Source organism: Cornus florida, unplaced genomic scaffold, assembly GCF_030987335.1.
Source record: "Cornus florida cultivar Cherokee Brave unplaced genomic scaffold, ASM3098733v1 CherokeeBrave_3.0.0_Hap2_Chr10, whole genome shotgun sequence".
Taxonomy (NCBI): Eukaryota; Viridiplantae; Streptophyta; class Magnoliopsida; order Cornales; family Cornaceae; genus Cornus; species Cornus florida.
Genome location: NW_026775580.1, coordinates 49,535,254 through 49,602,088, shown reverse-complemented (window position 1 = coordinate 49,602,088; position 66,835 = coordinate 49,535,254). Strand labels below are relative to the sequence as shown.

Below are 66,835 nucleotides of genomic sequence, written 5' to 3'. Positions count from 1 at the left end.
GGTTTGGTCTGATTTTTTTACGGTCCAATTCGGTCTTCTTCAAAAAATATAAAACCATTTATACACAATTCGGTTACGATTTAAAATTCTACAAGACTAAATCAAAGTAGATCGAATCATTTTATAAATTATATATATATTTGTATTATATAAATAATAAAAAAATAAGAATAGTCTTTTAACCACTCAATCATATATCATAATATATAATAAAAAATTATATTATAATAGAAAATTATATTTTATATATATATATATATATATATATATGTATGTATTAGATTGAATTATTAAAAAGTCTTGGAACAGTGGAAACCAAACCGAATTGAATCGATTTCTCACTGTTTGGTTTGGTTCAGTTCCATAGTTCAGTTTGGTTCTAATTTTTATGGAACCGTTAGGAATGGTTTGGGTCCAAAATATTTTTCAACCGGTTCAATCCGAATCGTGTGCACCAATATTGGGTGAAAAGGTTCATGAAGCATCCGATTTAAAGTTCGATCCTCCTTGAGTGCAAATAATTTTTTGGAATCACGTACGCAAATAAAAACCAGAACTTTATTCTATCGGTATGAAATGACACTTTGTACAGTGTCCTGGAATTTAGTATGAACAAAACTTCAAATACCACTATTACCTCCATAAAAATTACTTTTTCAATCTATATAATGATGATTTAATTGGAAAAAAATAAATGTAATTAAATAGCCGGACAATGTTGAATAGTCGACCAACTTATAAATCAAAATTTGCAGCCAATTTTGAAAAATAGTTGAAATTAAGATGGTTTCCGTCAAATATCGACAACAATTAATGGAAAAGTCCAATGACATTATGAAAAGTTAAAATATAAAAACTTGCCCAATAATCTTGTTGACAATTTAGGATAGAGTAAAATCTAATCAAGAGCTAGTGGATCTAATAATTTTGAATTATAAATTAGTCCACTTCAGAGTTTCGGTAGAGTTATAGCAAGAGGTATGTTATTGCTTTGACACTCATTTGAAGCATATATGGATGAATATTATTAGGAAATCTAATAATTTGATTTCAATTTAATTCTTAGATATCTTACTTTTTTCATAATTCAACCATGTCAACGATCACTATAAAGAAATTTAGAATTGCATTTAATCTTAGGATAATATTTACAAACTCGCCAATCTATATTTTTAAAATCAGAAAAGTAATAAATAACGAACAATACATATGTCTCATTGTGAGGATATACACCATTTGATCACTGATGTGGGTCAACAGTAAATGAACATGTCTTATTCTAATGTACAATACTTAAGTCCTCCCTAGTAAGGATGTACAACATACTCACATGTGTACTAATAATAAATGGACATGTGATCTTTAATTACCAAATTAAATATAGTGGGTAGATATTCAATTACCAAATCACATATAATGATTAGATTACCACCTATGATTTGGTAATTAAAAAAGATAATTCCAAAAAAATGGTGTATTGGTGGTTAAATACCAAAAAGATGGAGTCAAACCCAAAATTTCCAAATTAATGAATATATCTCACAGGGTTATGAGCCAAGGTGAATGTGACAATCCTATGGACTTAAGTATGTCAGATCTAACTTCCACCTAGGCTCGTACACCAATATTCCCCCCAATGATTGGATATGAGACAACTTTTAATGAGCTGGAAATTGAATTTTCTTGCACTTGGGGAAGTGGGAAATTATTAGATGGAGGTTGTTTTGATTTGTAACCTAGTTGATTTGAGCTTGTAAATCCGTAGCCAAATCATCAATCGGGGCATTGGAGAAGGTGAAATTCATGCTCGGTGGTGATTCTGTTAGACGTTCCTAATTCTTGCACGTGTGATTATATATATGTGTGATATTCTGACCAACCATTAGGCCATCCTACTAGTGGTGGTCATGGTAGTGGCAGTTATGGCAGTGGTGGTCATGGTAGTGGCAGTCATGGCCTCACATCTGTGTTTTATCAATTGCTGACTTAGACATGGAAATTTACTGTTGATTTTCTTTTAATTCCTAAACAGACCTATTACGAAATGACCTAACTACCCATTTAATAAGAAATTTCCATGGAGCGCATGGTTGAAAATTTCAAACACATACCTAAGACCATCCAATCATCATCACAAATCCCAATATCACATTTGCAACAACAACAACAATTTGCATCATTTCTTGAAAGCCCACACGTGTCCCTAAAATCTAGAGTCCTTTGTGCAATTCTTAGCAGAGTTGCATTTCAACCCCTACTTGAAATTGTCAAAGAGGTTATCACGCTCTCATATGGTTCTCCGATAGCTGTAGCGAGAGAGGAGGTGGTGCCAGCAAGGTGACGACAAATGATTTAGTATTGGTGTTGGGTAGGTGGTGGTTTTGTTGGGCCGACAAATCAGTGGTGGTGAAGTTCTTTTGATCAATTTTTAGTAATTTTTTTTTTTAATTTTAATTTTAATCATTTTTTAGTGTTTTTTTTAATTCAACCCTTGGGTTAAGATTTTTGTGGCATACACTAGATGGTGGTGTTGATGGAGAGAGATAGAGAGAGAAGGGGGACCGGTGGTGATAAGATAGATAGAGATAGAGTGGAGAGTGGCAGCGGCAGGTTGGATTGACTATGTTTTAGGTTTCTCGTAATAATAAATTCTTTGAGAACCGAGTGTTTCTGAGAAAGAGGGAGGGGTAGTCTAGTCCTTTGAGGTCAAACCCAGATTCGCCTCAGGGCAATTTAGAAATTAATAGAAAATCTACTGTAAACTTTTATGTCCAAGTCATCATTTAATAAAATTCCATTAATTTGAAAAAATTGAGTTTGATTCCACTTTTTTGGCATTTGACCACCAAAACATCATTTTTTTAGAATTATCCCTAATTAAAATAGGACGTGTTCATTAAGTATGTTATAGATTCTTACTAGTGAGGACTTAAGTATTGTCTAATATTACCAAATTAGATATGGTAATTAAATTTTTTTTTTTTCTTCTTAGAGTAAGTGTATCGGCCTCACAATACACGCACCATTCAAGTCAGAGTGCGGTTCAAAAGCGAGACCTCCTGAACTTACCTCTTGGATCCCTGCCAACGCCTTTATGCCCATGGGGTGATATGGTAATTAATTTATTATCTTTAATTTGGTAAGTAAGTATGTACCCCACCCTAGCTCTCTGATTTGGTAATTAAAGAGGATATGTCTATATGTAATTGGTTCACATCAGCGGTCAGATGGTGTACACCTAAATGCCCTAAGATCGTCTAGTCTGGGAGTCATTGGCTGAAAGCTTGTTACATAAGGGGTTTAGGTTGCCTAGATTACTTGAACAATTAAGTCCTAAGGGGTGTTTTAACACTTAATGCCTTAAGACCATCTGGTCTCTTAAGCTTTCTAGAAGATCCATGTGGCGAGCGTTAGGTCAATGACTCTCAAACCGGACTGCTTTAGGGCATTAGGTGTAGAGACACCCCTGTGGATCATTCTGCTGAGGCCCATCCTGCTGGTCCCACCAATGTGCCTTCAAACATTCTATCTGACACTTCTTCAGAGAGCATATTTCAGCAGGTTGATGCAGGCTCAAAATTTTTCTAAGTGTTGAATCATGAGATTGATCGAACTTTGAAGTTGGATCGATTGAAGATCTCCTGATCGATTTGAGAATAAGTTCGAACGATGGGACAGAGAGGTGATTTGGATGCAGGTGGATGCAGGTAAAATTTTTTTCTAAGTGTTGGATGCAGGTGGAAGTTCGATCGATCGAACTCTTCCTGTGAACTTTAACCACATCATGGTAGCACTATTTTCTAAAAGGCTTGCCTCAATTAAACAAGAAACATAATTTATTTTTTTCCTTCTATACTTGTAGCTACCAATCTTATGTGTAAAGCTTTAGAACCCTTATTCAGGTTCTAAAATGATTAGAAATTGATTTGGAATATTTTCGACGTGTTTTGGGTGAGTTAAATTTCCAAATCGGTGTGAATCCCTATTAAAATCAGGAGCCGACTCTTTCTTCAACCGAGTCGACTTGTTTCCCAAAAGAATCGACTTAGTTCATTCTGGCACCATTTCCTTGAACAATCGATATATTTGTAAGAAAATTTTCAAAATTATTCATTTATATATGGAGCCGAATATATACAAAAATATTTAACCCCAACAGAGATCAATTTCATAAGCTGATTTTCGTTTAGACCACTTTAGCATCCTCACTGGTGAGGACTTAAGTATTGTCCTTTGGAAATTATAAACCATGTGCGCATTTGTGATTGGACCACATGCATCAATAGTCTGTAGGAATCACTTACTCACAATATTGTCCTTAATCTTGTGTTGTTTTCCAATTTTGAGGAATTTTTCTTCTGGCCTATTTAAAATATGGAAGCTCTATGAGGTAGACCTGTCAACAGATCGAATTTGGATTAGATCGATTAAATCCATATCCAATTTGTTAAGTTAACGAATTATCGGATTCGAATCGCTAACGAGTTATCGGATTAAATGTATCAATCCAGATCCTATTTAGCTCGGATTCAGATTCGAATTAAAATTATACTCAGTCTTAGCATGTATAATTTATAAGATTAGATGGAGTGGAGAATTGTTAATATATAGATGATGATGCACAACTAAATAAATATAGTAGTAAATAATTAGTATTTGTAAATGTAATAATAAATAACTAATATATATATATATATATATATATATATATATATATATATATATATATAACTAAAATGTAATAGTATTAGTAGATAACTAACATATATGTATATATATAATTTTAATTGAATCGGATTATTATCGGATTGGATTCCTTATAATTCATATCCGATTTGTTAAGGAAACAGATTATCGGATTTAGATCATTAACGGATTATCGAATTTTTTTTCAATTCAGATCCAGATAATCGAATTTTTTTTCAATTCAGATCCAGATAATCGGACCGGATTCGAATCCGATCCATTGACATGTCTACTATGAGGTTCTATTTGAAAATAACACTCCTTGATTACCATGGAATTTAGAAAATTTAAAATTTTCTATTATTACATGTCATTTCATTACCTTTTTCATGTCTTCTCAAATGTTATTTTTATTTTATTTATTATTATTATTATTATTTTTTTTTTGTGAAACTTTAAACTCCAATATTATTTAGAACAGAAAGAAACTATATCATTATTATTATTTTTTAAGAAAAATTTCAATATTTGCTAAATGCATGATAAAGTTTAAAAAAAATCTAATTATAAACAAACACTTAATAATCATAATAACGAATTGTTTTTTAACTTTATAATTCAAAATTTAAATTATCATGAAAAACAACAAAAGTAGACTCTAACAAAAATACATATTTTGATTATTAAATTAAAGCAATTTTCATTATTTTATTTATTTTTACTATCTTCCGAAATTCATTTCCAATTTTAATTTTTTTTTTAAGAGAGGTAAAATAAAATGCACCAAAACTTGTTAAAAATGGCATTCTTTGTCATGATAAATTTTGATGATGACTTATCACTTGTTGCTTAAATGCTCAACTAAAATTGGGATAGACCAAATTGGGTGTACAACTCGGCAAGTTAGAGGCCACTCAAACTAAGAAACGATCAGCCTTAACCCAGTTTAACCCCATTTTAATTTATTCTTACTTTTTTAAACTCCAGTTAAATTCGAACTTATAATTTGATCTAAAATTTTAGGTTGGATTCAAACTTTCAATTTAAGTTATTATTTCGAGTTAACATTCAACTTGTTGTAATAGTAAATGAATCAACCATAATTTTTTTTTTTAATTATATATTAACATGACTTAATAACAAATTTATCAAAAATTATTAAGTTACCACCAAATGAGTCCTCTAAATAATTAATCACATGCTACTAACACAAATATATATACACATATATTTTATATATATTGAGTTCACTATTCGGATTCATCCCATTTTATAACTCGAGACAAGTTCAACAAGTTGGATTTTGAGTTGCCCGACACAGTAAATCCGAGTTTGGTCCTATAAATGAAATCGAACCGTTAATTTTCAATCTAAGCTCGGACCAAATTATAATTTACACAGTCCAAGTTCAAAAAATTTCGAAATAGATTGGTCGGATTAAGCCCACCCGAGTTGCACTCCCAGTCCTGGAAGATACTCCCTTATCCTAAAACAATATACCCTCCAAAAGAGAGAAGCGATGGAAGAAAACCAAACACTCGTCTTGGTGTCCCAACAATCTTCTCTCACATGACACCACTCATTTCCTCTAGACAACAATGAATTCACTCTGCAATTCAATTCATAACTTCTCTCTCAAACCCTTATCATCTTCTTCTTCTCTGTTAACCTCTCCTCTCCTCCCCCACAAAACCCAGTTCCACATTCTCACTCCAACCACAAAATCCAAAACTTCTCCTCTTTGCCTCATATACAAAATCCCCTCCTCGGCTCTACCCAAATGGCAAATCAAAGCCATGTCCGACATCGACATCGACATGGTGAGGAACAAAGAGGGGGTTTACGCGGCAAAACCCAGGAAAGTGGTGGTCCTCTGGGATCTAGACAACAAGCCACCCCGCGGCCCGCCGTACCAGGCGGCGATGGCCCTCAAACAGGTGGCGCAGCAGTTCGGCGAGGTCGTCGACTTCTCCGCCTACGCCAATCGCCACGCCTTCGTCCACCTCCCCCAGTGGGTCCTCGAGGAACGCCGCCAGCGCCGCCACCAAGACGTCCTCGAGCGGAAGGGCGTCGCGAAGTCGCCGGAACCCTACGTCTGCGCCGTGTGCGGCCGCAAGTTCTCAACCAATATGGACCTCAAGAAGCACTTCAGGCAATTGCACGAGCGTGAGCGCCAGAAGAAGCTGAATCGAATGAAATCGTTGAAGGGCAAGAAACGACAGCGTTACAAGCAAAGGTTCATAGATGGTAACCGCAAGTACAATGAGGCTGCGAGGACTTTGGTCACTCCCAAGGTTGGGTATGGACTTGCCTCCGAGCTGAGGCGTGCCGGGGTTTATGTGAAGACAGTGGAAGATAAGCCACAGGCGGCAGATTGGGCTTTGAAGAGGCAAATGCAGCATAGTATGAGTAGGGGGATTGATTGGTTGTTCTTGGTTTCCGACGATTCAGATTTCTCAGAGATGTTGAGGAAGGCAAGGGAGGCCAATTTGAGGACTGTGGTTGTGGGTGATGGCCACAGGTCATTGGGGAGGAATGCTGATTTGTGGGTTCCGTGGATTGGGATTGAAAACGGGCAGGTTTCAGCTGAAGAGTTGGTGGCTAGGAGCCGGAGGAGAAGTGACTACATTGTTGGTGATGCTGATGAGCCGTTTTCGACGACACATTTTGACTTTGACGGGAGAGTTAGTGCAGAAAGGAATTTAGATAGTGTAATGGACCAACTTGTCACGACAAGTAGGAACTTTGATGGGGTGAGAACTTCAGCATTTTCTGAGGGGGAAGAGGAAGAGGAAGACTGGACAAGAGGGGTAATGAATCAGGAAGATAATGGCCGGATTCGGGTTCACCAATCTCGTGGTGGTGGTGATGATGATGAGGAGGATGATGATGAGGATGATTTTCTGTTGGATAGTGATGATGAGGAAACAGAAGAAGATGAGGCATACTTTTGATATAAAAAGAAGAAGTTGAATTAAGGCAAACATGATTAAGTTGTGTTTTGGGGAAAATTCGAATTATAATAGAGTGTCTGTTCATCATTTAAAGGTTACATTTGAGAAAATTGAGAAGAGATGGAAGTCCTGAAGAAGTGGCTATTGCAATCGTTTAGTTATTAGGGATGATGAACTTCAAATGCTCTAAAATGTACGGATTTGGTGGTTTGATTTTTCTCTGAATATGCACAAAATGTCAAAGACCAAAATTTTCTGATGGGCTGGCTGCATTTTGGAAGGCCAAATTGGTTTTCTCAACAATGATGGTATCCTCTCACCAAATTAATTTGCCCTTTTAATACGTCTTTGTGAAAGTTGACACTCACAGTATTTTGATCCAGAAATGGTACATGCTTTTCCGATGTTTTAGTTTTGTGCTGCTTAAAAACTTTAGGCTTTAGCCATGTTCCGCCAATTTGTATAGGAACATGAGATTTAGTATGGCCTTGCCCTCTACCAGGACCTTTCTTGTATTATTGTGTTTACCTTCTGTTTAGTGCCAGGTTGTTGAAAGCGAGATGTAGGATCACTAAGAGTTTTCAGGGTTGGATCTTAGGATCGAATTGTAAGATTTTGTAAAACGACAATAATTTTAAAAGTACACCAGAAACAAGTCTAAAGCTCTTAAAAGAATATAAAACAATAAAGACAAAAATTTGAAACATATAAGATTTTAAAGAGGAGCACATCAACACCCACACAAATAAGAAGTTTATTAGCACCAAAAAGTTTAATTTTCTCACAACTATCTGTGATAGCATGTTACAATATTATATGTGAAATGTAAGGTTAAAAAAATCAATTTACTTATAAAAAATACTCTGTTTGAATATGTTCAGGCCATTCAGGCATGAGAGGGTCTGTAACTAAGTCTATGCCATAGGGGAAAAGCAAAAAAAAGTGCTAAAATTTGTGTAGATAAGAGAATGATTGGTTTGGGAGGATAAAAATCAATTGATTGAAGTAGTGTTTTAAAGTAAAATCTTATGACCCTTTCCGTTAGTTGTTGGAGAAAAACAACCAATTAAAAACAAAGATGAAGAAAGGGAAGGAAACAATCAAACTCATACTATTCAAAATTAGGAATGGAGTCATGGACTGGCCTAAATTTGTTGGTGAAATAGACTAATAGTTACTAATTTAAAGCGGATTAGAAGTACTCTTGCAGTGTCAAAGTGGGAAAAAAATGGATATAAAATTCTTGCTTATGGCGTCTAAATGTGTTTTTGTCTTTGTTCTGGAATTATTATGTTATTGGGTTTAATTGACCACTAAAAGGAACACAAAAATAACATTATAAGGTGTACAACAAGATTGATAGATTTTATGGATCCTGCGATCTTATAGTGATTTTTTAAGGATTCTACCCTAGTTTTTTATCGTTATTTGTTTAATTTTTTTTTGTGTGATTGGAATCAATACAGTATTTTTGGATAAAAAGATAATTGGATATTAGATCCAAAATGAGATTTTATCAACCAAGGTAGTAGTATCATGCTCACTGCCTATGTCTTGAAATTGTGCTAGAACTTTTAGCCATTTGCAGAACTACCCTTTCAGAAGATAAATTACGTGTTTTTATTCAGAATTCTATGGGGAAGGCCAAATTGGTTTTCTCAACAATGATGGTATCCTCCCACCAAATTGCTTTGCCCTTTTAATACGTCTTTGTGAAAATTGACATGCACAGTATTTTAATCCAGAAATGGTACATGCTTTTCCCATGTTTTAATTTTCTGCTGCTTAAATACTTTAGCCATGTTCCCCAATTTGTATACGAACATGAGATTTAGTACGGCCTTGCCTTCTTCCAGGACCTTTCTTGTACTTCTGTGTTTACCTTCTGTTTACTGAAAGTTGTCGAAAGCGAGATGTTGGATCACTAAGGAGTTTTCAGGATTTGATCTTAGGATCAAATTGTAAGATTTTGTAAAAAGACAATAATAATGTCCTTATAAAAAAAAAAGCCCAATAATAGTTATGCATATTAAAAGTACACCACAAACAAGTCTAAAGCTCTTAAAAGAATATAAAACAATGAAGAAAAAAAATTGAAACACATAAGATTTTAAAGAGGAGCACATCAACAACCACACAAATAAGAAGTTTATCAGCACAAAACAACCATCTGTGAATCTGTGATAGCATGTAACAATATTATATGTGAAATGTAAGGTTAAAAAAATCAATTTACTTATAAAAAAATATTCTGTTTTAATACACTCAGGTGATTCAGGCATGAGAGGGTTCTGTAACTAAGTCTATGACATAGGGGAAAGCAAAAACGAGTACTGAATTTTTTTTAGATAATAGAATGATTGGTTTGGGAAGATAAAAATCAATAGCTTGAAGTAGTGTTTTAAAGTAAAATCGTATGACCTTTTCCATTAATTGTTGGAGAAAAATCACCAATTAAAAACAAAAATGAAGAAAGGGTAGGAAACAATTTAAACTCATACTATTCAAAGTTAGGAATGAATTGGCCTAAATATGTTGGTGAAATAGTTTCTAATTTAAAGCCAACTAGAAGCACTCTTGCAGAGTCAAAGTGACAAAAAAAAAAAAGTGTGGATATAAATTTCTTGCTTAGGACGTCTATCTAAATGTGGTTTTGTCTTTGACTCTTTGTTCTAGAATTATTAGGGTATCAGGTTCTAATTCACCACTAAAAGGAGCACAAAAATAACTTTATAAAGTTTTGCAACAAGATTGATAGAAATGGGAGTCAACTTGGGTTTTTATGGGTCCTGCGATCTTATATTGATTTTTTAAGGATTCTATCTAGTTTGTTTATTTTTTTTTTTTTGGGGGGGGTGGGGGGTGTTGGGGATTGGAATCAATGTGGTATTTTTGGATAAAAGGATCATCGGATCTTAGTCCAAAATGAGATTTTAGTAACCATGGGGTCACTGCCTATGTCTTGAAATTGTGCTAGAACTTTTAGCCATTTGCTGAACTACCCTTTCAGAAGTTAAATTACTTGTTTTTATTCAGAATTCTACAGGGAAGAGATCCCATATCCTTTTGGGTGTTTTCGTTAAAAAATTATACTCTTTCTGTCCCAAAACGAATGTCTCTTTTGGGGCCAAAAGAGACATTCTTTTTGGGATAGAGAGAGTATTATTTTTGGAGAGCGTTCTCTGGATTCACTGTCTGTTATTGTTCGTTAATCATCACCAAAAGAGACATTCATTTTGGGATAGAGAGAGTATTTTTTTTGGAGAGCGTTCTCTGGATTCACTGTCTGTTATTGTTCGTTAATCATCACTTTTTCCTTTTGCTGAATATTAAATGAATTTATGTAAAATGACTTCAATTCTGATGCCAAGGATTGGGATGAATGATGGAAAAAAATATTGACGTTGTTTATAACAAAACAAGAGGAAGAATACACTGAGGAAAAATATAAGGAAACAGAGGTACGATATTCCATTGGAGTATCATCAATTTGGAGTAGAACTGCTATTGACTTTCATCTCCACCATCAATAAGTATTGAGGAAGGCTAAGATGAACAGAGACTGAGGAAGGCTAAAATGAACATGGACTGAGGGAGGTTTATAACAGTGTGTGGAAGGTACAAATTGCCCACTAAGGGTGTCTAGGTTGACGGCAATTTCCACATATGTTTCATTAAATACAGTTGACGGTGCAAATTGCCCACTAAGGGTGTCTAGGTTGGTTTATAACAGTGTGTGGAAGGTACGAGGAAGGAAGTTATTCTAGGAAAATAACATTTAGAACTTGGATCAGAGGCTAAGATAGTTACTGTATGTCACTTAAAAGTTATTTACGTGTTCCCATCACTTGTTTCTTGTTTCTTGTTTCTTGTTTCAATCAGCTGATACCATTTTTATTGTTGTTGTTTCAAAGAAATTATTTTCCTCCTGTTTCCCTATATGTACATAAACCATGAGCAGATCAGAATTACAGAAGTATATTTGATTCATATATTAAAATTTTATATACCAAGAATCTGTGTGTATGTGTATGTGATAGCTTAAATGTCTGTGGGCTGGAAATTATCTGACTTGTGAAATTGTGGACTCATTTGCATGTCTAACAGTGTGGAGTGAGTCAAAGAGCATTGTTTTTAAATGCAGTTTTTATCAAGGATTCAATTATATATTTATACATATATTTTCTTGGTGAAACTTCAATCACAATAAAAGTCATATCAACTATTGATTCCTAATGACAACTCTTATCTTGTCAATTTGACAGGGCATATTTTCACGGTGCAACCATAGAAATAATATATCGATCGTTATGTTTGGAGCTCACCAACTCAGTTATGGACCAATTTATTTGTGAGCACAAAATTCACAGGAACAACAAAAATTAAGGTCTGGGCATATTAGACCACAATTTTCTCCCCTTTTCAGTTTTTAATTTCTTAAACTCTTTTCTGGGACTCCCAAACTCATATTGGAGGTTGGATCTGCTAATTCAGAGGTTGGAACAATAAGATCTAAGGGTTATTTTTCAAATCTACGCTATTAGGTCTTTCAAATATGCCATCTGAGTCTTCATTTTTTTTTTTTTTTTTTTTTTTTCCTTAAAAAAAAAAAAAATAATAATCTTCTGAGGCTAAGGTGTGGGCATTTTGCACCTCAATTTTCGTGCTTCATTTACTTTCTTAAAGTCTCTTCTGAGTTCTGAGACTCCTTAACTCACATTGGAAGTTGGATCTGCTGATTTAAAGTCCGAACAATAAGATCTAAGGGTTAATTTTGAATTCTAAGCTATTAGGTCTATCAGATATGTCATTTAAGTCTTTTGTTTTTATGGTTTTTTTTTTTGTTTTTTCCTTTGTGTATACTTGTATAGCATGAATATCTTATGAACATATATGCATAGATATTTATTTGGAAGATTAGGATCATCAAGAGAATGCACATTGTGGGTTGATTTATAGGATTATGAGAGAGAATAACATAGAAATCCCACCCTCCCAGGTGGACTGGGCTAGGATGGAGGCTGAGGCTGACTTAGAGAGAGAGAGAGAGGCACTGTAGAGATCATCATAGACTCGATGGGTTCAAGGCCTAATCCTGGGTTAAACTACGTCTAACTATCTAATAAATGGTCTAGAAATCTAGAATTATAGTTTATGGGATCTTAGAGGTTGGGGTGATGTCTAGCATTTCAGGTAAGGTGAAGGGACCTTGAGATCAAGGTGAGATGTGGAGGGACCTTGAGATCAAGGTGAGATGTAAGTGGACCTTAATGTTAAGGTCTGCTATGAAAAGGACCTTGATGTTTGCTCATTCCATTGTTCTGTTAATCAAGAAGATATATGTTAGTTTTCTTTTTGGGAGGTTGTTGACGGATGATTTCAGAGCCATGCTACTCCATTGTGTGTTTGCCTGTAACTGTTTTAAAAGTGACCATCATAATTCTTGATTTCCTCTTGAAAGAAACCCGGAGAATTTCTTAAGATCATATAATATGTCATGATTGTTCTCTCTCTCTCTCTCTCACATTAGGATTCCATTATGTCACTACTATATGGCAGTCTGTGAATGTAGCTTAATGATTGGTCATTCAGTCATATGGAAGATTTCTTTTTTACTTTTATTCTCTTTTTCCGTTCAAAATGACCCATTTGATGTTTAGTAGTTGTCAATCGATTGAAATGGTGATGAAAAAATGTGGTGTTATTTATTTATTCTTTACTATGGAGTTCTAAACTGTTATGGACAACCATTAAATAGATATAGGTGTTATGTTATGATATAGATGACTACTCCACATATGCTAAGAATGCCACTACTAATGCTGAATGTTAGTACCGCCCTGTGTGGGGGGTATAAACTTAGGCATCATGTTTGCTCTCGTACACGAGCATATATCAATACCTTTTCAACAATATGTCTATAATATTTAATAGAACTCCATTAGAGTTCTATTATAGGTATAAACCAAGATATTGCTATGGATATGGAAGCTGCCCAAAATGCCATTGTTATACTGACAGATTATAGCCCATTATATATTCTTTTCAGTTGTTTGAATAGTTATTTTCACAAGTTGCAATTTCTGTTGGATGAAGCATTTAATGTTACAATTGTGACATCATTACACAATTTTGTTGAAGCTTTTGCATGATATGTTTTTAATGTTTTATCAACATGTGGAAGGCTGACTTTTCCCCCCAGAGTTGCCCTCTTAAAACATTTGAAGAAAGCTGCCTTTGTCATATTTCGGATCAAAGAGTAACAACTGAGGAAGGCTGCCTTGTCATTTCATGTAGTAGAAACCAGAGGCTCAACTACGGTTTTTTTTTTTTTTTTTTTTCGTTTGATTCAGTTTGGAAGCTTTTATTGGGCTTGATTTAATTTTTGAGTCTTTATTTGAGTAATCATGGATTTTTTTATGAAATGTATAATGTATTTACATCTTCGATTTCGTTCAGTTGTATTGTATTCTTTATGGCAGAACATTGAACCATTATTTAATGTTACTGTTTGTAGGAGGAATGTAAACCAGAATAGACATTTTAAAAATCACCATTAATTGAATTGTTTACATTCCTTTTGGGGAATAAATAGTAGTACATCTTTATTCAAGAGGATGTTATCAGTGATGTGTATAAGACACTGCTGGGATGTCTCTTCTTTTTAATGTAGTATGAATGTGTTTATTTTCCCGCGCTGGTATAGGAATAGTCATTATTTGGGAATTGAAATTGTTTGTATTTATCAACGGGCCAGTGACCTAGCGGTATCACCTCTTACCTCCCAAAAGGAGGTCAGGGGTTCAAGTCTCAAAAGAGACAAGTGTGTGTGAGTACCAACCAATAGGTTGCTATGCAATTATGTGTGTTTGATCAAAATTGACTAAGAACTTGTTCATCTCTTCCCTTGGACTCTGTTTTGTCAACCTGATAATTCTTGTTTCTTTTTTCTTTTCACACACACACACACACACATCATGTAGATATCATCATGCATTTGCATACTAACTTGAGCAGATGATCTGATCTGCATTCATTTGCATCCTAATTTGAGCACAAGATAGAGGATTTTAGACACTTTTTAATTTAATTTTATTATTATTATTTTTTTAATTCTTGTAAACTAGGGGAGGGAGGACTCGAAGATGTGCACACCCGAACGAAGAAGCTGGATGTTCTTGCAAACTAGGACACTCTAATTCACATCCTTAATACCTGTACTTCTTCGGAATAGCAGAGTTGATATGACTGATAAGTAGAAAATTGGCAGTTTTCACTCCGTTTTGGAACGTAATTTTCCATAATGCTACTACTTGTACTGACATTATTTATATCAAATTATTAAATATACTAATCATTTGTATAAAATCGGTGTCATGAAATTGGATTTTGTAAAAAGAAGAAAAGATGAGTAAGTTCAAACTTGAAGACGCTGATTTTATACACCAAACATAGGTAGAGTAGATTTTTTGTATTAAGGCTCCTTTTGGATTGAAGGATGTGGAGGGATTTGGAGAGAAAAGAAAAGGAGAGAAAAGAAAAGATTGGGAGAGATTTGTAATGATACATGTGCTGTTGGAGAGAAAGGACACTAGTTAAGTAAACAATTAAAAGAAAGAACATGTTAGGACACTTGAGTCTTATCTTATAAAAGGGTATTAAATTTGATTGTTTTCTTTTATTTTATTTTCTCTCCTCTATCTCTTCCAAACGAGAACATTATTATTTTATTTATTTTCCTTTAAAATTTATCCAAATATGAACGGAGGTTATGGTTTTTTTTTTTTTTTTTTTTTTTTTTTTTTTTTGCAACTAAAATTATTATTTTTTCTTTTTGTATTTTTTATACATTCATAGTTTGCACTATCAGTCGACACGGTTAGTCAATTTGAATATTTTTTTAGAAAATTTAATATTATTACATATTTTTATAAATTGACAAATTTATAATAATGTTCATTCAAATTTATTATACCATGATCGCGATTAATCGCAATTTTGATAATATATTGAAACGAAGCCAAGACTCTTGAGAGACAGATTGTCTATGTCTCCACGTTATTTGGCGCGTAGTTGATGGATGCCCTTTGAATAATAATAGCCAAGTCCAATCATGTTGTTGGGACCCATGTGATGGTGATATGGATGGTTGGTTTTTTTTGGATGGTCCATCTCTTGGACCGATTTGAAAAAGGCATTAAGAGAGTGAATAAATAAGAATGATTGTTATTTAATATCTCCATTTGTTTGTTGCCGACATAACACACCCCAAATTGGCAAAAAACGCACGCGACCATAGATGACTATGGATCATCGTTCATTCTCACTCCAAAGCAAAACTCAGGTTTAGTAAAGTCCATTTCAATAACTAAAGCAAAACAAAGAAAAATGATAAAAATCAATTATTAATTATCAATAAAAAGATAAGAATGAGAAAAATGATTCTTAACCCCACCATTTCAAGATGGTCTTGAGTAGGTTGGCCCTTCAATTTGAAAGATTTTGACGGACAAAAAAGTAAATCAAGAAAGCAAATGGTGTTTATTATTATTTTTAAAATTTTATAATTAAAGAGAATGTGTCAATTTTTCATAAATTTTATAATTAAAGAGAATGTGTCAATTTTTCATTGGACCGCATCAATATGGTTGCAAAATTATTAATTTATTAAATATATATGAAAAATCATTTTAACAATCCATACACAATATTGTTCGCTTTTGATTAAGTACGCTTAACTTTAGAGTTCCGGTAGGTTCACGACCATCTCGACTTTAAAACGCGTTGTGTCATCAAAAAATGTTGAATCTACCTATAACACTTGTCCCTTTCACACCTAAACCTGTAACTCACTCAGTGTGTTAGTCTATTAGTATCACATGCAAACGCTCACAGACACTCACTCACAATGTCACCACATATAGTGTATTATTTATATTTTTAAAACTTTTAAGTCAATTTTAATTTAAATATTTATATTGTCGAGCTTCAAAAAAATTACAAAACTTAAATTTTACATATATTTTAATTTACCTTATTAAGTGTAACATAAATTTTAGAACAACCAACAATAAAACAAGAAACAATTAATTTAGGAATCTAGAGAGTATATAATTAGTCCAGACTAATCACCAGGTTAGGAGCATGTATATATATTTTTTTCTTAGTCCATTAAAAGCGGAATTTATTTGTTTACATATATAAAGCAGATGTCAGACACTTGTGAATAAGTTGACAACGCCAAGGCAATAAGGCAGGGGCATGCCAGTTAGTCATTTAAGTTGTCCTTTTCTAAACATGCCAAACTTGGGATTTGGGAAGGACACCTACAGCTACCAAATTCGAGTTATTATTATAGGTATATTTCAACAACGTTACAACAAGAAATTTCAGCTCTTCGCTCAACTGGGTTTGTGAGGTCTTGAAATATATCACTTTCTTATTTTTTTAAGGATAAATTGCATAAAATTCCCCTCTAATTAAACTCTAAACAGAAAAAAAAAAAAAGTTGCCATAAAACCCCCTAAGGTTTTTGGTTGTTGCAACATTGTCCCCTCAATCAGAAATATTCCTTTTTAGGACGAAATTATATCAAAGATTGTTCAAGTAACAATCCAAATTTGGAGGTCCGAATCTGGGTTCTGCCCGGACTCGAGGACACATAAGAACAAAATGGTCATTTCAAGGGGAATATGGGGAAGAGTTGACTATGAGTAGTCAAATGGGGCTCTCTAACATTACATTAACTAATTTATTCCATTCTATAAGTTTCCAATAGCAATAGGTATAGTTTCTTACATTTATCCACTCCCGGGTTGGAGGATTCTCTGACACCTCTTCACTAAAATAGTTATAATGCACTATACGTGTGATTGGAATTTGAGTATGGGGTTGACATCATTGGAAATTTGACTTCGAACTGACCAATTTAAACTCAAGAACGACCCAATTTGGAAATGAGGGAGTTGTGGCCATTCGAAGTTTTGGTTAACAACCAGTGAACATGTAAGAATGCTCGATCGATCGAGCCTAATTCAATTGATCGAGTCCCAACTCGATTGATCGAGTCCAAACTCGAAAGGTGGGACAGAGAGCATGAAATTTAAGATTTTCTCATTTTTTTCTAAGTATGGAAGGCTCGATCGATCGAGTAGAACCCAAAAAATCTCCATGGACCTCCAGGGAAGCTTTGGTTGGTTCCTACGTGGATTTTATGACAATTGATACCTCCATACAACTTAAAATCTGCCCCAAAGCAACCATAAAAACATAGATACACTTCCAAAATAACATCCATACGTTATAATAGTTCAAAATACATTATTAAATTGCATATCATCCAAAAACTTCAACGTATGAACATAGTTGTCATCCTCATCACTTACATGCCCAAATTATACAAAATATCATCCCAAAATAATAAGTTTACAAGTTAGAGACCCTTAAGGTCTTAATTACAATGCCTTCTACAAAATAAATGAATAACATCATCTTTACAATTTCTCATAAGCGTGCATGAAAATGCAATGTAATGCATACCAACACAACTTTGGTCCCAAATCGACCTAACTCACCCAAAAACTGCTAACCGATTTTATTGAGGCGAGATTGATTAGCAATCCCTGGCCTCAATTCCGACGACCATTTGGGGCCTAGTAATCAATGTTACACGTATTATACTCGGCATGCACTCCCTCTAGGTCAAGTTAACACCGGACTCTTGAAATCCAGTTCTTTTATTAAATCCGTTTCACAACCTTTTTACTTTGACTTACTTGTCATACCCATTCAACCTTCCCACCATGTCATACATATGAATCAATTGCATCAACTTAGCTTCAATTTCACTTATATAACAACAATGGCATAAGCATGGCATTTTCTAGAAATCAAACACAAGCATGCTCATTATTTAAAATTCCTTCATCATAGCCATTCAAACATTTGAAATTTAGCATTCTTATAATCTAAAAGTATCATACATCACACTTAGCACATAAGGCACATTTTATACCATACACAAAAATGCTTTCTTTACACTATCATTCAACTAACAACTTACTCACTAACTTGCATTCAATATGAAGTAAATGAAGAATCACATGAGGTTACTCAATAAATGACAAAGTTTGAGGCATTAGAAATCTATACCTCAATGAAGCAAGCTAAACCAGCCCTAGCTAGCCCCCAAATTCAAAATTTTCCAAGTATGTGCAAGATTGGTCTCAAATAAAAGTGCACTCTTGCCAAGCACTCCAACTTTCCCTTCTATGGTCTTAACAAAATCCCACCCTAAACCCCTCGAGTTTGGCTTCAAATCATGGAGGCATATGTGTGTATGTATAGATATATAAAGAGAAAGAGAAAGTTACAGAGAGAGAGAGAGAGAGAGAGAGGGTTTGGTCGAGAATGGAGGAAGCTAGGAGGGGGTGTTGGCCAAGTCTTCAAATTGAAGATGTGGCCATCATTGTGCCAAATGTCAAGCCATATTAGCTAGAGTTACCCAATTGCCTATCTCTTTACAATCGATGTCCCATATATATCTTCATATATATATATATATAACATGCCAATAATAAACATTAAGGAAAAATCGGGAAAAGATTCCAGAGCACAAAAGTCAATTCCGACTCCGAAAAACTCTAAAATTGATCCCGTCAATTATAAATTGCTCAAAGTAATCAAAATGCATTTCTAAAACTCCTGAACTCAAGAAAATGTCCCAAATGACCCTCGGGGACCCATGTGGCACGCAAAATGAGGTGCAAAAAATAAATAAAAGAAAAATCCAAAAAATACGAAAAAAATCCAAGACATTACAATCTCCCAAACTTAAAAGGATTTCGTCCCCGAAATCAAGCCGTACCTAGAGATGAGAACAAGTTGGGATACATGGAACGAACCTCCTATTTTAGTTCCCAAGTCGCCTCCTCCACATTGTGATGATGCCATAAAACCTTTACTAATGGTATCGTCTTGTCCCTCAATACTTTGTCCTGTCTGTCAAGAATCTGGACCGGTCACTCTTCATAGGTTACGTCCTTGTCAACCTCGACGTCAACCCAACACAAAACGTGTGATGGATCTGGCTCATACTTCCGAAGCATAGATACGTGGAAAATATTATGGACTCAGTCTATGTGTGATGGTAATGCTAACCGATATGCAACCTTCCTGGCCGATGCACTCTAAAATCTCAAATGGGCCAATGAATCGTGATGACAACTTGCCATTCTTCTCGAACTTCATCAATCCTTTCTGTGGCAAGACCTTAAGGAAAACGTGGTCTCCCACCTCAAAAGATAACGGTTGTCTCCGTTTATCCACATAGCTCTTTTGTTAGCTTTGGGCCGTGAGTAATCTCTGTCTAATGAGCTTGACTTTCTCCGTAGTCTCGTGCATGACGTCCGGTCCTAAAATGCCTGCCTCGCCTATCTCAGTCCAACAAACCGGTAACCTGTAAGGTCTATCATACAACACTTCAAATGGAGCCATCTCAATGCTCGTCTTATAGCTGTTGTTGTAGGCAAACTCAACCAATAGATTTTTTTTTTTTTTTTTTCTTTTTTTTTTTTTTTTTTTTTTTTTTTTTTTTTTTTTTTTTTTGTGTGTGTGTGTGTGTGTTTAAAAGTGCTGGAATGAAAAAAAATAAAATAAAGAAAAAAAAGAAAAAGAAAACAGTAAACCGAAATCACAAAAAATTCAAATCCTTATTATACAAATTCTCAAAGTTTTTTTTTAAAAAAAGGTTTAGAGTTATATATAGAGAATTATTTTATTTATTTATTTATTTATTTTTAAATATAAGGTAATATGCACATAACACCCCTATACTATGAAATTAATAGCATATATATCATTTTGGACATTTTCGGAAGAGAAAAAAGGCAAAACGGATATTACAATACTAATTTATATCAGATTTCTAATTGAGATGTATTTTTGTACAATGTGAAAAGATTAGGGGCTGGTGTTTTTTGCACACTTTTTCAAATAGGGGGGGTAAAAGTGCTACGCGGAGTATACTTTAGCGGTTTTCTGCACTTTTCTCTATACCTCCCCCCTTTACTTTTAATTTTTTGCCAGATACCCCCCTAAAATTTTTTTTTTACATAAAACTCCCTAAGTATCTAATAAATTAGAACTTTAATTTTTTTCAAAAGAATGCATACCATTAAAGTGAAGTTATAATACTAAAATACCCTTTAATAAAAACTTAAGAAAATGTAGGTGGTTTTAAAATGATTTTCATTTTAGATTTTCTTTTTGTTTTCAATTTTTTTTTTTAAAAATTAAGAAAAATTTAAAATTTATTCCAAGGTATTTTCATTTTCTTATTGACGCACCATTAAAAAGAGTTTCAAATTCTTTTTAACACCACCATGCCAGACGAGTTATTTGTATTACTTTTAATTTTATATTAAAAGAACCTATTTTTCTTAAATTTATATTTAGGGGTATTTTCATCATAATAACATTACTTTGCGATTGAATAGTTAGGAGGGTTTTTTTTCAAATTATTTTCTGCAAGGGATTTGTTGCCATATGTTGAAAGTAGAAGGGGATTTTAAAAAAAAAGAAACTACTAGAAATGTGCTCATGTTTTTTTTTTTTTTTTTTTAAATAAATAAAAAATTGTGCTCGTGAACCTAGCATGCCCAAATTCATCAGTTTGCATAGAAAATTTGTCCAGTAAGGCAATATGTCAAAAAATTATAAATTAATGAACTTGAATATCATTATTCTTTAACCGAAAAGTTACTTGCAATTCTCAAATTTATCAGTCCTTTTAAGGTATTCTCCTTAGATGGCTAGTTCGAGCTTGGCCAATTGATACACAAGCATCAATAGTTTCTAAGTTATTGATTGGACTCGGGTTGAGTAGTTAAGGTTGAAATTCGGGTTAAAATTGGGTAATGATCGAATATTTCATGTCGGGTTGGGCTCAAGTTATACCCCCAACCCGTCCAAATTGCAGACCTAACATAAGAGCTTACGATTAATCTAAGCTAAATGATGATAAGGAATATAAGTTCATTAAACATAATATAATTAGATTATGAGATAATAAAAAGTTGTGTATTATAAATCAAGGGTCTTGTAGCCTAATGGTAGAGTGAGAGGTGGGTGTTCAAGTTCCCCTTAAGACAAAAGCCTACTACCAAAGCTAGGGCCAGCCCTTGGGTGATGTCACTGCACAGAGCCCCAATTTTGGAGGGCCTCCAAATTATATTTTATTTTATTATTATTATTATTATTTTTTTGTGAGCCCATTTATATAGTATATATAATGTGAAAAATATTTTATTTGTAAAATGGATTGCAGCTTAGTTGGTGAAGGGCCCATGTAAATAAAGCTTATTTTTTTAATACAACCCCCTTGTAACTTAATTCTTTTTTATTTTATTTTTATAAACTTAGACCTAATCTGAGTGGAAAAGAATATAGCCTAATTTGACTTCTTTTTAATGCAGCCCATACAACCCTATCGAGCGAGCCCACTTGTAATATATATATATATATATATTTTAATAAACTTAGGCCCACTAAGTGGAAGAGAATATGATATACCCCCAACACACGTTGATTTACTGATATCGATTAGTGATCAAAAGGAGAGAGAAAGGTCAATGTTTATACCCATCATATGTTGATTTAATTTTAGTACAGAACAAAAATAAATAAATAAATAAAATTGAAATTTACCATTGCACTATGACCACTCAATCAATGGAAAATGGATTCTTGATCACTTTTTGGTTTTCCTATAATTTGGAGACTATTGTCACGAACTTAGAGATTTGGTGCAGCTGCACGGCCCATGCGGCACCAAGGTGTTGCTTCAACTCGTGCAAGCACCCTGGTCATCCATCAAGACATGCCCTCCTGAAGATACATGCTGACTGGTTTCAGCCTACCTTAACCTCATCAGGGGAACGACTCCAGCTTCTAACTAGTTTGTGCAGGAATGGCCAACTTCTTTCTTTATAGTTAAGTCTACGACTAGCGACAAGCTCCTCGAACTGAACCGCGTCGACCTGCTTGAACTTTGAAGAGGTACCATCTTGTGGTCCTACACGCCCCTTCCCTGGAACCATTCCCAATCAAACTCTGTTCTTCGCTAACCAATATGTGTGTCTTCCGTGCTTCAAGCGTCTTAGAAATTCGTCGTGACACTCTCCCCCACCTAAATCCTGCGACGCCCTTGTCGCAGCACGGCGCTGCTCTACTGCGTCCACTCCTTTCTAAAGTCTGCCTCCAAGCGATATGCTCGCCTTCCCATCATCACTTCCTTGTGCAGCCCTTTACACTGCACTTGCCCAATGATAGGTCTCGGACCAAGGGAACGTCCACTCCTCTAGGACGTGACTCTCCGTCATGCCACCTCCGCGACATCCCGAGCAAGCAAGAGCCTCATGTCGACTTGATGCCTGCCCTTCTTCACAGTTTGCATCACCTAAGGAGCTCGCACGAACTTTAGTGCGCAAGGCCTTTCGTTGCGCAACTTCAAAACACGCTTCTTCTTGGGGAGATGGAGGCTCTCCTCCAACTGCATTGATTCCCCATTGACGAAACTTCAGTGCACCTTCTTCATTCTTAGACCCCGGATCGACGAGGGGGCACACCTTTGTGCTTACCCTAAGTCCTGCTTTGATACCATATGTCACGGGCCTAGAGATTTGGCGCAGTGGCACTGCCCGTGCGGCACCAAGGCGTTGCTTCAACTCGCGTAAGCACCTTGGTCAGCCACTAAGACTTGCCTTCTCGAGGACACATGCTGACTGGTTTCATCCTGCCTTGGCCTTATCAGGAGAATGGCTCCGGCCAGCTCCTGACCAGTTTGTGCAGGGATGGCCAACTCCCTTTTTTATAGTCAAGTTCACGACCAGCAACAAGCTATTCGAACTGAACCGAGTTGACCTGCTTGAACTCTGAAGAGGTATCATCCTATGATCCTGCACACTCCTTCTCGGAACCATTCTCAGTCAAACTCTGCTCTTCGCCAATCAACATGCGTGTTTTCCTTACTTCAAGCATCTTAGGAATCCGCTCGTGACACTATGTCAAGTAGGGTCCCGATTTATTTTTCGCATAAGCTCCCAAAAACTTAGAACTGGCCTGCTCTATAAAAAAACATTGCAACTTCTCACTTTGGTGATTGTCATTAAAAATTGACATTTAGTCAAATAAAAGTCACGTGAGCATTCGAAGTTTACAAACTATTGGAGAGTTTAAAGTGGTTAGTAGGCGAGTTAATCTTTACCAAAAACAAAATAAAATAAAATAAAATCTCAAACTCAACCATCTCCACCGACATTACCTTTCTCTTGTTGAAAGGGGAGGTATAAAGAAGAGTGAAGCAAACAAGGTACTAATTCTCTTCATGGATTCGTCATTGCGTGGAATTAAAGCCACTCTTAATTCTCAAACCAATCACCCATTCTACCATCCACCACCGACCTACTACTACTACTAGTCTCTCTCTCTCTCTCTCTCTCTCTCTAACCCACAACATATAAACTAACTATATCTTACGCACTTTCTCTCTCTAAATTTCCACCCACTTGACCACAAAGCCCACCTATCATCGCATAAACTAACCAAACTAAAAGTCGTTTCTTTATTTGCGTTTGACAAACACAACCTGATATTATTATTAGCACAATAAAGCAGGACCATCCATGATTTGAGATTGCGTAATAGAAGTGGAAACATATATATATATATATATATCCACGTCGGCAATACCCAAACAACCCTCACATGCCCCCACATTAAAACCGCTCTACGTGGAATATAGAGAGAGAAACTAACAAATTTAAGAGAGAGAAACTAAGTGATGATGGATTATGTCGACCTATTTTGTACTTATCTTTAAGGAAGATCAACGTGGCGGCCGTGCCCAGACGGCACACTAGCAGCCAAGTAAGAAACCAATGCGTGCTGTCTATGCACTCCTAAATTCACATATACATATAGTATATTATACAGGAGTAATACATTACACACAGTCACATACACACACACACACATATATATATATAACCCCCTATCCCTCTCTATAACACAATACTAAATATAAATACTAACATATGGGTCTGGAGGGAGGCGGTTTCTAGGACAGTGTAAGATTCTGTTTTAGGGTTATAACTGATTGTTTCTTCTGAAACTACGAGAGAGAGGGTTGTGTATGTGTGTGTGTTTTTTTCTCTTTTTCTAATGGCAGGAGAGTGTTGTTCAAGCAGAGAGAAAAGAAAAGAGAAGCCGTACAGAGGGATAAGGATGAGGAAGTGGGGGAAGTGGGTGGCTGAGATAAGAGAACCCAACAAGAGGTCAAGGATTTGGCTTGGTTCCTACTCCTCGCCGGTGGCGGCAGCGCGTGCCTACGACACCGCCGTGTTCTACCTCCGAGGCCGGTCGGCGAAGCTGAACTTCCCGGAATATATAGTTCAGGAAGACGAGGTCCAAGACATGTCTGCGGCTTCAATACGGAAGAGAGCCACCGAGGTCGGAGCTAGGGTTGATGCTATCCAAAGCGCCGGCCGTGCATCACCGGAGGAGAATCTGAACCGGGTTTTGGAGAAGCCGGACTTGAACCGATTCCCTGATCCCGAAAACTCCGATGATGAGTGAGAAGAGAAACAACTAGTTTAATTTTACCATCATCATCCAACATATGAGAGCTACTACGATGCAGAGACCACACCGACGTCGGAGCTAGGGTTTCATGTTCATGACAGAATTGTCATATTGAGATGTCTTGGATGTAATCCTAAGGGATTGCTTTAATTTAAAGTGGTGAAACTTCTTTCCATATTCGGATTCAATTTCATAGTTGTAACAACACAGAGCATAAGGGCGTTTTATTAGTTTATTTCGGTTTCAAGTTAATTAATTTGTTCTTTTTTTTTTTTTTTTTTAAACCGTGTTTATGAAATTCAAGGCCTTGGAAGAAATTTTGATCCATAATTTCAGTTCCAATATATATATATATTAGTATTAATTTGTGGAGGAAAGCTGTTGTAATGGTCAATGGGTCATGGTCATGCATGTGGAGATAAGAAACTGCGATGATGGTTCAGACGCCAAACCAAACTAGTTGATAAGAAGATAAGGCCGAGTTTGGTGTCCAAACCGGTTCTTGTGACGTGCCTGAACACACAACATCAAATATAGATATACACATAATATATATATATGTCTATATACTCTGTATATGTATATAGAGAGAGAGAGAGAGAGGTGGTCCTGGATGAGGGAGATTGTCATTGTCACGAGATGGTGGAAGCTGTGGAAAGATTGTCAAGTAGTGGGCGGTGAGTGGTGGAAGGTGGGCGGTGACTAGTTTTTCTGTTTATAAAATGTTTTTTCGGTTCCATGTATAATATGTTCCGTCTAAGTATTTGTATTACAGTTGTACATGTGACCTGGCCTACCAATATGATCTGTATGTAGACCAAAACTAATAAACTAGTCTAAGTCTCTTTTCTACTTTCCCTCCCACAATTCTTTTTCTAAGTCTCTTTTCTACTTTCCCTCCCACAATTCTTTTTCTAGTGTTCCTTTATGGCACAGTATCTGCGCCAACCCAACTGTACTCCAATCATATTTTGAACTTTTTTTTTTATTTTTTATTTTTTACGTTTTGAATTAAAAAAAAAATGAATTAGAAATGTTTCATTTTTTATTTTATTTTAAATATATATATATATATATATATATATATATATATTGTAGTTAAAAATATGTTCCATATTGTTTATGAGTGATGAGATAATGTTTACTAGTAATAATTGACATAAAGTTACACCAGATATTTCGGAGGATTTGCTCACCTATACATGTAAATATTGTTCAGTCGGCTGTCAGTAGACTCAGTACTGGTAGACGAGATCTGTTGAAAACTAAACAATTACATGGTCGGTTGAACAAAATAAAATCTTAGTGATATGTAAATATATGCATGGATAATATATATATATATATATATATATATATATAGTTCGAACTTCAAGACGCTGATTCGGTATTCTCAGGCATAGTATATTCCATTTGATAATTATATGTGTGCATCATATACATTCATGTATGAATTCCAAATAGAAGATTTGATTCACATTCCTGAATAATTGGTTGCATAGAATGTAAAAGCATAGAAAGGGTACGTTGATAATCAATTCACACCAACTCTATAATCTTCCAATCTGAAAACAAGTTATCCGAAAATGAAGCTATCCCCAAAAGCCAATTTAATGAAGTCGTTATTCGATCTCCACGACACGTGAGGCTCCATGTCTAAATCGCCTGATATGGTTTAGGAATCACTTTCAGGTTTGGTAATATGGCTCTTTCTTATGAACTCAATTAATGCAAGAAAACATATTATGACTGTGACATGACTTGTAAAGGAGAAGCAATACCTTGACATTGCCAGAGACTGTGTGTGTGAATTTTTAGCCCTCAAACCTCTGATCTCACGCCTTGGCAGCTGTAAATGTAAGCATGGCATATTCACAAGTCATTAATCATTCATTCGATGCATTGAAGTAGGGGCTATAGTCATTTTCAGAAGAAATTAAATCGAACAAATAAAGTTCGAAAACTAGAAATAACCAAAAGCTTCAACAGATGGACAAAAGTTTTCCACTTATTCACGTCATTCCTCACTAATTCTCTAATTTGCATTGTGCACACAAGATTTAGGGAGCTGCAAGATGTTTAAGTAATCAGCCCGCGAGAACATGTATTTTTGGCTCACATAACACATGAGAATAATTTTCATAATGCTTAACTGAAAATAGTATAGAGAGAACTTCGTATAAACTATTGTTCACAGTATAGATAGAACTTGGTATAAATTGTTGTTCATGTATACTTGCTGGGGAATTTTTTTGTTTGTTTGTTTATGTTAGGTAAAATACATGATAAATTGATAACTGTAGTGAAATGCGATACTTGTTGTAAATTGTATAATTTCGTGAACCATAAAGTCTTTGAGCGCAAGTTGCACCTGAAGCCATCTGGTTGAGGGTATGATGTTTGGGGTGTCTCACATCCCGTCGCCTTAAAAAAAAAAAAAAAAAAAAAAAACACTTACCTAAAGAAAAAATACATGATAAATTATAGACAACATTCTTAAAACCATAAATCATAATTAAAGGGAAAAAAGTAATTAGTAAAATCCTAGATTCTAAACAATAAAGGAGCTTCTTTAATACCATTTTCCTAGCAAAAAGTACCCAATGAGATATAAGAAATGAGGTTAACTAATTTTATCACAGAAATTTTAATGCTACAAAAACAATATTAATCAGGACAGCTTGTTTTGGGATAATGATTTTATCTATTTCCCTTCATCATATAGGAACAAGTTCATAATAATAAAAAACAGACCACATTGTGTAAGGAACAAGCGTTATCATAATGGCCATTCAAAGTAATACACCTGTCCCTATTGGAGGAAAAATTGAAGCAAGAAGTGACAATTTAAAGTAATATCATGCTGTCACATAGAATGTTTCCAAAACGTATGCACCGATACATCCAAAATAATTATTAATATCTTAAAATATATAAATATTTTTATATAATCGTAAAGTAAAATCTTCCACCAATTAAGGTGTCTTCTTTGATTATTGTACACTTTTTATATTTTTTTTTATCTTTATCGTGCCTATACACACTCTGTACTCAAACAAAACATATCTGAATAATAGAAATGTAATATTTGGTGGCTTTTTGTCTATGGATGTAAGTCTTAGTGTCGAACCATGTCCATGTATATGCCTGTGTTCTCCATTTTTCTCTTTTTCTTTTTTTCTATTTGTATTCCTTATTTTCGCATCCAAATTCAACATAAAAGCATGAAGGTATGGACAACATGGAATCTACTGAAAGCAATCAATTCTATCAAAACAACCATCATTTTTTTAGGCAAAGTTAAATCAGGTAAAAATACTAAAAATCCACACCGACACATTTGAGATGAGAAACCCAGCTTTGAGAACTTTTAATATTTACGAATGAATAACCATTGCCAATGCCTGAGTAAATCCCTCTCAAAATGCAAAAGAAATTTGATGTAAATATATATCTACCTGAAGGAGGGCCACATGCAATTACACCTCGAAAGTGCACAATATGGTGGTGGTGCAAGGGTAACAGCAATGGTGGTTTGGTCGTGGAGAATATCTTCCTGGCACGGGGAGTACCATGCCATCAATTATATTATATCTTATCACATAAGTAAAAATGCATCTATTTTTTTTTTTTAAATGAATCTATTTCAGTAGGTCCTATCACTACATGCCTGTATTTAGTTAATGGATGGTACCATGGGGCCCATTAAAGTTTTTTTTTTTCCCTGATGGTGGATAGCAGTTATATTTTGTAGTAATTACATCCAAGTAAAAAAGCAAATTTTTATATAACGAAGCTATTATTGGAAAATAATCTCTGCTAAACACCCATAGAAGCAGGTCACCCACGAAATCCTTTCTTCCTTCAAAAACAGGAAACACCGAACGGGACAGGATAACTTACAACGATGCAAAGTGTGCTTAATAAAACAGTGGGGATGAGGTCTCCTCATTTAAGGTGTCTAATACATGTAAGATAATAAATGAATAAGATTTTCCTATAAGCAAAAATTAATGATAAAGTCGACACAATTTATTCTACATCCTGATTTCTAGGGTTGATATATGCAAGAAAACAAAAACAGAAAAGTGTGCCTTTTATGGCAAAAACACTGGTATCTAACTAAAAGACAATACAATAGTTATACTATTTAATGAATTTAATACAAAAATGAGAGCCACATAGCAAGGTTATCCAAGACTTAACCACTGAACATGAAGGTTCATAGAGACCAACTTAGATTACCCTTGACCATAAGCAGTCAGTTACAACTCATGGTTAAGATTTTGGAGAAATAGCCTTTGGAACTTGGTCGGGGCCACAAATTCTTGACCATGAGTAATCGTTCTTATTATACTAAATCAAGGGTGCCCAGACCGTGGGTTACCCACAATTGGTCTACAATTGCTTCAGCGGGAGCTGTGCCGGTATTGGTAACTTGCTCAGTTCCTCGATTCAATCCGTTGCGCGAAATCCATACTTAAGCTAAGCAATCATTTAACTATGCCATTTTGGGATTTTCTCTAACCAAAGCTATTAGATCATTGAGCAAATACACCCCCCTCCCAAAACCACATTCTCTTCTTCCCTCCATGTATGTGGGCTGCCTGGGAGATACCTAACCCACCTCTCCTCTTCCAAAGGTAGTTTTAGACGAGTGAGCCGGATCGCAAAGCACTCTCTCAGAAGTTTCAAGCCCCTTTAATTCTACTGTTTTCTCTCTTCTAAGAACAACTGATATTCTATCTTATCTGCCTCTCCCCTTCCTTCCTTAGCCAAATAACTAAGCTAAGTACTGGTTGACTCCTTCAATGCATCGAAGTCCTACCCATACCTATTCAAGACCATATCTCCATTTTAGCCTGACTTAAGTATTAGGGCAATCCCTCCATCCACTTATGCATCCTCGTCCGGTCTTAAACCGGGATAGGAAAATTTTCCTAATGAATGAACCAAGAGGAGAGGAGCCCCGGGGGGTGTGAATTGGTTCTTTTACATTCAACCACAAGTACACAATGATTTTACAAGGAAAATCTCACTCAACTAGAGATAAAAAACCTTGGTTCTTGGCAACAACCAATGTAATCTTCCACTAGTTATAATGCAAGTAGATACACAACTGTCGCACACACCTTAGCTCACAACAATGCACACATGCACTCCCCTGTCCTAAGCAACCTTGCTTGGACCCTATGAGCTCTCACAACTTACCAAATACATATATAAAGATGTATTACAATAATACTTAAGCTATTACACAAGATAAGAGTGAGAATACAACTTAAAGTATCAACCACAGCAGCAAAACCTCATTCTGCAGAATCTGTACTCAGAGGGGTAAAATTAGAATTCTGTATTTTCACAAATCTGTAGATGGTACCCTCAACCTTATATCAACCTTATATCAACATTATACACCTACTTAGATGATGTTCTCAATGGTTCAAGCAAGGTATATCACTTTCACAGCTCAATAGGGCTTATGTTTGCAGAAAACCCTAAAACCTAGGGTTTAAAGGCCCAAATACCAAATGACCATTTCTCTATGCAAATATCAACTTGTACAGTCTTGAATCAACTATGGAAACTTGCTTAAATGATATGAGTTCAACTCACAACAAGATAACATACATATATACTCATGACAGAAGGCTAAACCAAAAAAATAAGGCATACATGGAGGTTTGAGACGTCAAAATGAACTACAGCAGGAATTTGTGTATGAACAATGATTTTGCAGATGTCAAATAGTAAAATAAACTTGCCTCAACCTCTGGACACCTTTGAAATGGCCTCAAACATGGAATGAACCTCTGAACCAGTCCTTTGCACCAAAAAAATAGCAAGACAGAGCCTTGTCCATGATCTTTAAATACACACTCACATTAGCTATATGGATTACTGAGATGAATTAGCTCACAAATAAGTCTCATAACTCAATAAAATCTCATTGTTCTTATTGTCTCGAGTGCTTGTCACAATGTAGCTCAAAGGGTGCTCACTCATAAGGCATAAAGAGGCACAATGCTATAACAGGATATATATAGGGTACATTGATCAGTAATCCTACCCTAAAGAGGAAATCCACATGGCATCATTCTTTAATCATTGGCTAGAAAATGTCCTGACATTCCTTGAACAAAAAACCGCAATACCCCTGCCACCTAGCTTGCACATTTGTCCTCTAGTGACCTTACCTTTTGACAGCTTACATATATATATATATACAAACACAACAATACATGTCAAGCTTAACTACTAAGTAATGCATAACAAGCCTTATTTTCTCACACTAGGACCATAAGACACGTGTCACATGGATGCTCAACATTTGCAAAGACCAAAATACGCTTGTGAAGGATAATTTTCAATATATACAGAAAACTGTAGCTGCATGATAAATGTTGAATATTGCATATTCAAGCACCCTTAATTACATTAGTTAAGTCCGTTATTTGATCATTTTATATAGATTATCTTTAGTTTCGGGTTTTTGTGTATTTTCAGGTTTGTTTCGCAAAAGAAATAAAATGAAAGTTTTAAAGGCTTTTTGAAGATTAAGTCATTCCAGGCCTTAGCATCATATGATTTCCAAGAGAAATAAGGCAGAAGCCGAGGCTTGTCCGAAGCCAAGCGCCAAAGAGTCGAGGCTTGTCCAGAACCGAGGGCTTGTGCAGAGCCGAGCGCTTGCCAAAGAATCGAGCGCTTGTGCAGAACCGAGTGCCAAAGAGCCGAGGCTTATGTAGAACTGAGCGCTTGCCAAAGAACCGAGTGCTTGTGTAGAACCGAGCGCTTGCCAAAGAACCAAGAGCTTGTCCAGAATCGAGCGCTTGTCCATCAGCCTAGCGCCAAAGAGCCGAGCGCTTGTGTAGAACCGAGCGTTTGTCCATCAGCCGAGCACCAAAGAGCCAAGGCTTGTCCAAAGAACCGAGCGCTTGTCCATGAACTAAGTGCTCATCCAAAGGCCATCCGAACGCTCGTTCGGCAACCAAGAGAACCAAGCGCTCGTCCAAAAGCCAACTGAACGCTCGTTCGGTAACCATCAGCATCGAGCGCTCGTTCAGACAATGTAAACCGAGTTGGCATTTTGAACCTTTAAATTTGATTCCTTCCTTAATTGAGGTTGTTGGTAAGTTGCTTTTAGGGGACATTGAACTTGAAATTGATGAGGGTTGGTAGACATTTTGCCTATTTTAAGAAATGGTGATCATTGTAAAACATTATTGAGTTGTTAGAGGATAATTCTAGAGAGATAATTATTGAGCTTTGGAGAGCTTTTTGGTTGCATTTTGCTGAACCAGCTTCAAAAATGGAGGGGCTGAGTTCTTCACCCTCTTCCTTCCTTGCTGCTATGGGTAACTAACTCTCTTCCTAGGGAGGTGATGAAACCCTTCCTTGTAAATATGCTCTAGTTGTATTTTAATTTGGGGAATGAAATATGTATATGATAGTTTCATAGTCTAGAGATTTACACAAGTTGTACTGGCTCTTCATTTCAATAAATAATTGTATTGAACTTATTATCTTATCTTAGATTGTATTTTCTCATGATTATATTGCTTACATCTTCATAGTGAGAATGGAGATGAGATTATGAAATGGTTTCTTGGCATGTTTTGTGAAGGTTTTGATAGTCCATTCCTAGGAAAGATGAACCATATTACACCCCTAGTGTAATGTAGTTAGGTAGATGGTTCATACCAACTGTAGATGGATTACGCTTAGTCTTTGACTACATATGCATTTACTATACAGGGTAAGAGATTTGATAGGCCATTCCTAGGGAAGAAGGCTCATGCTACAACCTAGTTTAGGTAGATGAACCTTGCCAACCATAGATGGTTTATACTTAACTCTTGGTTGTATGAACTTCTTGAAGATAATGTAGTAATCATGTATTTCTACATATCATGGTCACATATATAAGTTGTTCCCTAAGTTAATTGCAATCAAGCATGTTTATATGGTTTGTGGTGGATTCATTTCCCTCGCTTTTTCTACATAAGTTTAATTCATCTTAAATTCATTCAATTTACTATTTTATGCACATTTTAATTTCTAGTTCTAAGTGACAAACAAATTAAACTTTATACACCGCTTTCATCAAATAAAGTGATTTTACAACCTTGGTTGCCATAAACTAGCAATCCTTGTGGTTCAATTTACCCTTACGATAGTCCTATTTTACAATGATTTGTGCTATTGCAAGTGTTGATTATTATTGGTAAACATATTTTGCACACTAATTTTTGGCGCCGTTGCTGGGGATTGCAAACGGTTTTGTAATTGAGGTTTAAAGATTACCTTTTGTTTTATTGTGAATATTCTGTTTTGTGTATATTTTCTATTTTGTTTTTGTGTTTTACATGTTTTTGTGAGATTTTAGGGACTCAAGACTTGCCAAGGAAAAGCTGAAAATTGTAAGTCTAAAGGATTTTGGGTAAGTTTTTCAAAGTTCTAGTTTTAAAAGTTTTGAATATTTTACATGTGGATAAATTAGTGATTTTTGATTGTGAAGCCCTTGTTGAAGTTATTTCTGTTTTTCTGTTTTGCAAAGCATAAGTCCTTGTCACGACCATTTATTTTCTGTTTTGTTGATAATTGAGGAGAAAGGGAACATTGTATGTGAATGTTATGGTCAAGGGGTGTTGTGCTTGTTGTGTGAATTTTGTTGTTGATGTTAGGCCGTAGATCATTATCTTTGCCAACTCTTCAAGAACCAATTGACATAAATTCACTCAAAATGACTCTTAGGAGTAACCTTAGGGAATCTGAAAATATAAGAGGAATCGAACTTGAATTTAATATTGATGAGCGCCGAATATATGCATATTCGAGCCCCTAAATATATATATATATATATATATATATATATATATATATATATTAAGGTCTAAAGTGATACTTCTATCCATAGTTAGACTGATTTATGTTTAATGTGTGGTTACAGGTACTTTCCCAGAAAAATGGTTAAAACCGGGACTTTATAATGATATCGAATCTTACAGAGTCATTGGCGGTCATTCAGAGAAAGCCGAGAGCTTAAATGGTGAAGTTTGAAGAAATTCAAGCCCCAGAGCTCGAGCCCACGTGTTGAGGCTCGAGCATCACAACAAAGAAAAGAAGAAAAGTCAATAAGGCATTAAAGCTCGAGCTTTGTACCTTAGTGCTCGAGCTTTACCTTAGGGTGCTCGAGCTTTACCTAAGGGTGCTTGAGCCTTGACCTTCAAGCTCGAGCATGAGGCATCAGAAGTTGAAGAGTTGATTTTAATTGAAAGGCTATGCTCCCAGGTATCGTGCCTCACCTTTAGGATCGAGCACTATTCATTGAAGCTCGAGCCTGGAGTCCCAAATGCTCGAGCCTGGTACCTAGTGCTCGAGCCCATGAAGCTTGGATCGAGCAATATTAACAGATTTCAATCCCAAAAATATTCTAAGTGTTGAAGAAAAAGACACTTCGGAAAATAGTTGAAGAAAATTGGCTAACTGTCAAAGTGAAGATCGAACACCATTTCTTGAAGCTCGAGCATCAACCCAGAGAAGCTCGAGCCTTGTTCCTAAAGCTCGAGCCTCTATTCCTAAAGCTTGAGCCTTCCATGACATGTCAGATTTAAAGTACGGGATTACTTTCTTTATCAGCCGTATCTTATCCCAGATGGGCCAGAAGGCCTAAAAGCCCACCAGATCCTATTTTCTTCTATAAAAGAAGGCTTAAGCCTTGATAGAAGAGGTCCGAAATTTTAAGTTCTTTTTACAGTGTTATTCAGAAGGCTAGTAGCGTGGTGACTTTTAGGGTTTCTACAACCTTGAAAGTGAAGATCCTGAGAAGAGAAGTGCCGTCTGTGACGATGGAGATAACTCCAACACAGATGACATCCAACTTCGTCATGAGTAGCTAATCTCTCTCTTAAGGCACTGATGTAACCCAATATGATATTATGGTTTGATTGTTTTAACTCTGGGATTATGTTAATATATAATGTTTTTTTGATTATATAATTATGAGCAATTGAGACAACTCAATTGGTTTTCATGCTTTAGTAGATTATAAACTGTTATTCCCTTGTCTTAGATGTAATGGTTTATTATCTATTCTCAACCTATCTTATTGTGTGGTATCTGGCGGAGCCCTGCCAGACACAAGAATAGAGGTTATATAATGGTATTCTAACGTTTTTGCAAAAGAATATTTTCATAGTCTATGCTTAGGAAAGGTGGATTGTTTACAAAGTAGTTAGAGTAGGTAGGTGGATAGTCTACGCTAACCGTAGATAGGTTATAGTTAACTGAATTTTGTAAAACATCTTTTTTTAAAATCGGAATTGAATGAATGTTATTGAGTTCAATTCATTGGAAAACATAGTTGGTTAAATTCTTAGAGTTGATTCAATTGACCGTAGTATGATGATTGTGGTGAAGTCAAAGCCCTAAGATTATTCTATCTGATTACTTAGTTTATTAGTTTAATATTACAGTTTAATTTTAGTTTGTTTTTAATCGTGACAAACCAACAAACTTGCCAACCAAGTTACCTGTAAACCATAAAACGAAATTAAAGACTAAAATAAATCTCATCTCCCTATGGGTTCGACATATCTTTCTATAGCACTGTTCTACACGGAATTGTCCTATTGCGGGTGGTAAAATTAGGCACACATTAATTTTTGGCGCCGTTACTGGGGAGATTAGTTTTAATTTAGTTTTTAATTAGTTTATTTTGGTTTACTAGTCTTCGGACTTTCTGATATCTCACCTTAATTCATTTTCTTTTCAAGTACAAATTAGCAGTGAGGACGAAGATGCTTAAGGGAGAAAAAGTTTCGGTTTATTAAACTTTTTGTGAGTTTTTACTGTTTTTCTGTTACTTGGAATATTTTATTGTTACTACTGTTAGGATTAGTGGAACCAGTGCATGTTAACTCGCTAAACTAGGTCAAAACCTTTAGTGCATGATCTTGAAATAGAGAGAACTGTGAGTCAGTTAAGAAAACTTAAAAAGCATTTGAATAATATAGATAGTTCCTCTGATAACATGACTGAACATTGTAATGCACCGGGTAATAATGGTAATGGTAATGGAGAACGGGATCCACCTGTACCTCCACCATAACCACAATTGAGGGATCATTTTATTCCTACCATATATACTTCTCCTTCGTGCTTTGTTTTTCCGGATGCTGATGCAACCCATTTTGAGATCAAGCCTGCTATGATCCAAATGATTCCTACCTTCCATGGGTATGTAACAGAGGATCCTTATAAGCACTTGGATGTGTTTTTGGAATTGTGTTCAACTACCAAGTTGACCACTCTTACCAATGATTCATTCAGAATGCGTCTATTCCAATTCTCTCTCAAGGACAAAGCAAGAACTTAGTTGCAGTCCCTTCCAACAAATTCTATATCTACATGGGACATGTTGCAACAGGAGTTCTTGAAGAAATACTACACTGTGGGTAAAACCACACAAATAAGAATAGAAATCATGGCGTTTTCCTAAATCCCGGGAGAACAGCTCTATGATGCATGGGAGAGATATAATGATCTTCTAAGAAAGTGTCCACACCATGATATTGCTCAATGGCACTTAATACAGATTTTCTATGATAGTCTTATAGATTCTTATTGAAACATGGTAAATGCATCCAGTAACGGAGCTTTTCTGCGTAAGAGTCCGGCTGACGCTTGGGAACTGTTTGAGACCCTAAGTGAAAACTTAGTGCAACATACTTCTTCCTTTAGGATTAGGTCTTCACCTGGAATGCATAAGGTTGAAAAAATTTATAAGGTAGATAAATCTAGTGAGTTAGCCGCTCAAATAGAAGCCTTGAACCGTAGGTTCGATCAAATCTTATCATCCGGCTTCACTCCTGTTGCTAATCCACAAACTGCCTTGCCAAAGGAAGTTTGTTCAATCTATGTTAATCCCAATCATTTTGCTGACACTTGCCCTATGCTGGGACAATCATCTGAGATCCCACAGGAGCAAGTGAATGCTACATTCTCTAGACCAGCTTATAATCTATATTCTTCTACATATAATCTTGGCTGGAGAGATCATCCTAATCTATCATGGAGTAATCAAAATCAAGGAACCATTGTTCCTCAGTCCTAGGGGTAGTATCAAAATTCATCCAATCCTATGCCACAAAACAATTCTTTCAACCAATCTGGTATTTACCGTCCACCTCAGTTTAGGAATCAACCCGCTCAAGCTCCAAATCTTCCACCTTTCCTAGAAATTCTGCTTTTGAGGAACAAGTACTCAATACTCTTGTTGATATTAAAGCCAATACCCAACTTCTTAATTCTCATTCTCAAGCCATAGCAAAGCTAAAGGTATAAGTTGGGCAAATAGCGAGTACTCTATCTCGAAGAGAGAATGGAAAGCTGCCTAATCAACCAATAGCTAACCCGAAAGGGTAGACTTGCATGATTGATGAAACCAATTCCTCAGGTATTCATTACGAGCAAGTTCAGGCTATCGCTACACTGAGGAGTGGAAAAGTGGTTGATAACCAAGTTGAAAAAGGACAGGAGGAAAAAGAAAGGCTTAGGATTCCCATTGTTCCTATCATTCATAATCCACATCCCAAGGATGTTTCCTCAAATTCTACTCTATAATCCATAAGAGGAGTTGAAGGTGGAGTCACATCTTCATATACTCCTAACCCTGAGATAGCTTATATGCCAAAAGCGTCTTATCCTGAACGTCTTAAGGAACCCTTCCACTTTGGTAAATAAGGGGAGAAAATCAGAATATGATGGAGGTCTTTAAACAGGTCAAAATCAATCTTCCTCTACTCGATGCTATAAAACAAATTCCAGCATATTCCAAATTTCTAAAGGACTTGTGTACTCTAAAAAGAAAATCTAAAAGCCAAGTTCCTAAGAAAGTTTATCTCACCGAGCATGTTAGTGCTATTCTTAAGTATAACACTCCGCTTAAGATTAAAAATCTTGGTGCTCCTACAATTTCTTGCATCATTGGAAACAATGTGATAGAGCGAACATTTCTTGATCTTGGAGCTAGTGTTAACTTATTCCTTACTCAGTGTATGAGAAGTTAGGTTTAGGAGAGTTAAAACCTACGTCAGTTGTTCTACAGCTTGCTGACTGTTCTGTCAGACAACCACGAGGTATTATTGAAGATGTACTCATAAAAGTGGATAAGTTTTATTTTTCGGTCGATTTTCTTGTTCTTGATATAGAACCGGTCCACGATTCCAAAAAGTATATTCCAATCATTCTTGGGCGACCTTTTCTAGCCACAGTAAATGCTTGTATTAACTGTAGGACTGGAGTCATTGATTTATCTTTTAGGAATATGAAAGTCAAGTTAAACATCTTCAATGCTATTCATCATCCCCACGATAAAAGTGAATGCTTCTTCCTTGATGTTATTGATGAGTTGGTTAAGGAATCACTCCCAACTCTTTTATCCAAGGATCTTTTAAAAGCTTGTCTGAATCATTTTAATTATGAAGATTTCGATATCGATTCTTCAATAGCTGAAGTGAATTCTTTGCTAAATTCCACTCCTATCACAGATTTTCCTTTATGAAAATCTAGGTTAGAGCCTCTTCCACCACTTTCTAGTACTCCGCCTATTCATTTTTTAGAGTCGCCACCTAAGCTTGACTTAAGCCACTATCGAAAAAGCTCAAGTATGTTTTCTTGGGTTTAAATGACACCCTCTCGGTGATCATTGCTTCCAATCTTACAAGTTCCCAAGAAAGTAGTCTCTTAAAAGTTCTTGAGCAAAATAAAGAGGCTATTGGGTGGAGTGTGGCTAATTTGAAAGGAATTAGTCCCACTATTTGCATGCATCCTATTCATTTGGAGGAGGATTCCCGAACATCTCGGGAACTCCAACGAAGATTGAATCCTAATATGAAGGAGGTGGTTTTGAAGAAAGTTATGAAGTTGCTAGATACGGGAATAATCTACCCTATCTCAGATAGCAAGTGGGTGAGTCTTACTCAGGTAGTACCTAAAAAGACAGGTATTACAGTAGTTGAGAATTTCAAGGGAGAATTAGTTCTACAACGCACCACCATTGGATGACGTGTGTGCATTGATTACCGGAAACTCAACCCTGCTATTAGAAAAGATCATTTTTCACTTCCATTCATTGATCAAATTCTAGAGCGATTGGCTGGTCAAAGTTATTATTGCTTAATTTTTAGACGGATATTCTGGCTATAACCAGGTGGCCATTGATCCTAAGGATTAAGAGAAAACTACTTTCACTTATCTATTCGGTACATTTGCTTATAGACGGATACCTTTCGGATTGTGTAATGCACTAGCAACATTCCAGAAGTGTATGATGTCTATCTTTTTGGACATGTTTGAAAAGTTTTTCGAAGTTTTTATGGATGACTTCTCTGTTTTTGGGTCCACATTCAAAAACTATCTCCAAAATCTTTCCCTAGTGCTTCAGCGTTGTAGGGAAACCAATCTTATTCTTAGTTAGGAGAAGAGCCATTTTATGGTTCAAAAGGGTATTATTTTAGGACATATTATTTTAGAGAGAGGTATTGAAGTTGATAGAGTTAAAGTAGATTTGATCTCTAAATTGCCTCCTCCTATCTCCGTAAGGGGAGTGCGATCATTTCTTGGGCACGTCGGGTTCTATCGACGCTTCATTAAGGATTTTAGCAAAATTTCCCGTCCTCTGTGTAATTTACTTGCAAAGGACGCTCCTTTTGTCTTTAATGAATCATGCCTTGACGCTTTCCAAAAGCTTTGTTCTCTTTTGTCTTTAGCTCCTATAATGAATCCTCCAGACTGGGCTCTTCCATTTAATATTATGTGCGACACATCTAATTATGCTATGGGTGCTGTCTTGGGACAACGAGTAGATAAACTTCCTCATGTTATTTACTATGCGAGCAAAACTCTTTCAGATGCACAATTGAATTATATCACAGCTGAAAAAGAGTTACTTGCTATTGTCTTTACTTTGGACATGTTTAGATCATATCTATTGGGTTCCAATGTTGTAGTCTATTCTGATCATTCTACTTTGAAACATCTTCTTTCCAAAAAGGAAACCAAACCCCGTTTGATTCGATGGATCCTCTTGCTTCAAGAGTTTGATTATGAAATATGGGATAAGAAAGGGTTAGAGAATGTGGTAGCTGACCATCTTTCTAGAATTCTGATTGAGGATACCTCAACGTCACTTCCAGTTTGTGATTCCTTTCCAGATGAATAACTGTTTGAGGTTTCTGATAAGGATTTGCCTTGGTTTGCTGATATTGTGAATTACCTCGCAATAGGCAAAATTTCTTTGTCTTGGTCAAAGTAGGAAAAAGATCGATTCTTCTCCCAAATTAAGATGTACTATTGGGAAGATCCCCAGCTATTCAAATACTGTGCTGATCAAATCATTCGTAGATGCGTTCCTGAGAGTGAGTTTTATAGTATTCTGACCTTCTGTCACAGTTTGGCATGTGGAGGTCATTTCAGTGCAAAGAAAACTACAGCTAAAATTCTTTAATGTGATTTCTTTTGGCCTTCGCTCTTTTGGGATACATATTTATACTGTAGGTCATGCCTTAGATATCAGCAGCTAGGATCAATTTCTAGGAGAAATATGATACCCTTGACTCCAATCTTAATTATTGAGGTTTTTGATGTTTAGGGTATTGATTTCATGGGTCCTTTTGTTCAGTCTAATAAAAATGAATACATTCTTATGGCTCTTGACTATTCGTCTAAATGGGTTGAAGCAGTAGCTACTAAAACCGCCGATCATGCAGTCGTGATTAAGTTCCTTCAAATGAATATCTTTAGTCGGTCTGGTATACCACGAGCTATTATTAGTAATGGGGGTGCTCATTTCTGTAATAGGTATTTCTGTACCTTGGTACATAGATATTCCGTCACTCATAAAGTTGTTTCTCCCTATCATCCCAGACAAGTGGTCAAGTTGAGCTATCCAATCGTAAAATTAAGAGAATTCTTGAGAAAACGGTTAAGCCAGATCGTAAAGATTGGTCTTTAAGACTGAATGATACTTTGTGGGCTTACCATACTGCTTATAAGACTCCGATTGGTATGTTACCTTACCATTTTGTTTATGGTAAAGGGTGCCATCTTTCTGTAGAGTTAGAACACAGAGCTTTTTGGGCATAAAAAAGCTTAACTTTGATATGATATCTGCGGGTTCTAACAAGAAGCTTCAACTAACTGGGCTTGAAGAACTTATGAGAGTGCTAAGGTTTATAAATCAAAGACTAAGACATTTCATGACAAGCATGTCTTGCGTAAGACTTTTGAGCTTGGGAAAAAGGTTTAGTTGTTTAATACACAACTGAAACTTTTTGTTTGAAAGTTAAAGTCACGTTGGGAAGGTCCATACATGGTTATTTCTGTTACACCTTACGGTGCAATTGAGATACAAGATTGTAAGACTGAAATATTGTTTAAGGTCAACGGACAGAGACTGAAACCCTACATAGAGGGAAGTGTGTAGAGAGGCATAATGTAGTCAGTAGAACTTCAGGATCCTATTTACTTGGACTAGAGAGGTCAGGTTTTCGTCAAGCTATCGACGTTAAACTTAGCATGCTGTCAAGTTTTCGACATTAAACTTAGCATTTGTATATTGTACTATAGTTTATTTTGATTTTGATTTCGTTATTTTAGTTTTGATTTAGTTATTATCTTTTCTAAGTTTTAGGTTTATTTTAGTCTTCATTTAGGCTTAGGTTAGTTTAGGTTTAAATAAAACAGAAAAAGAAAATAAAAAAAATTGAAAAATAAGAAAAATCCAAAAAATTGTCTCAATGCTCGATCCTGAAAGTTGGGGCTCGAGCATCAGCTACAACAGGCTCGAGCATCAGTACCTCAAGCTCGAGCTATCCATCATCGTTAATTTTAGGGATTTTAAGCGGCCATGCTCGAGCCTTAAACTGAGGCTCGAGCCTTTGCACTTTAAAATATTAGAAAACCCTCGAGCCGAGCTTAAAACCCTCGTGCCTTTGGTATTCTTGCCTACATTCTCTCTCAAAACTCTTCAATCTCCATTCAATCATCATCCTTACGATCTCAGGCCTCGATCTACACCAAAAGGTATGAATTCCATTGCATTCTTCATCATTATATATAGAGATATATATATGTATATATTGTCTATATACGCATGGATCCATCCTAAAAATAATGCCCAAATTCCTTAAAATACTAGTTTTCATCCTTTATAACCCATTTGAATCATGATATCATTCATAACTTTATAGAAATTCCAAAATCTCAAATCGGGTTTGACAAACACGGGTTGTTGAATACTGGAGGGTTGAGGTATGAATATAGAAAGTTTGGGGGTGTTGAGCAATTACAAAGGAGTGTTGGGGTGGATTTGGATTGATTTGGGGCGATTTTGGAGATTAGGGCTCGAGCCTGTACTTGCAGCAAGCTCGAGCATCAGGATCCCAAGCTCAAGCCTTATCCAGAGTGAAGCTCGAACCTTTAGCCTTTAAGGCATTTCATGACAAACATGTCTTGCGTAAGACTTTTGATCCTGGGAAGAAGGTTTGGTTGTTTAATACACGACTGAAACTTTTTCCTGGAAAGTTAAAGTCATGTTGGGAAGGTCCATACATGGTTATTTCTGTTACACCTTACGGTACAATTAAGATACAAGATTGTAAGATTGGAATATTGTCTAAGGTCAATGGACAGAGACTGAAACCCTACATGGAGGGAAGTGTGCAGAGAGGCACAATAGAGTCAGTAGAACTTCAGGATCTTATTTACTCGGACTAGAGAGGTCAGGTTTTCGTTGAGTTATCGACGTTAAACTTAGCATGCTGTCGAGCTGTCGACATTAAACTTAGCATTTGTATGTTGTACTGTAGTTTATTTTGATTTCGATTTCGTTATTTTAGTTTTGATTTAGTTATTCTCTTTTATAGGTTTTAGGTTTATTTTAGTCTTCATTTAGGCTTAGGTTAGTTTAGGTTTAAATAAAATAGAAAAAGAAAATACAAAAAATTAAAAAATAAGAAAAATCCAAAAAGTTGTCTCAATGCTCGAGCCTGAAAGTTGGGGCTCGAGCATTAGCTACTACAGGCTTTAGCATCAGTACCTCAAGCTCGAGCCGTCCATCATCGTTAATTTTAGGGTTTTTCAGCAGCCATGTTCGAGCCTTAAACTGAGGCTCGAGCCTTTGTACTTTAAAATATTAGAAAACCCTCAAGCCGAGTTTGAAACCCTCATGCCTTTGGTACTCTTGCCTCCATTCTCTCTCAAAACTCTTCAATCTCCATTCAATCATCATCCTTACGATCTCAGGCCTTGATCTACACCAAAAAGGTACGAATTCCATTTCATTCTTCATCATTATATATAGAGATATATATATGTATATATTGTCTATATACGCATAGATCAACCCCAAAAATAATGCCCAAATTCCTTAAAATACTAGTTTTCATCCTTTATAATCCATTTTAATCATGATATCATTTACAACCTTATAGAAATTCCAAAATCTCAAATCAATTTTGAAGAACACAGGTTGTTGAATATTGGAGGGTTGAGGTGTGAATATAGAAAGTTTTGGGGGTGTTGAGCAATTACAAAGGAGTATTGGGGTGGATTTGGATTGATTTGGGGCTATTTTGGAGACTTTGAGGGTGATTTTGCTTCGGTTAGAAACCAGGAAGGTCGAGCCTTCAGATTAGGGCTCGAGCCTGTGTTTGCAGCAAGCTCAAGCATCAGGATCCCAAGCTCAAGCCTTATCCAGAGTAAAGCTCGAGCCTTGGAACACAGAGTTGGGAGTTTTGCTAAGATAGTGTTCTTGGATTGTAGAGATGCCGAGACAGCCGAGGCAGAGGGTTATTAGGACGCCGGCGATGGCGTTAGACGATTTCTAGCGGTATAGCAAGATCTTTCATGAGACGGATTTTGTTTAGAGGATTTTCAGTGCCACCGCGATACATTTTGGGCAGTGGAGGCCGTGCAGGCTCGCCAGCTATCAGGATTCTTAAGGCATCTAGCCCAGATTGGTTATCCCAGGCTGGTATGAGCATTCTACCGCTCCTTGTAGTTTCATGCAGGAGATGAGGAGGAGGATGATGAGGATCACTTTACGACCATTGTCGAGGGTGTACAGCTGACAGTGAGCTGTGATACTATCGCTTAGGCTATAGGTTACCATCATAGGTGCCCAGCCGTTCTTCAGGACAGATTTATATCTTTTCTCCCTGGCCTTTTGGGGGAGGCGATTGTCCGTGCTTTGGCCAGGAGAGACATGCTACCACCTGGGAGATGATCCGGAAGTCACAGCTTTTGCAACGTTTCTGGTTCCTCGATACGGTCCTTGTGGCCAATGCTTGCCCTATCGGACACAAGATAGGGCAATGCACTGAGATGGTCGATGTGACCTACGCATTCCACGCCGGCTAATGGGTGTCTATTCCCTAGTTAGTTTTTGTGCAGCTCTGCCGGTTATACGACCAGATGAGAGAGTCCCGACGCCCTCTTAACCACCATATTCACTTTCCCATGCTGATCACACGCCTGATGGAGATAGCGGGGGTTCCGATACCCCTGAATAAGGTGACTGTTACCGTTTTCACCTAGTACCATTTCATGCAGTGGAACAATGTCTTCGGGCATTTGCCCAAGACGAGAAAGTTGGAGTGGGGTGTTGACGATGAGATCCGAGAGGATCGACGACGTATGGATGCCGAGGTGAGGGGTATGCCATATGTACTACATTTTCCACTTTATCCACCCCCGCCTACTATTCTGTGTACCGACCCTATTGATGCAGTACTAGCGGAGAGGGACGATGATGAGGAGTTTGATGATGAGGCTACAGACGAGGAGGTGGATCTCTCCAATAACCAGCCCTCATTGAGGAGGAGGCTAGCTCCTGCAGCCCAGCCTGAGAGTTCCTCTCAGGCTGAGATTAGAGCTTTACAAGCCAGGGTGGCTGGGTTGCGAGATGGTCAGACGGTGCTGAGGCAGATGCTGACTGCGTAGCAGAGCATATTGGAGGAGTTACTGCGACGCACTCCGTCTGCTCCATCTACTTCTTTCGATCCACCACCACTTTCTATAGATTAGCTTTCTAGGGTTTTTCTGTATTTTTTGTTGATTAGGGCAGTCTTTTTGATGTATTTATTTCTATATGATGTATATCTGCCTTAAGTTTTTCTTTCAAAAGTATTGTACTGATTTCTGATATATATACATGTTTTTTGCTTCTATTTTCCTTGTGTTGATATTTTAATTTACTATGATATTTCTCTATGCTTACTCCATCTACTTGATACTCTGATGTGTGGTGGAGTTTATTGATTTTTCCAGATACTACAGATTAAGTTTCAGGATGATTTGCCTAACACCATTAGGTGGTTTTGAGAGAAACCACTATGTTGAAGGAGACGATGCTGGATATTAATTTTTCCTGTCTGTGCATTATTTTGTCATATCTTTGCTGGTTTACTTGTATGGTAATATCTTTCTCACTCTTTTCTGTTCTCACACATTGAGGACAATGTGCACGCTAAGTTTGGGGGTAAGGTTGTGTTGGGAAATTTTTAATTTTTGGCTTCATCTGTTTGTATAAGGATATATTTTGATAGTTGATGATATAAGCACGTGTTTGAGTCTGTTGATGGTTATGTAATCTGTTTGTAGTCTGATATTAGTTAAACATGGTTTGTATGCTCAAATACTGTGAGAAGGGATTCCTTGAAATTTTTTGAAATCAGTTGGTGGCCTGTGGTCCACTTTGTTAGGATGATTATTGCTTAATGATGTTGATCTCTGAGAATGCCACACTTTCCACATATTCACACTTGCATTCATTCTGTGGGGTAGATACTGGAAGCCTTGTTTTGTTTCGAATTAGACTAAGATGAGCAGGCGAATTTGATAATTTTGATGGCCAAGGCATAAAAAAAGAAAAAAAGAAAAAAAAGACAGAAACATATTAGTATGTATGCAATACAATAAAAGAAAAAAATTCTTCACCAATGTGAATGAAAAATAAAAAAAATGAAAAAGAAATAGAAAAGGATCAAGTTCAGGTTTGTACTTAGATTATTTGAGTGATTAAGTCCTTAGGAGTGTGTTCTGACACCTAATGCCCTAAGATCATCTGGTCTGGGAGTCATTGGCTGAAAGCTTATTACATAGGGGGTTTAGGTTACCTAAATTACTTTAAGTCATTAGGGATGTTTTAACATTTAATGCCCTAAGATCATCTGGTTTGAGAGTTATTGGCTGAAAGGAAGCAAAGGAAGCTAGCACACCCTTATCGCCTTCTGAAACACTCAAACTTGATGATGACTGACCTAGCCATGATCCCACTGAATATCGTCAAGTGCTTGGGTCTCTTTAATATCTTTCTCTTATAAGGCTAGATGTAAGTTTTGCAGTTAATAAATTGGCTAATTTATGCATCGACCATCCTCTACTAATTGGAATACGGTTAAACGGGTTCTTCGTTATCTCAAAGATACATCTCACTATGGTATTTTCATCTATGCTTGCTCGCCTTTTTCTCTTCATGCATTTGCCTACGCCGATTAAGCTGGTGACGCATACACCCGTCACTCCACATCTGCTTATGTCGTTTTCCTTGGTTCCAATCCAATCAGTTGGAGTTCTAAGAAGCAATCTACTATTGCCCATTCTTCTACTAAGGCCGAGTATCAAATGCTGCTGCTACTGCTGAGGTTAATTGGATTACCAATCTTCTTCGAGAGCTTTCTCTCTCCCTTCCAACTTCTCTGACAATTTACTGTGACAATGTTGGAGCCACTTACTTGTGCTCCAATCCCGTGTTTGACTCGCGCATGAAGCACATTGCAATTGACTTTCACTTTGTACGTGACCAAGTTGCTCGTAAGTTGATTCGAATCTCTCATGTTCATACCACAGATCAACTTGCTGATTCATTAACTAAATTGCTGGCTCGGATGCAATTTCATATTCATCGGCCCAAGCTTAGCGTCCTTCCTGGACCCTCGCGCTTGCGGGGGCATGATAAAGCACAAAGTTTGGCCATTCTATTTAAGGAGAGTTTACTTTTCCCGATTGTAATCTTTTTGTGATTATCTCTTTATTTAGTTTGATTTAGTTTCCTGTTGTACATTTGTAATTATGGAAACTAGTCAACTCTCAATGGTATATATTGTAATCACAATTGTTAATAAGAAATGTTACAATATTCATCAAAACTCTTTACTTGGCAGCCCTCAAAGCATGTACCGTGTATTGAATCTTTGAGAAGTATTATTAACAAGACTAGTCCTACTCATTTTATGGATGGCTTTGTTTAGTTGCCCTCAATAGAGGACATCAGATACTGTTTCTTCTTTATCAACAACTCCAAATCCCCTGACCCTGATGGTTATAATGCCTTCTTTTTCAAGAAGGCTTGGCTAATCATAGGGGAAGATGTTTCAAAATCAGTAAGAGAATTTTTCAGAATGGGCAGCTTCTTAAGGCTGTTAATTCCACTTATTTGGACCTTGTTCCTAAGGTTCCCAACCCAACAACAATGAAGGATTTGAAACCTATAGCCTGTTGTAACACTATCTATAAGGTCATCTCAAAACTTATTGCTATGAAAATCCACCCATTCTCCCTAGCATCATTGAGAAAAACCAAACTGCTTTCATTACAGACAGGAGAATTGGGGATGGATTCTTTCTTGTCCAATAGATCCAGAACTTGAAGGGTTACCATTCCCCCTGGTCCTAAATGCACCCTAAAAGTAGACCTTAAAAATGCATATGACATTGTTAACTGAAAATTCTTGATTGATACCCTTACCCTTCTCAATTCCTCTCCATTTTTCATAAGGTGGATCAATAATTGTATCTTCAATCCCTCCTTCTCCATCTCAGTCAATGGAGAACTGGCTGGTTATTTCAAAAGCACCAAATGCCTTAGACAAAGGGACCCTATCTCTCCATTCCTCTTTGTCGTTGTGATGAATGTCCTATCCTTTATTCTCTCAAAAGAAATTAAAAACAACCCTAGCTTCGTCTATCACTGGAGGTGTAAAGCAAACAAAGTTTACCACCTTTGTTTTGTTGATAATCTTATGCTATTCTAATGGGGACTGTATTTCTCTTAATGTCCTCATTAATGGTCTTAAGAATTTTTCAGAACTTGCTGGCCTCTACCTCAACCTTGCCAAAAATCTTATTATTACAGTAAATGTTCCCCCTGATATTCAAGGTGTTATAATTGAGAGCTGTGGTTTTGAGCTTGACCAGCTTCCTATCAAATACTTGGGATTTCTCTTATGTTCATCTAGACTTCAGGCTAATGATTGTAGACTGCTTGTTGAAAGGATAACTTCTAGGATCAACAATTGGACAACCAGATTTCTGTCATATGCTCCAATTGGTTAAGAGTGTCCTAATTAGCATTCACAACTACTAGAGCAACCACTTTATAACCCCCAATTCAGGTCATTAACCAAATCAATAACATATTAAGGAGGTTTCCATCGACTGGTTCTGAGCTCAAGGCCACTGAAGCTAAAGTTAATTGGAGGGCTGTCTACAAACCTAAAGAATATGGTGGGTTAGGTGTTCCAGACGTAGGTACTCTCAATAGAATTTCCATCATCAAGCATATTTTGGCATTTATTTCAGGACGATGGCCAATCAATTTAGCATGACTAGGTGCACACTATGCTCGTGAGAAAAAGTTTTTGGAGCATCAAGCCATCTCAACTCAGCTATTGGAACTGGAGGATGATTCTCAAGCTCAGAGGGCTAGCTAGGCCCTTTCTTAAGCACATTGTGAGAGATGGGAAATGCATTTCCATGTGGCATGACTACTGGTACCTCCCGAACCTCTTGACTAAAGAATTAATCCAATTCGTATAGCAAACTCCCCATGGGATGATTGTGCTAAAGTTGCTTCCCTCATTAGAAATGGGCAATAGAGGCTCCCTTAGTCTTTCTTGGCCTTGGTTCCTACCATTGGGAATTCTGAACAAACACCTACAATTCAATCCAATAGACCTGATAAACCATTATGGATCCTTTCCCATACAGGTCGATTCAACCTCAAGCATACATATAGTGCTTCCTTCCCCCCTTCTCATCTCATCACATGGTCACACTTTATATTGTTTGCCAACCATGTTCCGAGACACGTCTTTGTTGCTTCGCTTGCCCTGCACCAGAAGCTTAGAAGCAGAGACAAACTAGGCGTGGTTAGGCAAAATGATTCAAATTTATGTTGTAGTGGTTGATTGGTGTTTGAATCTATGGTGCTCTCAGTCCCCATCTTCTTCTGTTGCTGTAATGGGGATGCCTCCTCCTCTAGTGGTTGATTGGTGTCTGAAATTTGAATCTATGGTGCTCTCTGTTTTCCCTGTTTCAGCTATGGGGTAGTTAAGGTAGTGTTGGGGTTGTGCGTTGCTTTTGGGCCTTGTTTTTGTTGGGCTCTCTTTTTTCTGGGCCTCATGTTCAACTTTTGTACATCTTTGTTCTTTTATTGAATATATTGATTTTCCCAAAAAAAAAAAAAAAAAAAAAAAACTTCAAACGAAATTAATCTGCTTGCTGCACAAATCTCATTTTTGGTGACAATTTCTAGAATGATAATTCATATATGTATGTATATTGTTGTGAAAGAATGATTTTTTATAAAATCCCCGACACATTTAACATTGTGCCCATTGTCGCTCATTTATCCACATGTAAGCATTGATGCCCTTCTCAACATGTCCATGGGTCAAATATATTTAAAGTAACAAGTTACAACCTCGAAGAATTTCTCATCAAATATATGAGTTAGTATTTGGTAATACGCTTTGATTAATTGAGTACCAGAGTCTGATGCTACATTTTGCAACCAGTCAATTGTATAAAACGCCAAGAAAAATAATCAATGGATGCACAACAGCACAAGCTCTGCATAATTGAAGAAGTCATCAATCTATATGGAACATGCTAGCTAATATATTTCTTCTATTCCTTTTGTTGACTTAAGCATCAAAGTGTGTGTGTGTGTGTGTTTTTTTTTTCCTTTTTCTCCTGATGAATTTAAGCATGAAAGTGTTACAGTACTATCACAACGATGCTAAGGTTCTTAGTTTTTTCAAGAATTACAGTTTCATCTAAAGTTGTGAAGATCATGATAACAAGGTTTTCACCCTCCATAATATATACACACACACATATATATTCTCTTTTTAGCTAATAACTTAATATATATATATAACTGTTCATTAACTCATGCCCTTGCAATTTATTTGATTTCTTGACAAGTCTTGGAAATACTTTTGTCGGCAGTTTTCCAGCCACCCAGTAACATTCGAGACATTATGTGTTTCTTTTGACACTGCAATTCACCTGTTACACTATTGTTTTGCTTCAAGGGACAACTTTCCAATAGAATTTTTGGCTGTGAATTACAATTCGTCACCCTTCTCATTATTAGGAAACTTTATGTGTATAAAAAAAGTCATAATAATAAAGTCTCAGATCAAGAGGGACATTTAGTTAATTTTTAAATCTCCAAAGATGCAAATGGGTGTGTTTGTTTCTTGCCAAGTAAGGATTCAGTTGGATTGGGCTTGTTGTAGAACGGTGGCAGTGGTGGCCAGGGTGGTTGGGTGGTGGGGATGATAGAGGATTTTGGGTTCGAGTGTGTGATGTTGCAGCCGCAGAGGCGGGGCTGCAAAGGTTAGGGGATTGATGGTAGATGGACTGAATCATGAATTGAAACAACGTCACACTTGAATAAAGAGAACAATGTTATATAATCTCGTTAATATGTGCTCTAAATAAAAGAGGAAAATAACAGTTGCTGGATTAAAAAAAATACAACACTGAGTCAGATGTTTGCACCATTACAAATGAAAATGAAAACCATTCATTTACCAAATTGAACTAGTTCCGAACAAAACCAAAATCATCAGACTGATCTCCCAGATAAACGGACAATGGTATATCACACCAACTACGAAAGTATCATAGAATTCAATGCACCATGTTGTTGAGCTTCATGTTTCAATTGCCGGAACTAAAACGGATAATTTAAATTTGCTCAGAGAACAACGAATGTGAATTGATTACCATATTGTATTTCACGCAAAAGCGTATTCACTACCCAGGAGTAAACATAGGAGAAACCAACTCTGTTCCTCATTTTTCCATATCCTAGTTACTTGGAAGGATTCAACTTCTCCTGATATAACTTCAACAGCTCAGCAGCTTCTTCCTCATACTTTTTCACAAACTTGTTTAGGAATTGACTTTCAGAAGACACCAACATCCAATTCAAGCTAAATTTCTTCCGAAGCAAACCTTTCGACAACAGAATCTGATAAACCGAACACCGTGGAATGATCCTCCTCTCCAAGCTCAGGAGAATAAGCCCCGGATACCTCACAACGATCGAGGACTCCCAACCCATTTTACTGACAAAAAAATCCATTATCCCCGTAATCTTCTCCTCCGACGCTACCATACACCATGGATTCTTCTTAAAAGCCACAAGAATCTCCTCTTCAGACAAACCCTGCTTCTTGTAGACCTCCACCTTCTTTTCCCAATTTGATTTACTCATTCCCTTCAATGCACCAACTGCTATAACAAACAACATTTTCTCAGGGTTAAAGCCCATTTTCTTTACTTCCTCCACAATCTCCTTAAACCTATCAGTACTAGCTGTGAGAGCTCTAGGCTGATTAGTAAAGAAAGTCACAATATTTGATTCGGGCACACCTATTTCTCTCAGAGCTTCAATATTGGGTGCTACAGATATGTGAAGATCATACAACAAAAGCCTAGCAAAGTGTTTAATAGCGGCATTCGTTTTTTCTTGGGACTTGAGTAATTCCTTCAAGAAATTGTAGGATGGGATGATACGGGTTTCCAAACTTCTTCTCAAAACTTCTGGTGCTGTAGATAGTAATTTAGCAATGTCTTGGGTTGAAAAACCTTTGGAGTGGAAAAATTCGATTTTGGGGAAGACGGTGGTCTCGGGATCGAACAAGAGTACCCGAGGGTATTTCCTGAGGAGAAGTGAGACCTGGGTTTCGGTGAATCCATGGTTTCTGAAGAGTGCGAGGACAGAGTCTGGTTTGTCTGGGGTATTGAAGTTGATGTGCTTGGAGGCCGAGAGACCCTTTACTGGAGGAAACCCACATGATTTAATAAGGTAATCGACAGTGAATGAGCGTTGATTTGAAGTAGTAGATATAGATTTGAGAGCTGATGATGATGATAATGAGTAGAGTTGAAGAAAATGCAGTTTGTGGGTTGTTGTTATTGGTGAAGTTGATACAACAACACACCTCAAATAAGGCAAAGATTTGAATATGAAACTAAACATGGACAGTGATGGAAGGGACTCACCTGTTTTGGTCTTGTTCTTCTGAGGAAATCTTGTAGCGAATTTGGATCTCCTTTCCCCCAAAACTATGAACCCTAAAGTAGTTTCCTATCTGTTAAGCGGTTTATTATACTGCCTTACACGACATCGTTTCCAGGGAACAAAAAATCCTCAAATCAAACGATGCCAGACTGGGCCTCCTCAGTATGCAACATCCTTGCTCTTGGGCCCAATGAGAACTGGGCCTATAGTAGTCGCTTTTGGTTTACTACACTGCCTTTTTTTTTTATGTTTTTTATTTCAACTATAACCCACTATATATATATATATATATATATCCAATGTTGCAAATAAAATTGGGCATGGTTTCAACTTTCAACCAAGTGGCCGATTAAATATAATTTGCAAGTAATGAGAGAGAGAGAGGAAACTGCAGTATTTTAAATATATTTAGAGAACATACCAAATTAGTTTATGTAATTATGTGGTGCAGAGAAAAAGATAGACAACTCCATTATTTTGAAATAGGTGATAGAGTTCAACACCAGAATGCTATCTGTACATGGTGGTTTGGAGATTATTTAGATTGTCTTACTTATATTAAATTAATCACGTTGTGGAGATTTAAATTAATAAATATATCGCACTAAATAGTTTAAAATGGAGCTGCCAATTATTATTTCATTTTTCAGAAGAAAATTCTGCATTACACTCCTGGTATATGCTTATATGATCAAGTCTACGCTAACAATATATATAGAGAGAGATCTATGTATATATACTTTTTAAAATTATTTGAAATTACAATAATTTATGAAAATAAAAGCATTAAAAAGCCATTGCAAAGTCACATCTTTTGATCTCTTCCATATTCTCTAGAACACCTTGTTGATTTTCCTTCCATATTTATTACTCAGTTATCTTATTTTCCTTCTACATTGACTTGTAAAAGTAAAAAAATGAAAAAAGAATTTTTATTATATTAATTTTTTTTGCGCTTTCTTTTTCCTCACTTAATTGACAAACCTAACAATTTGAAATGGATGTAAAAGGAGCGGCTAAAAAAAACAAAGGCAGAATAATTTTGAGTGCACCAAAGTAGCATCGCTCAGGTAATCTAATTGCCAAAAGTAATTATTCAGATTTCAGAATGTTGCATTCAACTGCATGAAATCAGAACTTTAGAATTAGAATTAATGGAATTGAAAAAAATTTAGTTTAATTTTATGATTTGTTTTTTTCTAATTAAATCAATTCTAATTTCAAAATTTCGATTCTATGTAAACGAACATAACAGAAATTATTGTTTTAATACCTTATGTGAAATGCCATGCACACAAATGGTCTTTTATTTTCAAATTGGTTGCTTCTAAATGGGTCAGCTTAATTCTTTTGGGTACGGACAGTTTTGGGCTTTCTAACTGATGTATAGGTTGATCCTGGACTTCGGCCTTGGCCCTTTTTTTTTATGGGCTCTAATAGATCATGTAAAATATCCATACATCATTATAATTACAAATGTAATTTAGCTTCCCAAAAAAGAAATGTTATTTATAAATTATTGTAGTATCTAAATCACATTTTTAATTAAAACCCATTCGATCATAACTAGATTTTGAGTGTGTACGGGGCTAACGAGTGTCATGTTGTCCAAAGGGTTGGATTACTCCCCGTGTTCAGAAATCCGTCTTCGAGAGCCTTGCATCTTCTCCTTCCCCTCTAACATTCTAACTCACTAACCTTTAACATTCTTACCATGAAAAGTGTGTATGGGCTAGATATCAAATTTTTTTTTTTTTTTTTTTTTTTGAAAAAAAGCTTATGGTATAGCTATTGATTTACATTGTGTATGTAGTAATAAATACTGAACTCCTCACACATAACTTTCGTTGGGCTTATTGTAAAAGTTTGTTTGACCTTTGGGCTTATTGGGCCTATATATGCAAGCCTTGTTCAACTATAATTATCTATACATTTTACAATTTTTTTTTTTTTTTTTTTAAAAAAACTATATTTTTCAATTTGAGCAAACCGAAAAGTCAAAAATGTTTTTGTATTATACTATAATACATTAATGAATCGTGATACTCAGACAAAAAGATTAGACCGATTTGTTAAGCAAAAATGTATGTGGCACAAAAAGACAAAATAATATAGCAATCAAATGGTCCCACTAGCATGTCCATTAAAACAACATGAATTTTCAAAAATAAAATTACCCTTATATTGCATTCTTGTATTCATCCTCCCTTTTTTCGGATCACTTAATTGAGATCATCGTTTTAAAAACAACTATAATAAAAAATCCCTTAATAAATTCCTTTTATAAATTTTATCAAAACACTATCTCTCTCTAGATAGATGTATAATAATATATAAATTTCTAAAAAGAAATCATCAAAATATATATATTCTTAAGCATACTACAATTCAATCCCTGTAATTTTGTTTTTAAAATTTTATCCAAAACACTCTCCTCTCCTGTATATATATAAGAATATGCAAAATTTTGCAAAACATAAAAATAAATAAATAACAAGTTTTTAAAATTTTCATTATAACTCCAAAAAAAAGAAAGAAAAGTGGTGCGTGTCTGTATGCAGAGCTATTGGGTATGATAAACACTCTTCTGCACAAAACCAACAACAGACTGAATGGGCCCGTTGATCGAGTGATGGATCTAGAGAACCCTGTTCATCAACTTGAAGAGAAGAGAGAAAGAATGCCACGATGGAAGAGGTACGAGTGGTCTCTCAGGCCGACCTAATGGCGACGGCAATAGTGGTGACGCCGGAGATAACGGGGAAGAAAACTAACTACTGTAAGTGATATATTTGTGTATCCTAATCGAGAATCAATGATGGTAATGGCGAAAAGAGTGAGAGAAGAAAATAAAGAATGGTTTGACAATTGGATAAAGATGGATGAAGAGAGATATTATTGGTAATTAAGATTCTTTGCTAATTGGGATTCTGTAAGGATATTTTGTCTTTAAAATTTTATCTTTCTAAGTGTAGTACAACTATAATGACACATCACCATCGCCTTGAGTTTTGGGTTTAAGTATTCGGTGCAAGTATCATTTTCCTAAAATAATATATTACAACCTAAGTCACACAATCTTCTCAACATGTGTCGCTCTCACACTCCGCGTACACTCTCGATCAAATTCTCACTACTTATGCCTTAATTCTGCCGCTCTTATGCCTTAATTCTGCCGCTCTCACGCTCCCGCTCTCGCTCCCTCTCCCACTTTATGCGACTTAGATTACAATTCTCTCCCTCTACCATGGAGACCCAAAATGAACAATCACAATGCACTCTACCATGGAGACCACATAGTAGCATCCCCAAAATCTGACACCCAATATAGCCACCTCTCCACAACAACCCTCAGATCTGCCGGCCACACCCACCTTTCCACAATCTTTATCTCTCTCTAATGAAGAACCTAGTGACCCATATATAAACAAAGATTTAAGGGGTTTTGGTCGCAGGCGCCCAAGGCCATCAAGCCATAAAGCCGACGTTATAGGGTGACGAAATCTAGCTTCTGCTGCTCAGCGAGTAAAATAAACTGCCAATTCTCTCCCTCTTAACCTTCTCCCATCACCTTCACCACCTCCACCCGCCATCGCCGCTGTCATTGTCACGGCAACCCTGGTTATCTCTCCTCTCCTTTCTATTTCTCTATTCCTTCTCAATATCAGTGACCCAAGACCCGCGACTTTTCAGGCCTCAAATTGCCCAAAATTAATCCTTCTCTCAATGTCCTCTCCTCACCATATTTCTATGTCATCTCTCCTTTCCCTATAAATGATACATATTTTTGTGTGTGCAGGAATCTAAATTTGGGGGAATGTAAATACTCCCGTCTCAAAAAGAATGTCTTTTTTGGGGGTAAAAATTTTTAAGGGCACATGTGGGCCATGTATTGTTACCTTGGAAAGTTACTAACTTATCTTTTTAAGTTTTGAATATTCAAGTTTGAAATTTTAACTCCAAAGACATATATGGAAAGATGTAAAATATATTATTTGAAAATGGAAAGTGGACAATTATTTTGGGACAATCCAAAAAAGAAAGATGGACATTCTTTTTGGGATAGAGAAAGTTATTATAATATATATTTTTATATAAATATTGATCTTAGTAGGTGTGTATATATAAATATATAATTCAAAAAAAAAAAAAAGTCCAACTTAAATAAATTGATAGAAAAATAATATAAGAAAGAAAATCAAATGTTCTTTAGTAATTGTTTCAAATTTTTCAAAAATTTAATTTCTGATTTTTTTTTTTTATTTTTTCATACTTTCATTCTATTTTCACAAATATATATATTACTATTGTCTTGATGAAAGATTTAAAAAAATTAATAAATAATCTAATTAAACAAATCTCACGAGGTTTAATAAAACACAATTATTATGATTAAAATAGAGAAGTACTTTAATGATTTATATAATGAGTAGTTATAGATTTTTTTATTTATAACTAAAAATATTAACATATATAATATCATTATTGTTGTTGGCATTCTTGTTATCTTGCTCTCAAAATACTTTAGTGTTTCTTTCTTCCGACGCTCCCAAGACTTGTTGATAGAGATTTAAATATAATTCTAAATAATTTTCTTATAAATACCATTTTTAGGCTTTGTTTGGTTAGATGGAAATAGTAAGAAAAGAAAGAAAATATACATTTTTAAACATTTTAAGAGTTTGGTTAGCAAGAAAAAGAAAATTTTGTGAAAAATCACTTTCCATAACCACCTAAATTTCCCATAAAATTTTCTTCCAAAAAAGCATAAGAAAATTTTGATTTATCAAGAAGTTTTGTGAGCTTACAATATTGCCCTTTCTTTTATGGTAAATTAAATGCTATTTAAACCATAAAATATTAATTTTACATGATTTTCTTGAAAGTTTTTCTAGTGCTAACCAAATTGACTTGAAAACTTAATTTTCCTTCACTTCACTTAACTTAGGGGTGACAATTCGTGTTCGCATGTCATAATCGTGTCATATCGACTTAGGGGTTTAATACTAAACACGTTAATTCGAACACGACACGATTAATAATCATGTCAGATATCTTAAACCCTAACATAACCTGTTTATTAAACGGGTGACACGACATAATACCTGTAATCCGTTTAATAAACGGGACATGTTAAACACAACAAATACGGCATGTTTAAGGTGTTTACCCATTAACCCGTTTAACATGCTTATAAGCCAAACAATATAATCAAATAGTGAAAAAATACTAGAAAATAAAAAAGGCCAAAGATTACAATACTAGAAAACATTACTAAATATTTCTACTCTAGTCCAAAAGAGAGATTAAAAGCCAAAGATAAGTTAACCTTGTAGCAGATGCCAAGGTGAGCATAAGTTATTGTGAGTTACGTGGTGCAGAAGTTATTGGTTGATTTAGTTATGAATAAATCCCTAAATGACCTAAATGAGATTATTAGGTCAACTTGCCCAATTTTTTGTGATTGATTAATTTACTTAAGCAATATGATCAATTAAACATCCACAATCACAAAGATAAATACTGAAAAGTAAAGTAAGTAAAGTTTGAGAGATAATACTAGGATTTTTAGCAAGGAACCCCTAATTGGTAGAAGAGACCAATTGTTGTGGGAAAAACCTTGTGAACTGTGCAGTCCAGAGCAAAATAACCAACTATGTTTGAAATAAAGTACACTGAACTTTGATTTAGGCTCGCACCCTATCGTTCTACCAAAAATCAATTGTTGACAATCTCTAACTTTGCGACGTCCTGTCCAACAACTTTTAACTCCAGGCTTACTCTTGATCTCTGTCGAAGGATTATTGATAGATCAAACAACATTCCTCAATGCTTTGAACCTTTCAAAGTGTGATCGCTTCACCCCTTTTCTTCAAGATCTGAATTTGATATAGAAGAAATAGATCTGTTTTTCAGAATCTCTGAATCCTCAATTATGTTCCAATTCTGATGAGATAGAGAATAACACAACTAAATATCTTATATATATATGTGTGTGTTCTCAAAATAAAAACAGAAAAATCAGATTTGATTTTCTAAACAATATCTCTCAAAAGGCTTACTCAAAATAATGAATTTTCGTTCCAAAAAGACATACATCAATGTTAAATGAAAGAGAGATTATATAGAAGTTTAGAAGACCTAAGAATACTTAGAAATCAAGTCAAATTCATACATAGGATTTTGGAAGGAAGTTTATACTAAATAGGAATCAAAATAGATCAGGAAACTAAAGTTACCAAAGCTGTCTGAAGACCTTGAATTGGTTCAGGAAAGTGGAACCGGTTCAAGATGGCCAATGTAAAATTCAAAGAATCCATTTGATTCTTGAACCGGTTCAAGATGACCAGTCTTGAAAATCTCCATAAAGCCTCAAATGTTGAACCTCTTCCAAGATTCTTGAACCTGTTCAAGTTGGGCAGAACATAAAAACTTCCTAAAAGTTGTGTTTCAACCTTCCAAAACTTCATAAGTGTTTTCACACACTCATACATTTCTAAAGCATTATTCTAATCATCCCAGAGTGTATTAAAGTATGAACACTTGAACTTTCTTCAAATCCGCTTCCGATCTTGAAATTTGAAATTTTGAACCAAAATTTTACAACTCGATCGGACTTGTTTTGACAATGAAATTAACCAATTATAAAATATATATCTCACAATTATTAGTTATTACATACCCAAATAGAAATGTTTAACAGAATAGTCTAAAGAAATAAAAGTTAATCCAGATCCACAGCTCAAAAACTTTATCTTCATTTTGCATGCTCTCTTTTCTGAAACACCGCCTTCATGCTCTCTTTTCTGAAACACCAAAACTCACAGATTCCTACAAAACAAGTAAGTGTAATATTTATATTTAAGATTTTTTTTTAACACTTCAGAATCCATCTAAGTATTACAAAAAAAGAAGAAGAAAGAAGATCAGACATATATAATAAAGAGAAACATAAATAGAAACAAAGATATTTGTTATATGTTCGAAGATGTTGAAGAAACAAAAACAACTTCTAGCAAATGCAAATATTTAATTCAAATGACAAAGGGAAAAAGGGACAAATTCTAGACATATTTAATTCAATGGTCTCTTTTATGTGCAATAGGCTGATTTATAATCTTTTAATAACACATCAAGGACAATTGGAATTGCGATGGCAGGTTGGCGTTGACTTAAATATGTCTGTGTTGCTTGTGCGTGATGGTGATAGTAGAGATGGCACTGTGTTTGATCAAGGCTCCTATTCATGTCATCAAATGGTTCACTAACTAGATCCTTGTTAAAATTTATCTTTCTTTTTTCCTACCTTGTACTTCTGGATTTAGTTGACTTTTGTGAGAGAGAGACACAGGGTTTCTTCTTTGTACATTTATTTTCTTAGCTCACATGAATTATTCAATTATTTTTGTTATTGGTATGTCTATTTCTTTAAACTAATCATAATTGATCTTTTTATATGTTCATCCTACAAAGAGCAATGGTGATAGCACAAGGCTGATTTATAATCTTTTAAGTCCATATTAAGGACAATTGGGAATACATATATATTAGCACACAGCTAGTTCTAAGAAATTTTACAAATAAATAAATAAATATATATATATATATATATATATATATATATATATATATATATATATAGAAACTAAAAAGAGGGAGAGTACTTATCTGAACCTGATAGTAGATTTAAAGCTCTTTGAAAAAGACCGGATCTCAAGATCTGCATCTAGATACACTCTTGATTTTCAAAGTATATTTGAAAGATGAAAGGAAAAAAAAAAAAAAAAAATTAGAAAACTTACTTTGATCATTCGAAGTTTGTGTTCTTTGAATCTTCTTCTGGTCGCTTAAACTGTATGGTTAGGGACTCATGCTTAGAGAGAGAGAAAGAGAGACAATCACACTGAGGCTGAGGTAGTGAGGCGGCATAGAAAGAGGAGGGACTGAAAAGTTTTCTTTTGAGCGAGAGGTGTAATGGAGTTGGACTTGGAGTGCTTTACGAATTTAGGGTTACTTATGTAAATATGAAATGAGCATAATGTCCCCTACTAATCAGGTCAAAACAAATAATGGGTTAAACGGGTTCACGGGTGACACACTTAATTAAACAGGTATAAATGGGTTATACGAGTTGAACTCCAAAACCTGAACACGACACGATTAACAAAACGGGTTAATCGTGTCAATCCATTTATGACACAAACCCATTTATAGTAAACCTAAAACCCATTTAACTCGTGCTGTGTACATGCTGTGTTGGCGGGTCATGTCGAACTTTGCCACCCTTAAGTCTTCACTTCACTTTCCTTTACTTTTACTTTCACTTAATGTCCAGGAAATTTTTATTTATTTATTTTATTTGACAAAAAGGACGTTGGTATAATTTTCTTCTTTTTGATAAGCGCTGAATATTGTATATTCGAGCCTATAAATATACGTATGTTAAGGCCCTAAGTGATACTTTTATCCAATTTTAGATTGATTTTAGTTTATTTGTTTTTGTAGGTACTTTCCCAAAGAAAATGATAAAATCGGGATTCTGGAGACTTAAAGACTGATATTAAGACTTACAGAGTTGTCCCCGATCATCTAAAGCAAGCTTGGAGTCAAAATGGTGATTCTGGAGAAGTTCAAGTGCAAAAGCTCGAGCATAGAGTTCACTGAAGCAAGAAAAGCAATTAAGGCAAAAAGGCTCGAGCAGAGATTTTCTTGCTTGAGCAGAAGTCCAAGGTGTTTGAACCTTTGTAAAAGGGCTCGAGTATAAATCCCCTCAGAAGATGAAAACATCTTTTAGAAGTTCCAATTTACCAGAGCTCGAGCAAAATGAAAAATGCTCGAGCAATATCCAAAAAGCTCGAGCAAAATGCAAAAGGCTCAAACACCCCAGCCAAGGTGATCGAGCACCCTGAAGAAAAGTCCCTAAAATATTCTAAGTGTTGATGAAAAAGATGCTTCGGAAATAAAGTAAAGAAAAATGGCTAAGTATAGAATTCCTGGTCGAGCACAATCTAAAAGGCTCGAGCACCAGCAAAAAAACTCGAGTAGAAGCTTCTCTGCTCGAGCCTTTTCCTTTTAGTGAGACTTTTTAATTGTGGATTAATTCTAATCAAGTCCTAATAAGTCCCAAATAGGCCTAGATGACCCCAGAAGACCTAAAGCCCATCCAACCATTGATAAAAGTCAGTTGTTTTGATAAAAGGATGCATAAGGCCACAGAAGAACACTTTTGTTCTTTCCTTTTCTCTCTTGCAAATAAGTGGCGGCTTTTAGGGTTTCTGAAATTTCTTTGAAGCATTAAAGGTGAAGATCCTCAAAAGAGAAGTGCAATCCACGATGATGAAGTCCACAACAATACATATGATATCTTCCATCGTCATGAGTAGCTAAATACTCTCTTAGGGCATTGATGTATCCTGAATTCGATTATTATGGTTTGATTGTTCTATACTTTGGGATTTTAATTGTTTATGTATTTTGATTGTATGATTTTGAGCAATTGATTTAGATTTTCTAAGCAATTGGGATTTTACTGAAATAAATTGATTTTTGAGAAATTAATACCTTATCTTAGATTTGATTCTTCTAAAACCATATTCAACCTATTCTTATTCTGTGAGATTGGCGGCTAAGGGTTTCTCAGATAATAAGAATAGTGATCATACAATGGTGTTCAAACGTTATTTGTGAATGAATGTATGATACCCCCTAATTTTGGAACACGGGTTGATCAATTCCGTGCACAAAATCAGGGAATATCAGCTAATCAATAATAAACAAGCACAGAATACAAGAGGAATGATAATAATATAAATAATTAACACTGAAAGTGAAATCTAAATTAACAATTAAATAACAAATTCTCTGATAACATAATCTCCAATAAATTCCCATAATAATAATACATCTCCAGAGAATAACTCGGGAATCCATATAATGTGGACCCCTAATAAAAATCCTAAACTAATAGATGGAATAAATAAATGTTAAATTCAAAAGTAATAAATAATAACGAAAACATAGTGGAGGTCCTATGTCGATGACATCGGAAGAGTAATCAAGACTGGCTTCTGTTCTGCATGAACTGACTCTACGTCTGGAACTGTCGAAGACCTAAAAAAATAACAACTAAGGTGAGTCAAAACCCAAGAACAAACCCTTTCTACTATACCCCAAACAAAGACTTGATAAACGATACATCCTAGTCCGACTCATGCAATGATTACGTAGGTCAATATACATAAGTATACACACTATTAACTCTAACTGGATTATAAGACAGCCTCAACCGGATAGTAGGTCTCATGGAAGCGCACAAAAGGTGGTCATGAGTATCTCTTCTACCAGGGCACACACATCCCTATATCCAGCTACCCATCTGACCTGGCAATATACGCTAACCCTAACCATTAAACCCGAGATCTCAAGCTCGTGTCATGGTATACACTTAATGTGTGAATATCAAGAATGCATAGTGGCCACCACATTTAAAATTTATAAAACTACTAGACACTTATACTATGTAGTATGAAGTGAGAAATGATCGTCCTAAGAGACCGTAAGGGTATTTGGAATAAAAGTCGGATTAGTAGGTCAAGTGATCAAAAGAGGGGTTTGGTTTGGTTTAATTAAACTATAATTGAACTTAAAAACATACAAATGAAAATAAGCTAAATGAAATAGGATTGAGAGAATAGGAGAGATGTCTTTCGGCATAAGAATCATCATTAAACTCTTCCTCTAAACCACTAGCCTTTAACAATTTTGGGGAAATTTAATGTTGTAAACCAAGTGTGTGCTACCAATTGAAACGATGAGCATGGATATCAAAAACAAGCATAAATTGTCTACTTAAGCTAGGATGTTGTACAACTCACCAAGTTAAGACATAAACCATTCAATAAACCCACAATTATAGCACACATCAATCTAGAGAAATGTACAACTTGCAATCATAAGTATGGACTATCAAACTCAAGCATGGATTATCTACTTATCTAGGAATTAAAATGCAACTACACTACAATTACACTTAAACAATGAAATTAAAGCAATTAAACTAAATGTGTAGAATAATCCATCAAGCATAAGTATAGCCCATCAAATTAATTAACAAGTGTAGCCAATAAAAACCATGCATGACCATCACTAGATTCACAATTTAAAGAAACTAGTGTAGAGACATTACTCTCAATTTAATCACACATAGACATGAAAATAAACTAGAGAATTAATTGGAAGAATTCAACCATATAAATCATAAACAAAATCAAGATCTATATGTTCACAAGGTTAAAACATTCATTATAACAAGAATCCCCAAAAATGTCAAAGATCTAAGGTTTAGAGTGCAAGCCTAGGGCTTTTCCCAACCCTAAGATGGGATTTAGCCACTCATGGATGTGTCAGATCTAATCTTTGAGCCCTCAAGGGCAATCTCCATGGTTGACTCTTTCTTCTTCTTGGTTTTCTTGGTCGAAACCTTACAAATCTCTAATATCTTGCCTCTTTTCTTCCTCAAAACCCTAATTCTAGAGAAAGAAACTATGTATCTAATCTAATTTTAGCTAATAATTGAGTAAAAACTAGTGAACCCCTAACAAATGGTTCATTTTCCTTTATATACCTAGACCTTTGAAGTGCAATTGGGTAAGAAAATAGGCCTTGAAAATATCTAATCCCGCAGCCAAAAGTTAGGTGAAGATCGGGCGAAGTTAAGAATAAAACATCTCACTGCCAGCAAATCGGCGATCGACCGTAGATTTCGGCGATGGATCGTCAACTTCTGCGATCGATCAAGGTTGACGTGGCAGTCTTATCTTGACAATTGGCAACCTTAACCAATGAACTGGCGCTGATGTGGCATTGCGATGGATCGCCAATTTCTTGCAATCGATCGTGACTTTGAACGAGCGATAAGGTGGTAACCTTATCCTTTTACTGATGTGGCTGCGATCGATCAAATTATGCGATGGATCGTCAACTTCTGCGATCGATCGTGAATCTCTAGGGCAAAATTTTGAACTTTTTTGGGATTTTCTACTTGTCTCCAAAAAGGTCTTAATAGACTGTTTTTAGCCCATTTGAACCTTATTGACCTAAAATGGACAAAAATACAAATTAGAACTAAAACGGGAAAGTAAAATAGATAAATAGACTAAAATACCCTAACTTAGGTGCTAAAATGTAGAACATTTGAGCACTTATCAGTATGTGGCTAGACTTATTAGTCAGCCCGTATGTATGAGTAAGCTATATCCTAACAATGGTGTTGCTAAGACCATATTCTCACAATAGTCCTCCATTATATACTAATAATCAAGAAAGTATAACTTCATATATATGTACCGCCACATGCATGACTATTATCATTTTATAATCTGTATCAATTGATATAACAATACATGTTATTTAAAGGTGTCATGCAAATAACTTAAAATGCAAGCAAAGTAATTTACCGTTTCATGAATAATTAACGTAATATTATCCTCTACAATAATTTTCATGACAAGGTAAGCCTTTTTGGACATTAATTTAATAACTTGCCATTCAAATAAGTTCCATTATAATACTGTACCTTCATTACCATAATTACTATGCAAATAAATCTATAACTGTCAACCTATACGTGCCTAGAAATCTAAGCTATGACTTTTCTAGATTAAACCTTAGCATGTTAATAACAATGCTCACATGCTAAATGTAAACCCAGATAGACATCCAATATACATCTGCTAGAATCAAAGTCTGTTCATAACCATGCTCACATGTTAAATATAAAACAATATAGCAATCAATATATATATACCCAACTGACCCAGCCAAACCTATGCTACCACAAAAATTTGCAACACCCAAGCAAATATATATATTAAAGTGCCTACTGAATTTCGCACAATACAACAATTAACCAAAGAACCCAACAAACAGTCCCGATCAAAGTTTTAAGAAAACAGCAACCATATATATATATATATATATATATATTAAAGTGCCCACTGAATTTCGCCCAACGCAACAATTAACCAAAGAATCCAACAAGCAATCCTGATTAAAGTTTCAAGAAAATAGCAACCATATACACGAATATATATCTATATATATATATATATATATATATATATATATGAAATTAACACCATAATGACCCGATTTAGTTATACAATTAAACAATTTATTTTCTCTAATTTCACCTAGAATCCTCCAAGAGATGAACTGAATATGAAGTCAAAGAAAATGAATAGAACAAGGACTTACCTCAAGAGTTTCGGGTTGAAACTCTACACCGTTCTTTTCAAATTTTCCCTTGACGATGGCGACTTTCGGGTCGCCGTCGTCTACTTTGCTGCTCCAAATATCGCCCACAACAGCCTTTTCCTATGCCTCTTGGTTCGGTCTTACCACTCTCTTCCTCCTTTTTTTTCTCTCTTCCTCTTTCTCTTTTTCTTCCTCTCTTTCTCACCGCCCCCTCTTTGTTTTCCTTTTGTTTTGTACACAGACCACAAAAATATGTATACATATACAATCTATCCTAACTTCATCCTATATTAACTCACATACTTCCAACCACACCATAACATAACCAACCGTAATCACCTAACAACTAAACTACACCATAACAAAAGACATGGCTAACTCCTAAAAGGTATAAATATAATAATTGAATAACCAAAATATAAATAATAATAATAATAAAGGTACAATACTATTATTGTCTAGTATTAACCTTAATAACTACTAATGTGTAATATATACCTTAATAATTATTACACGTATATAACCACACACACACACACACACACACACATATATATATATAATAACACCAATGAAAAATTTACAAATAACTAAAGAATTTCTGCTTAATAATTAACATTTAAATAACAAAAAAATAAATACTCCATAAATAATTCAAATTGCTAAGTAGATAAAAAATAATAATAAAATAAAATAAACACTAAATAAATAATATTTAAATGACAAACAAATAAAATCGTAAAACAAATGCACAAATAATTCAAATAGCCACGTAGATAAATAAAATGAAATAAAATAAAAAATAAAATTCTTGAAAAATTTAGGGGTATTATAGAATGTTTCCATAGTCTATGCCTAGGGAAGACGAATTATACTGCAACATTAGTTTGAAGTAGATAGATAGATAATTCGTATAA

General features: G+C 35.6%; 3 protein-coding genes and 1 non-coding gene across 8 annotated transcripts; 2 read left to right on the top strand and 2 right to left on the bottom strand.

Annotated features, from left to right (window-relative positions):
- Window positions 1–6,150: 6,150 nt before the first annotated feature.
- Window positions 6,151–14,159, top strand: LOC132276089 (uncharacterized). 5 transcript variants are annotated; one of them, XM_059777350.1, is made up of 3 exons: window positions 6,151–9,310; window positions 11,906–12,027; window positions 13,825–14,159. In XM_059777350.1, exon 1 carries the CDS (start codon window positions 6,285–6,287, stop codon window positions 7,638–7,640), a length of 1,356 nt encoding a protein of 451 aa, XP_059633333.1. In that variant the 5' UTR covers window positions 6,151–6,284; the 3' UTR covers window positions 7,641–9,310; window positions 11,906–12,027; window positions 13,825–14,159. The 5 variants fall into 5 exon arrangements, with proteins under 5 accessions (XP_059633333.1, XP_059633335.1, XP_059633330.1 ...); XM_059777352.1 differs by lacking the exon at window positions 11,906–12,027 and having other exon boundaries at window positions 6,151–7,948; XM_059777347.1 differs by having other exon boundaries at window positions 6,151–7,948; window positions 11,906–14,159.
- A 10,460-nt stretch (window positions 14,160–24,619) lies between these two features.
- On the top strand, window positions 24,620–25,515 carry LOC132278906 (ethylene-responsive transcription factor ERF011-like). Its single transcript, XM_059780810.1, has one exon. The coding sequence runs from the start codon at window positions 24,861–24,863 to the stop codon at window positions 25,272–25,274; it is 414 nt and encodes a 137-aa protein (XP_059636793.1). The 5' UTR covers window positions 24,620–24,860; the 3' UTR covers window positions 25,275–25,515.
- Window positions 25,516–36,748: 11,233 nt separating this feature from the next.
- On the bottom strand, window positions 36,749–36,854 carry LOC132280542 (small nucleolar RNA R71). Its single transcript, XR_009471595.1, has one exon. It is a non-coding gene; the product is annotated as a small nucleolar RNA R71 (small nucleolar RNA).
- A 14,595-nt stretch (window positions 36,855–51,449) lies between these two features.
- On the bottom strand, window positions 51,450–52,622 carry LOC132277579 (transcription termination factor MTERF2, chloroplastic-like). Its single transcript, XM_059779419.1, has one exon. It carries the CDS (start codon window positions 52,620–52,622, stop codon window positions 51,450–51,452), a length of 1,173 nt encoding a protein of 390 aa, XP_059635402.1.
- Window positions 52,623–66,835: the final 14,213 nt, after the last annotated feature.

Excerpts from the sequence above, each read along its gene's own strand:
- LOC132276089 (XM_059777352.1), top strand. The coding sequence starts at position 6,285 with ATGAATTCACTCTGCAATTCAATTCATAACTTCTCTCTCAAACCCTTA.
- LOC132278906 (XM_059780810.1), top strand. The coding sequence starts at position 24,861 with ATGGCAGGAGAGTGTTGTTCAAGCAGAGAGAAAAGAAAAGAGAAGCCG.
- LOC132277579 (XM_059779419.1), bottom strand. The coding sequence starts at position 52,622 with ATGTTTAGTTTCATATTCAAATCTTTGCCTTATTTGAGGTGTGTTGTT.